This window comes from Apium graveolens, chromosome 3, assembly GCF_009905375.1.
Source record: "Apium graveolens cultivar Ventura chromosome 3, ASM990537v1, whole genome shotgun sequence".
Lineage (NCBI taxonomy): Eukaryota > Viridiplantae > Streptophyta > Magnoliopsida > Apiales > Apiaceae > Apium > Apium graveolens.
The window spans coordinates 74,388,957-74,452,607 of record NC_133649.1 but is presented as its reverse complement, the minus strand read 5'-3'; the positions used below and the strand labels follow the sequence as shown (position 1 = coordinate 74,452,607).

At 31.0% G+C, this 63,651-nt stretch overlaps 1 protein-coding gene and 1 long non-coding RNA gene across 2 annotated transcripts; one reads left to right on the top strand and one right to left on the bottom strand.

The window, feature by feature from the left end:
• Positions 1-21,512: 21,512 nt before the first annotated feature.
• Positions 21,513-31,483, top strand: LOC141714340 (uncharacterized). Its single transcript, XM_074517864.1, has 9 exons — positions 21,513-21,657; positions 21,827-21,848; positions 21,940-22,060; positions 22,145-22,279; positions 22,675-22,748; positions 23,443-23,485; positions 23,618-23,680; positions 24,954-25,019; positions 31,367-31,483. Exons 3-9 carry the CDS (start codon positions 21,962-21,964, stop codon positions 31,481-31,483), a joined length of 597 nt encoding a protein of 198 aa, XP_074373965.1. The 5' UTR covers positions 21,513-21,657; positions 21,827-21,848; positions 21,940-21,961.
• Positions 31,484-40,334: 8,851 nt separating this feature from the next.
• On the bottom strand, positions 40,335-41,618 carry LOC141710775 (uncharacterized). Its single transcript, XR_012571054.1, has 3 exons — positions 41,549-41,618; positions 41,075-41,247; positions 40,335-40,467 (listed from the first exon to the last, which is right to left on the bottom strand). It is a non-coding gene; the product is annotated as an uncharacterized LOC141710775 (long non-coding RNA).
• Between the last annotated feature and the right edge of the window lie 22,033 nt (positions 41,619-63,651).

The following is a 63,651-nucleotide window of genomic DNA, read 5'->3' as shown; positions in this document are numbered from 1 at the left end:
TAATTTTTGGACAAACAAGGATGATTATGTGTCTGGTTTGTGTTTTGTCTAAATGTAAGTGTTGTTATCTTGAATAGTTCACATCAAGAATATTGATGATTCTATAATGGAAGCCAACTATATTGGTGCTTTCGAAACAGCCAAGGAGACTATTTGGGCATGTGCTTAGGCGATATCACCTTATTAATGAGATTAATGATCAATAAGATATATGTAAAATGCATAGTAATGGTAATATTGCAGACCCACTGACTAAGGCTTTGTCACAGAAAAAGCACGATGGTCATACAAGTTTCATGAGTATTGGATACATGGGTGATTGGCTCTAGTGCAAGTGGGAGATTGATAGTGTTTGAACCCTAGAGAAAACATTATAATATTTTAGTTTAAGACATTTGGATTATAAATATTTATGTTTTATCGATTATTCCCTTTATAATTTATTATGTCTTAATTTACTGTGATATAAATATTAGATTAATAAATATCCTTAGAATATGATATAAATCCTATATCTCTAAGTACCTGACTTAGAAATGAAATTTTGAGAACAGTATCAATATATCTAAAGGTCCCTAGTCGAGTATTATTATTAACAGACAATAAAAATGCATTAAGACTGGTGTGATTGTTGACTGATGATCACATCTCATTGATCATAGGTATTATATATGATACTAAAGTCAAAAACACAGGCAAATGTAAATGTACATGGTGCTGGACAGACCCAAAGTGAGATTCTACATGTCTATTGTGTCACATGTAATTCTCACTGTGATAATGATGTAATGGTCCTTAGACTTGAAATTAATATATTTTTATGAGAATTAATGTACTTTGATTACATTAAAATTTACGTTTAAGCCGGTAATGATAAAAGTATATTTTGGGTATATTATAAATTGTATGAGGAACATGAATGATATAGAAAGGATTTAACTCTCCTAATTTTAGGAGTGATATTATTGGACTCTTGTGATAAAACATGTATGTAATTAAATTTGATTTTTCAATTTTTTAATTAAGGGATCTGATGGATTATTTTAGTTTTGATGTATATAGGTTAGTATACATGATTTCTACGAATTTTATTGTAATATCTTATTCAATGGAAAATTTTCGGACTCGTCGGAATAATCATCACAGTAGGTAATTTCCGAATTAGTTTGTATGTATGTACAGATCTGATGATATTGTACACCATATTTTTTTTGTAAATTTTTCTGGGAAATTATATGATTTGTGGAAAAATATTTCTCGCCGGATTTTATTCCAATTTTGACATAATTGTTAATTTAGTGATGTTTAGACTCGATTGCTGTGGTATTAATAATGGACAATTGGATAGAGATAATACGAGATGCATTATAGAATGTTTAGAACGACTTTATGACCTTGTAAGCTTGCCTGAAATGGCCAGTGTTTAGTCGTAAACTGACCCTTATTACGGTGACCGGTTCTTCAGAAAATAAAATTATAAATAAAATCAAAATTGCATAAACAAATTTCTGAATTAAAATAATATTGAATTGAAAATTTAATTAAATTAGAATATATTTTGCATTTATTTAATTTTACATAAAAAACATGGTTTTTAACCGGTCGTATTTAGCCGTTTTTCTTGTAGTGATCCGACGTTCTGTGTCGTAAGTAACTAACATACAACGATATGTTCCGTTGTAAGTTCATAACACACAATAATATATTCCTTCGTAAGTTGATTTATTATTCTATTGAGAACGGGGCCCCGTGCTTACTAACTTGCGACGAAATTATCCATTCCCCAATGTGCTGGTAAGCATTTCTTATGTTCAAGTGTAGGTTTCTTAGAAATTAAAATATTGTAATTATTAGCTAGTGCAAATATGACATATTGTATTTTATTCATAAGAATGTTGGTTCTTGACGATCACCATCATGCACATCTAGGAAAGGAAATGCAAGAATAACATTTGTATACTTTCCAATAATCCAGGTACATATGTATATATAATAAGTTATTTCATTTTAAATTGGTTATCATCAATATTTAATAACTTACTATAAAAACAACAATTAAAGATTATTCATTTGACAATTAGAATAATACTTGAAATTTTAATTTTATTAAAGAGAGGTTGTACCAGGTGTATACCAATATAAATACAATATAATTATAAAATAAATATAATTTATTAATGGGTTTTTTCATAAATATCCAATTCTTACCAAATTTTTCCAAAATAATATAATCAAATTTTGAAAATATTTTCAAAACTAAGCAACTTTGGAATGATTTTGCAACCAAGTTAGTAAGTTGAATTTTAAAAAATATTTGAAAAAAAATACATTCTTCAAATTTCTAACAACATAATTTGCAACCTAAAATGCAATGCAACCCAATCTAATGTAAAGGGTTGCCCAATTTAAACTAAAATGCAACCTATTATGCAACATATTGTATTTTGAAAATATTATCAAAACGAAATAGTATTTTAGAAAAAAAAATCTAAGTTGTTAAAATTCGCAAATTATTTTACATAAAATTGAATTTTTGATAAATTCCATTTATTAATTCGTTAATTAAAAAAATATAATTTATGAAAATAAATTATATATATATATATGTGTGTGTGTATACACACACACACAAAATTAATCCCACCATGAAACTAATAATTTAAAATTATGTGACATTGTGGAAATAAATTATCATGTGATTAAAACATATAAACCTTAAATGGAAACACCAAAAATAGTCACTAGAAATTATGCAATATGTTTAAGATATAATATTAATAATGTGATTATTACATATATTCCTATCCAATTATCAAAAATATCTATATATATACATATATAATTTATTTGTATTTTACTAGTAAATAATTTACTCATCCATTTTATTACTTTTTTGATAAGTTTTTAAATATTTATTATCCAACATGTTCATCTACTGTGAAAAAATTATAATTTTACAAAGGACAAAATTATTTTTAACATATTAATATCTAATATTTGTACTTTTAAAAATAATATGTTACAAATATTTATGCTTCAATTTTTTTTAAAAATGATAAAATTTATATATTTGGGTAAAAGAACCTAAAATATGAAGTATGAATCCATTTGTTTAAAATCTATATTATTAGTTTTTAAAATATTGGAAGATTAATAACATTAGAATAAATACAAAAATATTAAAAAAAGATATAGTTAGTAATATTAAATTAGTAAAGTGATGAAATGGGAGACCTTGTTATGCAACCTAAATATTACAAAATATATTATTTTGCTAATTATCTTATAAGAATATTATTAATTCATTAAAATCATTTAAGATTGTTTAGATTTAATAAGTAGAAAGTGTATTTGCAAGATAAAGAAACCCTACATGCCAGATAAATGTACATGTTTTATAGAATATGATATTTTTTAATGTTTTATATTCTACATATATCTCCTATTTTTGATTAAATGGGACATCTTTTTTTTATCAACTCGGACATCCTACATACATACATATTTATTTTATAAAGCCAGCATGTCTATTTATTATTATTTATGAAGGGGAAAAAACATAGATAGGATTACTAAACAGCTGGATGTAGGGGATATGGTGTTAGAAGGCTTTAATTGTGTATCTGTGAGGCGCCTTCCATTTCAAGAAAATAATATTAAATACAACCACAGGCGGTCAAATCCCTTGGACATGGCTATATTCGACCGGCCTAGGTCGAATTACAAACGATCGTATTTAAATGGTCGTATTTACAACCAATTTTAACCGAAAACGGTTAAAATAAAACAGGCGAAACTAAACCGGTCAAATTTAGCCCCTAAATTTGACAAAAAAAATCGGGCCGAATTTAGCTGTAATAAAAAAGTGGAGGGATTTTCCCGCAAAATAATTTATTTGGAACTGCTAAATTCAACCGATTTCGGCCAAATTTTATATTTCAAAATGACGGGAAATTTATAAACACTTTCAAAATTTTTGAAAAAAGTGAGGGAAATTTCCCACTATTTTGGAAGATATATTATAATGGAATTCATTTGTATTTAGGATTTTTCAAAATTTTATTTTTAATAAAAAATATTTAAATGTTAGTGAATATTTTAAAATTATGAATATAGGAGATAATAAACGGTATCCAAATAAAAAAATTATTATTTGGTGAAACTTTGGTAATATCACAAATATATTTTTATTGATATTCATACGGTTAGATCAATGAAAAATATTTTTAAAAAAATCGAAACACCAATTCAGGACTAAACACTAGTTAGCTCTACTAGTCAAACTGATGTTTGACCGGTAAAAAGGCAATCCAAATAAATTTATTTTGATCTAAAATTTTGGATATATCTTTAATATATATATCTATTGATATCCATATAGTTGGATCTATGAAAAATATTTTAAAAAAAATTGAAACACTAATTGATGACTAAACACTTCGATAGTTTACTAGTCAAACTCATGCTTGACTTTTGAAATGGTAAACTAAAAAAATTATTTTGGTCTGAAACTTTGGTAATATCACTAATATATATTTATTGACATCCATACAAGTGGATCGGCTGAAAAATATTTTTAAAAAAATTGAAACACCAATTCAGGACTAAACACTAGTTAGTTGTATTAATTAAAATGATAATTGACCGGTAAAATAGCAATCCAAATAAATTTATTTTGATCTAAAACTTTGGCTATATCTTTAATATATATTTATTGACATCCATACGGTTAGATCGATGAAAAATAATTTTGAAAAAATTGAAACACCAATTCATCACTAAACTCTAGTTAGGTTTACTAGTCATACTCATGCTTGAATTTTAAAATGGCAAACCAAATAAAATTATTTTGGTCCTGAAACTTTAGTTATATCACTAATATATGTCTTTATTGACATCTTTACATTTTTATTGATGAAAAATATTTTTAAAAAAAAATCAAAACATCAATTTAGGACTAGGTGTACAAGTCAAACTAATGTTTTACTTTTAAAATGGCTAACAAAATAAAATTATTTTGATCTAAAACTTTGGTTATATCTCCAATATATATATATATATATATTGACATCCATTGGTTGGATCGATGAAAAATATTTTTAAAAAATCGAAATACCAATTCAGAACTGATCACTAGGTAAAAGTACTAGGCAAACTGATGTTTGACTGTTAAAATGGCAAACCAAATAAAATTACTTTGATCGGAAATTTTGATTATATCACTAATAAGAATATCATTATTATTTTCAATTAAAATAATATTTTAAGTTATATTTTAATTTTTTGAATTTATATTTATTTTGATCTTTATATCTTATCAAAATTGTATCACCTGTTTATATATTATTATATTCACTTAGTTTATTTATTCATTTTATATTTTGAACTTTTTTTTAAATTATTTAAAGTTTAGTAAATATATAAAGAAAAATATGTTAATGGGAGAGAATAAAATTTATCCAAATGTTAAATTTTAGTTCTTGAAAAAATAATTATGTTGTACGAGGCAACAAGTTTTAGTTTATTAATAGTTAGTGGGCCAAAATAATTTTGTGATACATGAAATTAGAAAAAAGTGAAGCACAAGGGCAACAATGAGAGAGGGAGGGGACAACAAAGAGAGAGAGGGGGCTGACTCTAGGATATGGAAATATCAATCTTGGGAATGTCATAATTGAAACAGTAGCTCTTGTCTCAGGACTTAAATACAATCTGCTAAGTGTGAGTCAAATCTGTGACAGAGGTTATCATGTGGATTTCTTTGAAGAACACTGTGTAGTTGTAAATAATTGTACAGGAAAAGTGGTTCTGAAAAGTTACAGACATGGTAACATATATGAAGCCAGACTTTTAACAAATTCTGATGGTTCTGTAATCTGTGTGTTAAGCAGAGCATCAATTGAAGAAAGCTGGAATTGGCACAAGAGACTCTCTCATTTAAATTTCAACAACATAAATGAGCTAGTAAAGAAAGATCTTGTGAGAGGACTTCCAAAATCAATATTTGCTCCTGATGGTCTTTGTGCCTCATGTCAAAAGGCAAAACAAAGAAAATCTTCATTCAAGAGAAAAACTGAATCCTCAAAACTTGAGCCTTATCATTTACTGCATTTTGATCTATTTGGTCCAGTCAATGTCATGTCTATTGTAAAGAAGAAATATGTTATGGTTATAGTGGATGAGTTCACAAGATACACTTGGGTGTATTTCTTGCACAAGAAGAATGAAACTGCATCTACTCTAACTGATCATGTCAGACAGCTGGATAAGTTAGTCAAAGATTCTGTTTAAATAATATGAAGTGATAATGGTACTGAGTTCAAGAATTCAATCATGGAAGAGTTCTGCAAAGAGCAAGGAATAAAGCAAGAATTTTCTGCACCTAGAACTCCACTGTAGAATGGAGTTGTAGAAAGAAAGAACATGACTCTTATTGAAGCTGCACGAACTATGCTTGATGAAGCAAAGCTACCAACCTATTTTTGGGCTGAAGCTATGTAGACTGCTTGTTTTACACAAAATGCTACACTCATAAACAAGCATGGAAAAACACCATATGAGATGGTGAAGAAAAAGAATCCAAATCTGAAATACTTTCATGTATTTGGATGCAAGTGTTTTGTTCTTAAGACTTATCCTGAACAGCTGTCAAAATTTGATCTAAAAGCTGATGAAGGAATTTTTGTTGGATATCCACTTTCCACAAAAGCATTAAGAGTCTACAATTTAAGAACAAGGGTTGTCATGGAATCTATCAATATATCTTTTGATGATAAAAGGATTACTGGACTTGAAGATTTCAATGATCATGATCAGCTGAGATTTGAAAATGAAGATGTAAATTCTGATTCTGTAAATTCTGATGACCTAAATCCTGATCCTGTAAGTTCTGACGGGTTAAATTCTGATGTCATTGAAACTGTGGTAACTGCTCCAAAGGAAAATGCACCTGTTCAGGGGGAGCAAGCTGATGATCATACCACATCTCAAGACTCTCAAGAAGCATCAGAACCAGTCACTGGCTCTACAAGTTCTAATTCATCAAGTTCTGATGAGCCAATTTCTGACAATTCTGGAAACTCTAATTCTTCAAAACCTGAAGGATCCAATTCAAATTCTGGAATCTCAGAGAGCATAACTTCAGGGGTAGCATCGGAACATGCTAATGGAGATAACATGGATCATGGGGGAGGATTCAGTTCTAGAGATCAACTTCCATCTGCAAGGAAGTTGACTAAATCACACAAATCTGACTTAATAATTGGAGATCCTGAGGCAGGTGTCAGAACTAGAACAACAATAAAAAATGAATGTCTCTATCATTCCTTTCTATCTCAGAAAGAAAGTGGAAGAAGCTCTTCAAGATGCTGATTGTGTGCAAGCAATGGATGAAGAGTTAAATGAATTTGAAAGAAATAAAGTCTGGACCCTAGTACCAAGACCAAAGGACAGATCAATTGTTGGTACAAAATGGGTGTTCAGAAATAAAACTGACAGTGATGGCATAATTATAAGAAACAAAGCAAGGATGGTTGTTAAAGGTTACTCTCAACAAGAGGGTATTGACTATGATGAAACATTTGCTCCAGTTACTAGATTGGAAGCCATAAGAATCTTTTTGGCTTATGCTGCTCACAAAAAGTTTAAAGTCTTTCAAATGGATGTGAAAAGTGCTTTTTTCAATGGAAAATTGAAAGAAGAGGTATATGTTGAACAACCTCCAGGCTTTGTAGATCCAAAATTTCTAAATCATGTCTACAGGCTTGACAAAGCACTTTATGGCCTTAAGCAAGCTCCTAGAGCATGGTATGCGACTCTGGCTCAATTCCTTCTGGAAAGTGGATTTCACAGAGGTACAATTGACAAAACTTTATTTTACCTCAACCATGGAAAGGACTTGCTTTTGGTACAGATATATGTTGATGATATCATCTTTGACTCTACAAATACAAAACGTTTTGAAAGATTTTCCAAGATAATGCAGTTAAAATATCAAATGAGTATGATGGGAGAGTTGAGTTATTTTCTGGGACTTCAAGTCAAACAAACTGAAGAAGGTACTTTTATCAATCAATCCAAGTACACCAGAAATCTACTCAAGAAATTTGGAAAGCAAGACAGTTCTACTGCATCAACTCCTATGGTCACTACCACCAAGTTAGATAAAGATACTGGAGCATCAGTATACATTATCTTTTTTGACATCAGCTTTTCTTAATTGAAAGTGATGTGTAAGAAATTTATAGACCAAATTGTGTAAAGTTTTACATCACTAATTTTTTAATAAAGCGATGTACTCGTTACTAATAGATATTTGTTATAAATAAAACCGATGTCCTTTACTACATAACCAAAACTAAAACATTGGAATAACAAGCATCCATACAAATCCAACCAGTCAATCATTCATACATTTAGCCATTCAATCATCCGAAAACCACCAACACCAACCCCATCATCTGCATCAATCATCCAAAAATCACCAACACCAACCCCATCATCTGCATCAATCATTCCAAAACTACAGAATCTACATTACCAAATGTACAACCCCCAGCATTTGTAAACCTATACACCAATCCCAGCATTCAAACACTTACATTCTTACTACACAGAACCGTCGAAATTACCTACTCAAACTAAAAATGCACAAATGCACATGATTATTTTTTAAAAATAAAAACTCAAACATCGGTCCTTGTTATAAAACTGATGTGAATCAACTAAAAACACTTGACCTACTCAAACTAAAAATGATATCTAAACCAACAAATGAAATCAAATTATTGGAAAGAAAACGATGTCTACAATGTTAAAACACATCGGTTTGTGCAAGTACATAAAAGTAAAACAAAATAAACCGATGTTAAAGTAGAAGTTTCACATCGCTTCTTAAACTAAAACTGATGTTATAATACATGTCTAACATCAATTTAGGAAATAAACCGTTGTAAAATAAGGACTAAAACATCGATTTGTTTAGGAATCTGATGTCTATTAGTTAAAAGTGCTTCCCTGTTATATGTTTAAAATGGTATTTAACCTCCTAAATACCATTTTTGACAATCTAGTTTAAACATTTTATTCAAAAAAGGGCTAATTATACATCAGTTTGCTCAAAAAACCGATGTCTGTGTACATCTTTAACATCGGCTAAAACCGATGTTAAAGACCCCCCTTTCTCTACACATGCGAAGACATCGGTTTTAAAAGAAAAAAGACATCGGTTTATAACCGATGTCTAAGGGCATTTTTCTAGTAGTGTATGGACTGGATAGATGTCTGTAGGTGTCTCTCTCCAATATTCAAAAATTGAGAGAATCTGAGTTGGTTGTAGTGATTGACAAGGTACATATAGTTATTCCAGAGGACACCCAATTGCTTCATGAACTCAAGAAGGCTCAGATAGATACTTTTCCTGAAGCCTATCTCTGTCCTCAGTCTAAGAAATGTAAACTCTTCACTGTTCTTAAGAATTATGTTAGAGAAAACATGAGGCTGATAATGACTCTTCAATCTCATCTAAAATGCAAAAAGTACAAGAAAAATGAAGATGAAGAGATGATCAGAATTCTTGAGAGATACCTTGGAATGCTGATACCATGTTGCCAAACCTACAATACAACTTAAAGGATGACAAGGATAATGATGAGCATAAGCAAGATGATCAACCACCTTCTGGCTCAAATTCAAGTCAAACTTCTAGAGCAACTGGTAGCAAAGAAAAGAAGAAAGATGAGAAAAAGGGAGAAAAAAAGAAGAGAGGGGAGGAGAGAAGAAGGAAGAAGAAGGAAAATACCTCAGAACCACAAAAGCAATCCCTACCAATCCAAATCAACCAAGCTCAACCCTCTAAGCCAACAAACTCAAATATTAAACCACCTCAAACCACAAAGCCCGAAATTCTTGTACAAATAAACCGCTAACACCTTACTGAAAATACTAATCACCTCATGCCAAACATCTCTAAAGAAAATCTTCAAACCTACCTTCTGTTAAGCCACTAACCAAAATTCATTACAAATCTGTTGGAGAGAAAATCAAAGAACTGCAAGTAACTGAGGAGACTTCGATAAGTCAAAATAACTATAAAATAAAAAGAGATCTCGATAAGCCATTATACTCATCGAGATGTCGAGTTCTCTATATAACAAATTGGAGATCTCGATATAAAACTCAAGTAAAAAATGCAAACCAGTTAAAGATCCAAGATTATTAATCAACAAACAAATCAATCACTGATTTGAAAAGTCTACAAAAAGTAACTTGAAGAGTACAAGATCAAAGGCCAAGATTAACTGACAAAGTAAAGTCACAGACGTCCACGATTTGCAAAGATACACTAAGCCATAAATAGAAAGTTTTAGTTAACTTAAAGTAGGATTTAGTACATGCTATTACATGCTGTGTAAAACTTGTGTTTACTGTTCTATAAAGTAAACAATGGATGCTTTGTTTTAGTTGTAATAAATAGATCTAGAAAATCTTGTAACTCTCTCGAGAAAGAAGCTGAGTTCTTTATCAATAAAGAACCCAGAAATTTGTAGAATTACATACTTGATTTTAATATAAAATTAAGTGAGTTTTGAAGATAGTGTGTTCATGTGCATGTTTCATTATTTCTATTAAAACACTTTATCTCTACAAGGTAGATTACTTTGTTCACCACATCCATAACAACTCAAAAAGCTTAAAAATAATCCAAAACACATTCACCCCCCCCCCCGTGTTGTATTTATTACCTAACACTTGATCATGTGAATAATATGTTCGTGAATGTCCTTAACCAAAATTGGATAATTTATTGAAAGTGGGTGATAAGGAAGTGCTCGATTATGTAAATGCGGAAATTTCTTTGAAAGATTTAAAAAGTGTAGAGATAGTTGGAGAAAGGTGTGATATAGTAGGTTCTAAATATTGCACTACATAGTGTGACGAATTTGATGTACTTCAACAAACAGACAAGAACGAGGATGGCAAAGATCACCCAAGAAGAGTCTTGATGTTTATAAAGATAGGAACGATGAAAAATATCATGTTAAAGGTGCATCAAAATTGTATTTCGATGATTATTAATTAGTAGATGTTTTGCAACATCAAAACTTAACTCAGAGAATATATAAGTTGAGTTCTCCAATTTTCAAAACTAATGCTTTAATTTTTGATGAGTTTGACGTGAATGTAATTTTAATTAGTATTGTATAAGCCATATCAATTTGATTTGAATATAAGTCAGGAAAATACGATGAAAATATTTGACTTATTAAATAATGATGAAAAATATATTTTGTATGTATTAGAAGATAAGGGTGTCCTGAGAACATTATATGAATGTTGAATGTTCGATGTCTATTGGTACAGTACATGAGTCCTATTTTATCTATTCTTCCCTTGTCACGAAAAAATCGAACATCGAAAGAAAGTCACGTTAATAAATGCAATCAAACATATGACAGGGCAAATGAAAGAAAGTCATATGGATCATAGACAGTGGATTCTCAAGACATATGACATGTGATATGGCCCTCCTATCACATTTTGCCCATTAGTGACTTTTGGAGAAAATAGCAAAGGTTTCATAATGGGATATGGCAAATTAATTTCTGAAAATATTGTCATTGAAGATGTAGCACTGGTAGCTGGTAAGGATTCAAGGTCTCATGTGAAAGTTAAGTCTGCACACCTCAAAATTAATATAGGCTTGATTTAAAATCTAAATAAATCTTTTATAAATTTAACTTTAAATTTTCTTTACCCAATTAACCTTTTATTTTCTATTATTACTACCTAGTATCTCATAGATTACTTTAATATTTATCAAGTTTTAACTTATTTTTTAATACAGAGTTTCTACTAAAAAGAAATAAATTGTGGAAGATAATAAAATAGAATATGTTATTGGTTTGATAAGATTTGAACCATATATTTTTATTTGTATCTTTAAAGTTATTAATATTAAAATGAAATTATTTTATGTTGTAGGCAATGTTCAAACTATGATTTCAAAATAAAAGTAATATTTTTCAAATGTTTATAGGAATCATGGTTTTTGTTAATCAACTACATATAAACAACTAGCAAAATGTATACATATTCATAAAATAAGGTGTATCATTCAATTATAATTAATAAATAATAGAAGAAAAAAGGAGAATATTTATTAATAATATGAAGAGAATCTTAAAAGTACCAACTCATGTCCAAAAAGTAACTTAATATCAACACACACTCACACACACATATTGAGACAGACACACATTGAGCACAACCACCTCACAACCTACCTCTCTTATCTTCTATCTTCTATAGGCCTTTTTCATCACAACCACCTCCTTATTTACATTGTGAAGCAATCTAATCAATTTCATCTCTCTTGGCACATAGGCCTTTTTCATCACAACCACCTCCTTATTTATATTGTGAAGCAATCTAATCAATTTCATCTCTCTTGGCACAAACATACAGTCATAAACTGTATATTTTCAGGTAAATTTACCCTATCACATGTAGATCTGCTCTAACAAATACATGTGATAAAAAATAGGTAGATTTGGTAAACAAACAAGTCCTTAGATATATACATGAGAGTATGTTTTTATCTTTGATTACATAGCACCTTCAATCAAACTTCTAATAACAAGGTGACTTCAATTTAAGAAACCCCCTTTCTTTATAGTTCTTTCACAAGTATCCAGAAACTCTATCACAAGTAAATTCCCTAAAAACAAGTAGATTTATTAATTTCAATAATAATTGGTAATTACTATTTTTTTAATTTTGCATTACATGGATTAGTAATTTGTGTAAATATAAAGATCGTGATAGTTAAGTTTGATTTTTTTTCCTATATCAACAATTTTAATAGCAACCACCACCATTGTTAAGGAAAACATCCTTATTGTAAGCAAAGACCCCACTTAATCCTTCTATGCGATCCCTTTACAAGTAGATCTGGGAAACATATAGATCCAGTATATTGCGAAAAATGTTCATAATTAATTGGTTATATTTTGTGCTATATAGATTGGTAATTTGTGTAATTATAATCAGTAATGGTTAAGTTTGATTTTTGTTATAATTTGTGTGTGTATATATATGTGTGTTTATATGCTAATTAATATGTATGCACTAATTCCCAATAATTCTCAGGATCGAAAAGGATGCATAGGGAGGAGGGTAGTGAGGCCAAATGTCCTAAAAGGACAAAACAATTATCCAAATTTGAGCAAATAAAGCAAAAATACAATTTTGAAGCAGCTCTAGCCGATTTGATTGTAAGTATGAATCTCTAGATCTAACTACTGGGGGTGATATTTTGTTATTACAATCTAATTTATGATTAATCATTTATAAACTTTTTTTTTTATAATAATCTAATCTATAATTAATCATTTGTAAACTTTTAACATGTCAGGATAATTCATTGCAAGCTTCATGGTCAGATCACAATAACTTCAGACAAATTAGGTATGGAAAACCCTTTGATGTGATTGTTTATATATTTTGATCTTGTGCCTCTACTGTATCTCAATGATTAGCTACATAAGACTCAATCAATCTAAAGAGGTGATTAGGTCATATCATTGTTAAAAAAAAGTAGCATATGTGTATCTTTTAAATCCCTCTGCACCCCTCATTTCTTTAAATAGTTTCATATATATATTTTTAAGTTATAGAACTATATGTTATATGCACCTTAAAACATGTGTTGGACATAATTGAGGTGACGAAGGAGTACTAATTAAACACCTAATTGTTTGTTTTCATCAATTTTTAACTTGCTTATTCAAATTTTTTGAAGATCTATTATATATAGTTTGCATTTCAATGGTGGTTTAAGTGAACCGAGATTTGATAGGTTTAAGTGGTTTAAATATCACCTAAACATATATTATACTCCATGGTGACCTAAATTTTATTTGCAGTATTGACATCAACAAAGATATTATCTCTATTTTTCACAATGGAACCAGCATAGATTCTAGCCAGGAGACCTCTATTGTGCAGTGGTAAGATGTTGATATGTGTATATATATATATATGCAAATGTTTCTATTTCGTATAATATCTTAGTGGACACATGCAAAAGGTTTGTTCTATAATTTTATTTATAGTATAGCAGTTGCACATGTACCTTTCAAGGGATTTCTGGTTAACATTGACTGCAGAATGTTCTATATGTCGTACTCTTTTGATACCTAATTTTTTATCTTCTACTAATTTCAGGGGCCTAAGTGCCTCTCGAGAGCAGGAACTTAACCAACAATCAGTAGGGGACAGTGATCTGTACTTGACGGTCAGCTATTCATTTTTTATATTTTCATTTTAATAACATTTCGGGTGTATTGACAATTTCTTTGATAAGTGCAGCCTTTATTTGGCAAGTTTGGATATGGAGTAGCTGTTTCCTCTATGCATTTAGGGAGGTAAGCAACTGGAAATTCAGTTTATTGCTCTTTGTGCCTATTGTCATATCTGTATATTTCGGCAACAAAATTCTATATATTGACACTGCAAGAAAAAAAGACTAAATTCGACACGAAAATCTTGATTAGGTTTTAAAATTTGTCTGTTACCTATCTGCTTCTAATTAGGCGTGCCAGAATATGCTCAAACACAAAGGCCTCTGGGGAAATATGTATCATTGATATCGAAAGTGATGGCTCCCTACAAGATTCAAGTGGAGCTCTCATAAAGATGGTAATATCACCCGATTTATGAATTTAATCTTTATGATGTTTAATTTTATGTTTTAGAACGATCCGATCCGTTAACGATCTCATCCGACTTTTATTTTTTATATATATAATATTATTCACATATAATATAATATATTATATATATATAACATATTATATGTATCTTAATTTTTTGATTATGACTTGTACAACTTGTTTAGGTGTTAACTTTCAAGTATTAAAGTTTATGAGAGAGGTATTACATTGAATTAGATTGGCACCCACGTTGCTTGTTGTAAACAAGATTTACAAAGAGCTTGTATATAAGTTGAAGTCGCCTTATTAAGTTTTAATCTCTGCGGAACTTTTGCTTTATTAGTCATGTTTGTTATCATGATTCTTGTTAATATATTTATATTTATAATTCAATTATTATAATACATGTTTAAATTGATACATGGTATTTTTTATATATTTTTTTTAAAATTATAAACAACTTGGACTCTGATCCATTACCAGCGATCCTAACAGATCCGAATATGGATCGGCCTATAAGAAATCTGATTAATATCCGATCCGAATCCGAATTAGGTAAAATTAAATTGATCACGATATGAATCAAGACCGATCCAATACAAATCCCATCCATTGACAACCATATATCACTTTACTCAAAATGCATACATAGAGAACTTGTGCAAAAGACTTTTGCTACCTCTTTTTGATTAAATGAGACACCGTACATATGTATATATTTATTTTATATTATTTTATAAATCCAGCATGTGTATTTATTATTTACGAAGGGGGAAGAAAATACTGATAGGATTATTAAAGAGCTGGATGTGAGTGGATATGGTATTGAAGGCTTTAGTTGTGTATCTGTGAGGCGGCTTGGGCGTTTACTTCCAAATGCTTGTTGGGTAAGCTATACCTTCCTATATTTGATCATTTTTAAATTTGTTTTATATATTATGACTGAACAGTTTGCTCCATCATAACTCAACTCAGGCAGTACTTCCATTTATGGAGCCCAAGCTCAAAACTGGTGATGAAGCATATAGATTAAAAAGATGCTACTCTAGAGTTAAATGCTTCATCGGTAAGAAAACATATAATATTTATATACATAATTAAAATATCAGTGTAGAACCTTAGGGTTTGGATATGGATAGTTTTACATATACACACGAGGGTGTACAAACTATGTAATGTTCAGTAACTTTAGTTTTAACTTTAGTCATATTATAGGTAAACTTTAATTATAACTCTAAGGTCCTGCTTACATAAAACAAATTATAACAACAAAAAGAGAGCTGGTTTTAAATTACCCCAATTCTGATTGCAGAGACAGATGGTGGTTTTTTCCTAACACAATGCAAGGTATGTAATTAAATAGGTACACCGTACAGCCATGTTTGCTACTAATTATGTAGTACATTTGACATAAAAATTTGTATACGGCAATTTGGTAGATATTTGTTTTTATATTTTAATGTAATCTTAAGTGATTTTTTTTTCTAGACTGACTTGATGCATGAAGATCCGTACACGAATGCCTTGAAGAGCTTTGGTGCTCAACTGCCTCGTGACCACCAAGGTATTAGTGTTGAAACAATCAACCAATTGTACATCCCGTCTCATCTTTTACCTATCTTAATTAATGCAATAAAGCTTTTCTTATCTTTTCTCATGGACTTACAGGGCTACATGTCCAAATTCTTAAAGAAGAAAATATATGGTCACTTCCCCAACTGGAGAGGCTGTATAAAGACTGGATCTTGAACATGCATGCCAAGTTTGACGAGGAAGTTGTCTGCAACGACCAAGAAACTGTAATGGCCAATATTAATCCTTCAAATAAATGGTTACTTGGTATTACTCCCCATGGTGAGGGTGCATGCTGTTGGAGTTAATCTAAACGTTTTATTTGTTTTATTGTTTAAATAAATCAGCTGGTCACTAGTATTAGTATTGCAGTAAGAGTAGGACTCCAAAGTTGTTAGGATGTGTAGTTAGGAGAATAAGTCGTGGAGAAAACTAAGGTGTTTAGCCCTGGTTTGTATCTATCAGTTTAGGCTCAGTAGTTTTAGATAAATTTGCTTCAGTTGCATTTGTTTTAGTTAACTCTCTCAGATTGTAAAACTCATCAGTTATCAATATAGCTGCTTTCATTTCTGTTTAACAGTATTGTTCTTGCTTATATTTAACACCTGGTATCAGAGCCTCACTCGATCGCAAGCCACACTTCAAGCAAATGGAGACCAACAAGGGAAAAGAGGGTTCTTTCGGTTTAAGCTACCCAATTCTAACTAAGACAAATTACACAGCATGGGCTATGAAAATGCGTGTGTTCATGCAGGCCCGTGGTGTATGGGATGCGGTTGAACCGAAAGACGCAGATGCTGCAATTGAAGACAAGATGGATAAGCGAGCTTTGGCTATTATATATCAGGGGATAGGTGAAGATCTGTTAATGTCAATAGCTGACAAAACGACCTCAAAGACAGCTTGGGAGGCAATAAAAACGGTTCACCTTGGAGCAGACAAAGTTAAAAATGCGAAAGCTCAAACTCTTAAGGCTGAATTTGAGTCTCTTGTCATGAAAGATACAGAACAGCTAGATGATTTCTGCATGAAGATGAATAGCCTGGTGACCAACATCCGGATGTTAGGAGAGAAGGTTGATGAAACGTATGTCGTCAAAAAGCTCTTGAGAGCAGTACCTGTGAAGTTTCTTCAAATTGCATCAGCGATTGAGCAATTTGGAGATTTGGAGAAAATGTCTGTAGAAGAAGTTGTGGGATCCCTCAAGGCACACGAGGAGAGAATACGCGGACAGAATGAAGTGAATAACGGCCAGCTCATGCTTACTGAAGAGGAGTGGTCACGACGTGAAGGCACTGAGACCAAACTGTTGTTTACACGGGACGAATGGTTGAAGCGAGCTAACAAAGGAGGAAATGGGGGAAATGGAGATTACCGTAAGGACGGTCGAATGTTTCATGACAGGAGGAGAGTCAAATGTTTTAACTGTCATAATCACGGACATTTCGCTTCTGAATGCCGTAAGCCAAGGAGAGACAGAGAACAACGAGCTGAGGCAAATCTGACTCAAATCACTGATGATGAGCCCGCATTGCTTGTGGCTGAATTCGACAAGATCGACAACAGCAGAGGCACTAAACTTAATACGGAGGAGGACAACACGTGGTATCTAGACAATGGTGCCAGCAGTCACATGACTGGGCATCGTGGAAAGTTCAAAGATTTAGATGAAACTATTATGGGTCAAGTGAAGTTTGGTGACGGGTCTATGGTACACATAAAAGGCAGAGGAACTGTGAAGCTTGTGTGTAAAAATGGTGAAGAACGTGAACTAAAAGACGTATACTATATACCAACCCTCAGAAATAACATAATTAGCCTGGGTCAGTTATCCGAGGAAGGTAATCGAGTTGTTCTTGATGGAAACATGTTGTGGGTATACACCGCAGATGGAAAACTCTTAATCAAGGTACAAAGAGGTACGAACAGATTGTACAAGCTATGTGTCAAGGGAGTTCGAGGTGACTGTTTACTATCAAAGGTGGAAGATGAGACACGACTTTGGCATCTACGCCTTGGTCACGTCAACTTTACAGCTATGTAACTTATGTCCCGGAAACAAATGGTTTGTGGCCTACCCAAGGTGATGCAACCAGCAGGAACATGTAGTGGCTGCCTCATGTCAAAATAATCACGTAAGCCATTCCCTTCTCACTCTGTTTTTTCTGCGAAGCGTGTTTTAGAATTAATACATGGAGATTTATGTGGCCCTATCACTCCCATAACACCAGCGGGGAATAAATACTTTATGTTACTAGTTGATGATTTTACTAGAATGATGTGGGTTTACATGCTCAAAGCAAAATCTGAAGCACTGACAGCTTTCAAGGGTTTTAAAGCTCTAGTTGAGAATGGTGTTACACCAGGAATCCGAGTATTACGGACTGACAACGGAGGAGAGTTCTGCTCAACAGAGTTCAATAAATTTTGTGAAGAGATGGGCATTTTGAGACAACACACAGCACCATATTCTCCGCAACAGAACGGGGTGGTCGAAAGGCGTAATAGAACAGTGGTAGCTATAGGCAGGAGTATGCTAAAAGAGCGGAATGTTCCATCTGAAATGTGGGGAGAAGCAATTAGACACGCAGTTTATGTACTCAACAAATTGCCCACTCGAGCCCTCTCAGAAATCACGCCTCACGAGGCCTGGTATGGTGAAAAACCTCATGTTGATCAACTTCGTGTGTTTGGGTGCGTAGCTTACATGAAAATTCCAAATGTCTATGTTAAAAAGTTGGACGACAGAAGCAAACGAGTTGTGTACTTTGGTAGAGAACCGGGCACAAAGGCCCATCGGCTGTATGACCCAACCACAGGAGTTATACATGTCAGTCGGGATGTTTGTTTTGAAGAAGAGAAAAGCTGGTCCTGGAATCACAGTGAATCGACAAGTGCCGAAGTTGAAAAGTTCATAGTGGTGGGAATAGAAGATATTGAACCTGAGGCTGAAACCGCAGACAGTGAAGACACCATTGTGACCACACCGCAATCAAGCAGCCGTACCTCGAGTCAGAGTCAGACTGCAACTCCTCAAATTAATGCGTCTGTCGTTCAGAGTACTGAATCTAGATCTGAAACAAACGAAGGAAGTATCTCAGCTACCTCAAGCGAAAGTAGTGCACCTCTGAGGTTCAGAAATCTGAATGATATTTATGCTCAAGATGAAGACTTAGAGTTAATAGAGGAATTGCACTTGTTGAGCATCGATGAACCTGTATTATATGAGCAAGCTGCTAAGAGTCGAATCTGGAAGGACGCAATGAAAGCTGAACTCGATGCTATCGAGAAAAACCAGACCTGGGTTCTTACAGACCTGCCTAAGGGGCATAAAGCCATCGATTTAAAGTGGGTTTTCAAGGCTAAGAAGGATACTAATGGCGAGGTTGTAAAACACAAAGCTCGGTTAGTGGCAAAGGGTTATGTTCAGAAACATGGGATAGATTATGAGGAGGTTTTCGCCCCGGTTACACGGCTTGAAACAGTAAGACTTTTACTAGCTCTTGCGGAAAAGAATTCTTGGGAAGTACACCATCTTGATGTAAAATCAGTTTGCCTCAACGGAGAATTGTAGGAAGAGGTGTATGTCGCGCAGCCTAAAGGGTATGTTAAAAGAGGACAAGAGTCAAAGGTGTACAGGTTGTTAAAGGCCCTTTATGGTTTATGTTAGGCATCGAGGGCCTGGTATGCTAAGCTCAATAAATGTCTTCACAAGTTGGGGTTTGTTAAATGTCCGTTTGAGCACGCTGTTTACACCAGGAGAGATGGAACCGAGTCATTGGTCGTTGGTGTCTACGTTGATGATCTTTTGATCACCGACACCAGTACTTCACACATAATCAACTTCAAGGAGCAAATGGGCAGGGAATTTGAGATGTCTGTTTTGGGACGACTCACTTATTATCTTGGTCTGGAAGTCGAGCAAGGCCAGGGGTTTATTGAACTAAAACAAACGGCTTACGCTAAGAAAATTCTGGAGAAGGAGAATATGAGTGACTGTAATCCCGTCAGATATCCTATGGAACCGAAATTGCTGTTGCACAAAGATGAAAATGGTGAACCTGTGAACCCGACAGAATTTAAATCCATAATTGGAGGTTTGCGCTACCTAGTGCACACCAGGCCTGATATCGCCTATGCAGTAGGAGTGGTCAGTCGGTTCATGGAACGCCCAACTATGTTACATCTCTCTGCAGCTAAGAGAATATTGCGTTATGTACGAGGAACCTTGGATTTTGGATTACTGTACAAGGCTGGAAAAGGTAACTATTTGCTGGCAGGTTATTCAGATAGCGACTTGGCAGGATGTGTGGACGATCGTAAGAGCACCGGTGAAGTGGCGTTTTACTTGGATGACAGTCTCATAACTTGGATTTCTCAGAAACAAAGATGTGTTGCATTATCATCGTGTGAAGCAGAATTTATGGCAGCCACAACAACTGCTTGTCAAGGGATATGGCTGCAACGAGTTCTTAGTTACATTTCAGATATTGAGCCCGGGCCTATCATGTTATATATCGATAATCGTTCTGCTGTTGATCTCGCCAAGAATCCGGTCTTCCATGGTAGGAGCAAGCACATAGACATTCGCTATCATTTTATACGAGAATGCGTGGAACAAGGTCTGATCAAAATTAAATATGTCAGCACAAATGAGCAGCGTGCAGACATTCTCACTAAAGCACTGTCCGTAGCAAAGTTTGAGAAAATGAGGAATCTGTTGGGTGTTAAGCAGCTCAAGTCAGTTTAGATTAAGGGGGTGTATGTTGGAATTAATCTAAACGTTTTATTTGTTTTATTGTTTAAATAAATCAGCTGGTCACTAGTATTAGTATTGCAGTAAGAGTAGGACTCCAGAGTTGTTAGGATGTGTAGTTAGGAGAATAAGTCGTGGAGAAAACTAAGGTGTTTAGCCCTGGTTTGTATCTATCAGTTTAGGCTCAGTAGTTTTAGATAAATTTGCTTCAGTTGCATTTGTTTTAGTTAACTCTCTCAGATTGTAAAACTCATCAGTTATCAATATAGCTGCTTTCATTTCTGTTTAACAGTATTGTTCTTGCTTATATTTAACACATGCACGATAATTATTTTATTATTTAATTTACCAAGATTCATGTTCTTTTTCTGGTTAATATTTATGGCTACTTCTTACTATAATTTAACCAATACTTTTTTAACTGTAGCAATTTCTCTACTATGTATATATATGTAGTTGTAAGGGTTTGCAAAAAAGTAAGCAGGAAAGGAAAATTGTGGCAATCAGGGCAGAAGATCAAAATTTGGAAAGGAGCTTCTGCAAAATTCCAAAAGACAAATACATATGCCACCATAGATTACATTCTAGTAGAAGGTTTTCCTGGATCTACAGGTGGTAAGTAATTGAATAATTGTATTTATGCTTAAATTCACTATCTCTTTATTTTTTATTATACAGTAAAAATGGGTAATACCTGCATGCTTAATTATAGAAACAATAAATAATATTAGAAGCCTCACTTATTTTTCATTTCTTTTCTCCTTCAATTATTTGCTTTACAAAGGGGAATCTTATTTTATTTGCAGGTACGCGATTATAAATATAATATTTTTTTCTATATTTTTGCTTTTTTATAATTTATTTATAGTTTATTATATTTCTTTTGTCAATGAAAAGGAGAATAGATACAGAGCATGACATGGGATGTCAAGTAATAAAGAACAGTAACGAGGAGTATATTATAATTAATATTCGTCAAGCTGTTATATTACCGTTGAGAGCTATTGACTCCGGAAAGGTTTGATATCTTTAAGTAACGCTTTTAACATTGGTGGTATTCATTCTTGAGAGACTATTTTGCTAATGGTTATTTTCACATTAGGTTGAAGAGGTTGACTCTTTTCGATGGAATAAAAAAATTAGCAAGCAATTAGAAGATCAACCTCGACATGTTATCTCCGGTGTGCGTGATTCTCCCCCAAACATGATGAATGTTTCTTTTTTAAGGGAAGAGACGGTAAGACAAATTTGTACTCTCTAAAACTTGAATACTTATGAAATATGTGTATTTTATTAAAATATTTATATTATGCTATATCACCAACAAAGAGCATATATATTATAAACTGATAATAAGATCCAATAATATATAACTATAAATAACCTCTTTAAAAGTCGTGCAATACTTTTAAATATGTTTACGTTCTATCATCAACTTATTTTCTAGTGAAAAAAGCGTCAATGAAATCTTTATAAAGCTTTCTTAAATTTATCTATAGAAAAATATTGCAGATGATATACGATATAATTTTATGATTTTCTTCTTTCAAGTATCTTTTTCCAAGTTCAAATACATATATTGTGCTATCCTGCTTTGGAAATTCCAACTTATCATGGGCTTATATGCTACAGCCTTCTAACAATGGACTTCAAACGCAAAATAAAGAGACTTATTTGTGGGAAGAAAATCAAAGGCTCAAATCTCGGTAGGTGAAACAAATGATTGGAATATCTGAATAAGTTGAATTGATCAATTGTATTTAAAGATTAGTACATTCATAAATTATTAACTTAGCTATATGGTATTAAATAGAGGGCTTAGTAACTTATTATGTTGTAGATATATATATATATATACAACAATGTGAAAATCATGAACTGCATTGACTAAAATGAAAAGCAAAGTGGAGTTACATGAAAAATCTTCCCCACTACTAATTTAATCTCCTCCACTAATTAGAGTAGACATATAAAGTTCTACCATATTATTGCAACGTTAATTACACTCCCAATGTTAATTATGTTAACCATGTTAACCGATTGTTCCACGTCATCCTTGGAATTTGTTTTTTTAGATGCCAAATGCAGTGACTACTGTAATAGTGAATGATAGTTCAATATGTTGAAATGGATATATATTCTGTATTCAACTCATGTCGTCTTAAAAGTGAATATATTGTCACTGTGATAACAGCTTAGATGTTTATATGATGCCCAAATATTAGTCGGTTATCTGGTCACATGTGGCATAAACGTGTGTTTAAATTCAGATATAAATTACAATTTGTAAGTTTTACTTAATTTGTATATCAAATTTAATAGATTTTTGAAATTTTGTTCTTCTTTAGATGATATTTCTTAATCTGCTAAACTTTTAATCTCCTTATTTATCCTATGTAGGTTACTTGACTATCAGAAAAGTGAGGAAGCTCTTATTCTAAGGGTATATATATTTCTTAGCATGTTAGAAAAAACTCGAAAAATCAATTAATAGAGATAGATGCCACTAATTCAATTTCCTTGTTAAATATACATAACTTTTGAGTAAAACTTACATACCTCCTTTTTTTTACAGGAACAAGAACTCAGAGGCAAACTTGCTAAGTCACAGCAGGAGTATGATGAGCTGTGCCCCAAAGTATTGTCAAACTATTTAAAAGAGTACTTTTGATTTATAAATAAATATATATATATATATATATATCAATAATCTACCATGTGTAATCTTTAGTTCAGGTGGAAATTTTTGTTGTAGATTTCGATACCAAAATCTATTTACTAATATAATGTAAAAAACAAACTGAAACCATATTTCAACAATATAGCTCAAAGTTGCAACTAAAGTGTGGATTTGCTCATTTTACTGTATTACGCTATTGAACCCATGACACATGTGTGCAAACATATGACCCCAATCAAATGAGTTAAATTCCCATTTCATTATATTTTGATAACATAAGCATTGAGCTACATACTTGTTTCTTCATTTTGGGTAACTAAATTTATACTATAATTTAATATTATTCTAAGACTTGGTTAATTAGCTTATTAGCAAATAATAACTTTATACTCATGTGCAAGAGCGGTATTATAATTTTTTTAATTTATAAAGAACTTTATAAATTGAATAATTAACTTGTTGACAATATATAACCATATTAACTGTTGATAATATCTTACCATATAATAATAATTTAATTATTATCGAGACTCGGGTAATTAACTCACTTTGATATACCAATTTTATACTAGTGTAACAGTCAAGGGTATAATCAAGCCGAGTTAGTCGAAAACTGTGACACTCGAACTCGATTAAAAATGTTCGGGTTCGAGCACGAACTCGAGTTCAACCAAACCTTAAATCTCAAACTCGAAACTCGGGTCTTAAAAATTTTGATAGACTCAAGTTTTTCTTTGGAAACATTTAATTTGTAATTACTATTTTGTCCTCGTATTTAAATAAATATGGAAAAGTATATTACCATATTATAAAGAATTTATATACATTAAATAAATAACTTATTGATATTATATTACCATATTAATTTGTTGATAATATATTACTGTGTAATATTAATTTATTAATTATCGAGACTTGGGTATTTAACTCACTTCCATATACTAACTTTATACTTGTGTACAACAACCAAGAGTATAATCGAGCCGAGCCCGGTTGAAAACTACCAGTCTTGAACTCGATTAAAAATATTCGGGTTCGAGTATGAACTCTATTAAAAATGTTCGGGATTGAGCACGAGCTCAGTTTCAACCGAACCTTAAATCAAACTCGAAACTCGAGTCATAAAAGTTTTGATATTAACAACATAGAAGTTTTAAATCTTCTATATTGTTAATATTGTTTTCTTGGCTTTGAGATTTTCTCTTATAAAGCTATTATACATGGTTTTTAGGAAATTACTTTGGTTCTAGAAGAACTAGAGAAACTGAAGAATGTGAAGAAGAAAATTCTTAAGCAGGTTCCACTACAACAAATCTGGCCATTTACGACGGTTTTTTGAACTGAAATCGTCGTAATTGAGCCATTTACGACGGAAAAAAATCGTCGTTTTTGGTCGAGTAGTAAGTTCATTTTTTCGTCACAAGATAAAATTGCGTCGCAAGTTAGAAAGTAGGGCCCATGTGTTCAATAAAATAATAAATATACTTACGACGAAAAATATTGTCATATGTTTAGAACTTACGAAAGATAATATTGTTGTATTTTTAGAACTTACGACGGAAAAAGCGTCGTATTAACGGAAATAAGAATTAAAAAAATGTCGAAATCTGGAAAATAGAGATTCCTTTGAGCTTCGTTTTGGCAACATCCGGCAGCACGAAACTCAACAAAAACATCATTTTTAATGCAATGTAACATGTCAAATAACTATAAATCTATGAATCATGAACGAGTTTAACCATTCAAAGAGTTCACGCGGAAAAATCTTGACTTCCGACCAACAAAGCACAGTTAATCATTACACTAAATGTCCCGAAAATATAGAAGTTACTAGATTTAACCATCAGGAACGTGAAAATCTTTTGTACACTGTAAATGGAATACAGAGATGGACAATACGTGCAATCACCACAACAATTACTTTAACCATCAACAACGCTTCTGTTTAATACAATTTGCAGTAGCGACAAATCACAATAAGATTACAAGGTTCGTAAAAAAGTACAACCCAGATTATAATTTAATTGAAACACAGATGATGGGCATGCAAATTCGCCGGACACGGTCGTTCGACCTTGCTGTGCCGGTCCTTCGCCGGCCGGACACGGACGCCGCCTCGTTATAGTGTGCCGATAATTGTGCGTGTGAGTCCATCACAGTTTAACATGCTGAGTTAGTTTTAGATAAAGAAAATGGGGGGTTTTAGAGAGAGGTGGGAGAAGAACTGAGAGAGAGAGGAGGATGTAATAATTGAGGGGAGTGGTGGAGAGGGTAGAGTTATGTTTCATTTAGAACCGTCTAGATAGCTGCTCCTCACTCTGGCAATTGGTAATGAAGGGTTGTAAATTGATTCCAAAATATCAATCCAAGTGATATGCTGTGGGCAAATGAAATATTGCCATGTGTCCACACACAAACCTCAACATTTGTTCGTAGTATTATCTATATCTATATTATAATATTATTTCTTAATTTTGGTTATTTAAAAAATAATAAATAGTGTTATATATACGCTAAATTACTAAATTATTAAACTACTAAACTATAACCAAAGTTTATCCTATTATTAAAAAAAATAAAAAATAGTGTTATATATCCGCTAAACTACTGAATTGTTAAATTATTAGATATAGTATATTTATTCTACTAAACTACGACCACATATTATTATACTATTTTTTATAAATTTATTATTCTTATATATTAATTTTTAAAGTTATATAATGACGGGATAAATAAAAACTTTAAATATTAACAGAAATCCGTGCATCGCACGGGATTTAAGCTAGTAATTATAGTACCAATACATTGAATTTAAGTATTCAGGGGTGTCTATTTCTAAATTCAACTAGCTCATGCTTATTATTTATGTTACTAAAATATAAACTTTCTTATTCTCTTCAAAAAACTTATTTATAATTTCATATCAAAATAATTTTATTTGGTTTGCCATTTTAACAATCAAGCATGAGTTTGGCTAGTACAGGTAACTCGTGTTTACTTCTGAATTTATGTTTCGATTATTTTAGAAATACTTCTGAACGATCCAACCGTATGGATGCCAATAGATATATATATTAGTGATATAACCAAAATTTTATATCAAAATAATTTTATTAGGTTTTCCATTTTAACAGTTAAGCATTAGTTTGACTAGTACGGCTAACTAGTGTTTAATCCTGAATTGGTGTTTCGATTATTTTAAAAATATTTATCAACGATCCAACCGTATGGATGTCAATAGATATATATATTAGTGATATAACCAAAATTTCATATCAAAATAATTTTATTTGGTTTGTCATTTTAACAGTCAAGCATGAGTTTGACCAGTACAGCTAACTAGTGTTTACTTCTGAATTTATTTTTCGATTATTTAAAAAAAAACTTCTGAACGATCCAATCGTATGGATGTCAATATATATATATATATTAGTGATATAATCAAAATTTCATATCAAAATAATTTTATTTGGTTTGCCATTTTAACATTTGGTTTGCCATTTTAACAGTCAAGCATCAGTTTGACTAGTACGGCTAAGTAGTGTTTAATCCTGAATTGGTGTTTCGATTATTTTAAAAATATTTATCAACGATCCAACCGTATGGATGTGAATAGATATATATATTAGTGATATAACCAAAATTTCGTATCAAAATAATTTTATTTGGTTTGTCATTTTAACAGCCAAGCGTGAGTTTGACTAGTACAACTAACTAGTGTTTACTTCTGAATTTATGTTTCGATTATTTTAAAAATACTTATGAACGATCCAACTGTATGGATGTCAATAGATATATATATATATTAGTGATATAACCAAAATTTCATATCAAAATAATTTTATTTGGTTTGCCATTTTAATAGTCAAGCATCAGTTTGACTAGTACGACTAACTAGTGTTTAATCCTGAATTGGTGTTTCGATTATTTTAAAAATATTTATCAACGATCCAACCGTATGGATGTCAATAGATATATATATTAGTGATATAACCAAAATTTCGTTTCCAAATAATTTTATTTGATTAGTCATTTTAAAAGTCAAGCATCGGTTTGACTAATACAACTAACTAGTGTTTACTTCTGAATTTGTGTTTCGATTATTTTAAAAATATTTTTTATCGATCCAATCTTCTTGATGACAATATATATATATATATTAATGATATAACCAATGTTTCACATTAAATAATTTTTATGAAATTTTTTTTTTTTTTGAAATTTCTAAAATGTCACCCAAACAAATAAATGCTGACATTAATATGGTTGGATAATAAAATAATATTTTATAAAAATTGAAAATATCAAAAATTATGTGCTAATTTACGACGGAATCTGTCATAAATTACCGGTACCCAAAAATTTGAGAAAAGTCAAATTTATCGCCAAAATTTTGGGGAAAAAGTTGAATTTCCCTCTTTAATAACTTACGACAAATTCTAATTTCGTCGTAAATTGAACGATCCGATCTTTTCCGTCATAAATATTTCATCGTAAACTTAGCCTAAACATTTTTATTTAATTTCAAGTTAATTTTTTAATAAAAATAATTAACTTACGACGGAATTAGGCTGTCGTCATAAGTTGAATGGCGTCGTTCCTCCACGTGGCTAACTCCATCCTCTTTTTATTCAATTGATGATAATTTTAATAATAAAATAATAAATTTACGACGGAGTATGTTTTTCGTCATAACTAATTACGACGAAAAAATATTTCCGTCGTAAATTAGGCGCGACATTTTTTCCGTCGTAAGTTGGTCGTCGTAAATGGCCGGATTTGTTGTAGTGTTCGAAATCTGAAAGATGGAGAATCTGAAGAGTCCGCCATCATAGAGTAAGCTTGCATAGCTTCTATCTTAAATTAGTCAACTATTCAGCTAGTCACACTGCTGACAGTTTCTAAATGATATATTTTTCAGTTATTTCTTAAGTATAATAATGTCCAGATGGGTAGATCTACAAGAGTTTGGGTAAAGATTGTATATCTCTGCTGGTGGTTGGAATAGTCATATTAGGAGTTTTAGCCGAGCCCCTGATATACAAAGTTGGTTGAGGATGGTGGATGGGAAATTCTAAACATGGAGGCTACTGATTCAAATTTTGAGAACTATATTGATTCAAACCAATCGCGTTCTTGAATTACGGTCTACTTTCGTTTTTAATTACATTATGAAGTTCGTTTATCAGACAAATTTATGTTAGCCAAAAAATTCTATTCTAGGCAAAGATACGCATGCATGATGGTTGTATAAGCTATGTTAGTTAAATATAAACATATTTTTGAGTAATTTAAAGTGTTTTAATGGAAGACCCAATTAATACCAGAGATGAGGTGCATAAAGTTAGCATCCTAACTAACTTTCGCTAAAATACAACTATGTACAATTTCAAACCCTGCATTGACCAACTATATATCTTGATCACCTAGATGTTAAAATGTTTATGGTGGATATAGGATTTTGTTGAGGGTGTACACATTGCACATGATAAAAAAATTTATCTACTGATTAATTTAGTTTTAGTGTATATTAGTAGCTAGTTTGTGTTGTTACTATTTAATATAATAGACTTAAAAATGGTTACATAAATATCGTATGTGCGAGGTACCCAATAATGGAAATTTTGTACAAACCAAAAATTTGAAAAGGTTATCAGTTGCATTACTTCATGTACCATTATTTTATAAATCATGACGAACTAAGTTGGTAGAAATGTAGTTCCTTAAGCAACAATATTTTCATGATATGTGAATGGTACATTGTTACACTATCTTGCATTAATTTTTTTTATATCTTACTTGAGGAGGTCATATTGGAAAGATGTTGTTTCTGCGTTAACAGCGTCTCCAACACCACGACCAATTTGTGTCATGGACTTAGGAATTCAATGCTTATAAAATTATCTTCAACCTTCGTAGTCCTTACAAAAATATTTTGAACATCCTATATTGGTTACTTATCTTTGTGATATTATTTTGGATCGAGTTTTTTTTCATAAATTTGACTAAAATTTGAAAAAAAAATATAAATTTATATTTATTTATTTTTCTGAATTATTTATGATTATATGTATATTATTAACATAGTTATTTTCACAAATTTTCTATATATATATTAAAAACAAATTATAACATATAAGTAGATGGCAAAAACTAATAAATTAAACTATTATATCTTGTGTTTAACCAATAGTTAAATGACTAATAAAAGAATGACAATGCATTATATCTAAAGTTATAAGTTATACTTAATTTAAATAGGTATATATTAGTGACATGGTTGGGTCGATCAAAACATGATAACATGATGAGATGTTTAATGATGGATAGGTTTTTATTCAAAATTATGAGTACAAGATGCAGGGTAACAAGGCGTCTTAAATTGTGAACTTGATGTTGTGCATGACATGCCTGTACTATAACAAGATTAAGTCAAATTGCAAGCCCTAAGTAAGTTGTATGATAATCGAAGTTTGTATTTTGTATTTTATTACTTGAGTCTATAAAAATGTCAATAGATTAGACTGAAGTATTTTTCTGTAAACAGTCTCAAGCCTAAGAATAAAATCTAGAAGAAGATCATGAAGATCATGCCTCAGAGAAAGTGTGAAGAAGCTTGGAGTTGAATAAAATTATTTTAAGAAAAACATTCTAAGCCAAGAAATATACAAGTCACAGATCAAGTCATATAGAGAAGTCATTCGAGAACTCTAGAATGACTTATCGACAAATCAAAAATAGCTTATAGAGAAGTTTCAGAGATATCGACAAGCCAAAATGAACATAAGAAGATTGGAGATATCGATAAGTCATATCTGCAATAGAGAACACAGAGATATCGACAAGTCATATTTAAGATGTGAAGATTAGAGATATCGACAAGTCAAACTCTCATTAGAGATCTCAGAGATATCGATAAGTCAATATGCCTATAGAGATTTCAGAGATATCGACAAGTCTTTTCTACATGCAGAAATTCAGAGAACTTGGCAAGTCAAATTATCTTATAAAGAACTCAGAGACTTCGATAAGTCAAAACAACTATAGAGTAATAAGAGATCTCGATAAGCCATTATACTTATCGAGATGTCGAGTTTCCTATATAATAAACTGGAGATCTCGATATAAAACTCAAGTACAAAATACAGACCAGTTAAAGATCCAAGATTATCAATCAACGAATAAATTAATCACTGATTTGAAAAGTCAACAAAAAGAAGCTTGAAGAGTACAAGATCAAAGGCCAAAATTAACTTAAAAAGTAAAGTCACATACATGCACGATTTACAAAGATACACTGATCTAGAAATAGAAAGTTTTAGTTAACTTAAAGTAGGGTTTAGTACATGTTATTGCATGTTGTGTAAAATCCGTGTTTACTGTTCTATAAAGTAAACACTGGATGCTTTATTTTAGTTGTAACAAATAGATCTAGAAAATCTTGTAACTCTCTGAAAAAAGAAGCTGAGTTCTTTATCAACAAGGAACCCATAAATTTGTAGCAAGATATACTTAATTTTAATATAAAATTAAGTGATTTTTGAAGATAGTGTGTTCATTTGCATGTTTCATTATTTATGTTAATATTTTTTTCTTGGCTTTGAGATTTTCTATTATAAAGCTATTATACATGGTTTTTAGGCAATTAATTTGGTTCTAGAAGAACCAAAGAAATTGAAGAATGTGATGAAGAAAATTCTTCAGCCCGTTCAAAATATGAAAGATGGAGAATCTAAAGAGTCCGCCATCATAGAGTAAGCTTGCATAGCTTCTATCTTAAATTAGTCAACTATACATTCTTTTAGTCTCTATATATATATATATTAGTGATATAACCAAAATTTCATATCAAAATAATTTTATTTGGTTTGACATTATAACAGTCAAGCATCAATTTGACTAGTACACTTGAATCTTGAATTAGTGTTTCGATTATTTTAAAAATATTTTTCAACGATCCAACTGTATGGAAGTCAATAGATATATATTTGTGATATAACCAAAATTTCATATCAAAATAATTTTATTTGGTTAGACATTTTAACAGGCAAGTATCAGTTTGACTAGTACAACTAACTAGATCTGAATCTTGAATTAGTGTTTCGATTATTTTAAAAATATTTTTCAACGATCCATCCGTCTGGATGTCAATAGATATATATATTAGTGATATAACCAAAATTTCATATCAAAATAATTTTATTTGGTTTGACATTTTAACCGTCAATCAATAGTTTGACTAGTACAGCTAACTAGTGTTGAATCTTGAATTAGTGTTTCGATTATTTTAAAAATAGTTTCCAATGATCTAACCGTATGGATATCAATAGATATATATATTAGTGATATAACAAAAATTTCAAATCAAAATATTTATATTTGGTTTGACATTTTAACAGTCAAGTATCAGTTTGACTAGTACAACTAACTAGTGTCGAATCTTGAATTAGTGTTACGATTATTTTAAAAATAATTTTCAATGATCCAAACGTATGGATGACAATATATATATATATATCAGTGATATAATCAATATTTCATATTAAATTATTTTATCAAAATATTTAATTTTTTCTGAAATTCTTGAAATGTCACCCAAACAAATAAATGTTGAAATATTGTTTGACACATATTTTTTAAAAATTGAAATTGAAAAGGTTAAATTTCCCTCTTTGATAACTTGCGACGACTTTGAATTTCCGTCGTAAATTAGATGTTTCAATATTTTTCGTTAGAAATATTTCTTCGTAAATTTAGATGAAATATTTTTTTATTTAATTTCAAGTTAAAATATAAATTAGATGATATTCAGCTATAAATTACAATTTGTAAGTTTTACTTTATTTGTATATCAAATTTAAAAGATTTTTGAAGTTTTGTTCCTCTTTAGATGATATTTCTTAATCTGCTAAACTTTTAATCTCAATATTTATTCTATGTAGGTTACTTGACTATCAAAAAGTGAGGAAGCTGTTATTTTAAGGGTATATATTTCTTAGCATGTTAGCAAAAATAGAAAAATCAATTAATAGGGATAGATGCGAGTAATTCAGTTACCATGTTAAATGTACATAACTTTTGAGTAAAACTTACATAAGTCCTATTTTTTTTACAGGAGCAAGAACTCAGAGCCAAACTTGCTAAGTCACAGCAGGAGTATGATGAGTGGTGCCCCAAAGTATTGTCAAACTATTTAAAAGACAACTGTTGATTTATAAAAATATATATATATATATCAATAATCTGCCATATGAAATCTTTAGTTCAGGTAAAATTTTTTGTTTTAGATTTAGATACCAAAATCTATTTACTTATATAATGTAAAAAATACAAACTGAAACCGTATTCCAACAACATAGCTCAAATTTGCTACTTAAGTGCGGATTTGCTCATTTTAGTGTAATTCCGCTAGGGAACAATTTAGTTTCGACGGCAAATTCTGTTACTAATATATTATATATTGTTGGCCTGAAGAATTGAACCCATGACACACACTACAAGAAAATAAGCCTAAATTTAACCGAATAAATTCAACCGGTCTAAATTTGACCGATTTCGGTTGTTTCATTGGGCACAGCTAAATACAACCGCCCACGGTTGAATTTAGTAATAAATGCGACCGGATTTTTTGTGCGGTTGAATTTGACTCCATCAAAAATGGAGGGAATTTAGCCGCCAACTGAATTTTTGAACGCTCCTAAATTCAACCGCGCGGGCGAATTTAACCTTACCAAAATTGCGGGATATTTTCCCGCTCTTTTTGTTTCAATTTGCTCAAATGGCAAAAAATGATTTCAATCGAAATCGGTTGAAATAATTAAAGTGACTGCAAGCGGTTGTAATTAGTAAAGGAAAAAATACAAAAAAAAAGTTAAAAATCTAAATAGTATTATATATAGTAAAAAACCAGATTAGTTACCGGGCCGATACCCGGTTATAATATAAATATTTTCTAAAAATATATTTTAAAATAGCTTAATTTAAATTATATATATTAATATAATATTTTGAATACATAATAATGAGAGAAGAATAAAATTATAAATACAAAAATTTTAAAAATAATATTTTTCAAACTACAAATATTGACTATCAACTTTTTATTAAATATAAAAATTATAATGATGAATATTTGTGTAAATAAAATTAATTTTGAATAAGAAAAAATTAGTGAAGAAAATGGAACTATTGAAAATTTTTAATAAGAAAGGAAGAAAGAGAATGAGAAATGAGTAACAGATATAATTAGTGGAGGTAATAAAAAAGAGAAAGATTGAAAATAAATTAAATGAGGAGATGATTGTTAGTGGAAGATTATATCAACAAAATTAACGAGAGTTTGACACATATGATTTGATGATTAAAACTCTTAAATGAGAACTTAACACATTAGATATGATGATGTCATCTATACTTTGTTTTAGTATAATGTAGATTATATATTTATATATAAGGATAACATTCATCACATGTAAAAATATTTATGGTGAAAAATATTTTTAAAATAATCGAAACACAAATTCAGAACTAAACGCTAGTTAGCTGGAGTAGTGAAACTGAAGTTTGACTGTTAAAATGGAAAAAACCAAATAACATTATTTTGATATGAAACTTTGGATATATCAATAATATATATATACATTTATTGGCATCGATATGGTTGGATCGATAAACAATATGTTTAAATTAATCGAAACACAAATTCAGGACTAAACACTAGTTAGCTACTAGTCAAACTGAAGTTTGACTCTTAAAATGACAAACCAAATAAAATTATTTTGATATTAAACTTTGGTTATATCACTAATATATACATTTATTGACATCCATACGGTTAGATCGACGAAAAATATTTTTAAAATAATTGAAACACAAATTCAGGACTAAACGTTAGTTAGCTATACTAGTCAAACTGAAATATGACTGTTAAAATGGCAAATCAAATAAAATTTGTTTGATATGAAACTTTGGTTATATCATTACTATATATATTTATTGACATTCATATGGTTAGATTGATGAAATATATTTTAAATTAATCAAAACACAAATTCAGGACTAAACACTAGTTAGCTGGACTAGTCAAACTAAAGTTTGACTGTTAAAATGGCAAACCAAATAAAATTATTTTGATATGAAACTTTGGTTATATCACTAATATATATGGTAATTGACATTCATATGGATAGATCGAGGAAAAATATTTTTAAAATAATCAAAATACTAATTCAGGACTAAACGCTAGTTAGCTGGACTAGTCAAACTGAAGTTTGACTGTTAAGATGCCAAACCAAATAAAATTATTTTGATATGAAACTTTCCTTATATCACTAATATATATATATATATATCTATTGACATCCATACGGTTGGATCGTTAAAAAATATTGTTTAAAAAATCAAAACATCATTTCATGAATAAATGCTATTTAGTTTTACTAGTACTAGTTACACTGCGGCTTGACTATTAAAATGACAAACCAAATAAAATTATTTGGATATGAAACTTTGGTTATATCGCTAATATATATATATATATATCTATTGACATCCATATGGATAGATCGATAAAGAATATTTTTAAAATAATGAAAATACAAATTCAGGACTGAACACTAGTTAGCTAAACGAGTCAAACTGGAGTTTGACTGTTAAAATGGAAAACCAAATAAAATTATTTTTATATGAAACTTTGGTTATATCACTAATATATATATTAGTTGACATCCATATCGATAGATCGATGAAAAATATTTTTAAAAAAATCAAAATACAAATTCAGGACTAAACGCTAGTTAGCTGGACTAGTCAAACTGAAGTTTAACTGTTAAGATGGCAAACCAAATAAAATTATTTTGATATGAAACTTTGGTTATATCACTAATATATATATTTATTGACATCCATACGGTTAGATCGATGAAAAATATTTTTAAAATAATCGAAACACAAATTCAGGACTAAACACTAGTTAGCTAGACTAGTCAAACTGAAGTTTGACCGGTAAGATGGCAAACCAAATAAAATTATTTTGATCTGAAACTTTACTTATATCACTAATATATATATATATATATATATATATATATATATATATATATATATATATATTGACATCCATATGGTTGGATCGTCGAAAAATATTGTTTAAAAAATCCAAACATCATTTCATGAATAAACGCTAGTTAGTTGTACTAGTTACAGTGAAGCTTGACTATTAAAATGACAAATCAAATAAAATTATTTGGATATGAAACTTAGGTTATATGACTAATATATATCTATTGACATCCATATTTTAAATTCAAATATAAAATATAAACATATTCAATAAATATGTATTTTGTATTAATAACTGTTGGGTAATGGCAATGTTAAAAAAGGAAGAGGAAGAGAACGGTGAAGATACCAATTTTTTAAAAATATTTATTGGCATCGATATGGTTGGATCGATAAACAATATGTTTAAATTAATCGAAACACAAATTAAGGACTAAACACTAGTTAGCTAGTAGTCAAACTGAAGTTTGACTCTTTAATGGCAAACCAAATAAAATTATTTTGATATGAAACTTTGGTTATATCACTAATATATATTTATTGACATCCATAAGGTTAGATCGACGAAAAATATTTTTAAAATAATTGAAACACAAATTCAGGACTAAACGTTAGGTAGCTATACTAGTCAAACTGAAATATGACTGTTAAAATGGCAAACCTAATAAAAATTTTTTGATATGAAACTTTGGTTATATCATTACTATATATATTTATTGACATCCATACGGTTAGATTGATGAAAAATATTTTAAATTAATCGAAACACAAATTCAGGACTAAACACTAGTTTGCTGGACTAGTCAAACTAAAGTTTGACTGTTAAAATGGCAAACCAAATAAAATAATTTTGATATGAAACTTTGGTTATATCACTAATATATATATGTTAATTGACATCCATACGGATAGATCGAGGAAAAATATTTTTAAAATAATCAAAATACTAATTCAGGACTAAACGCTAGTTAGGGGGACTAGTCAAACTGAAGTTTGACCGTTAAGATGCCAAACCAAATAAAATTATTTTGATATAAAACTTTTCTTATATCACTAATATATATATCTATTTACATCCATACGGTTGAATCGTTGAAAAATATTGTTTAAAAAATCGAAACATCATTTCATGAATAAACGTTATTTAGTTCTACTAGTTACACTGCGGCTTGACTGTTAAAATGGCAAACCAAATAAAATTATTTGGATATGAAACTTTGGTTATATCACTAATATATATATCTATTGACATCCATACGGATAGATCAATAAAGAATATTTTTAAAATAATCAAAATACAAATTCAGGACTGAACACTAGTTACCTAAACTAGTCAAACTGGAGTTTGACTGTTAAAATGGAAAACCGAATAAAATTATTTTTATATGAAACTTTGGTTATATCACTAATATATATATTAGTTGACATCCATATGGATAGATCGATGCAAAATATTTTTAAAATAATCAAAATACAAATTCAGGACTAAACGCTAGTTAGCTGGACTAGTCAAACTGAAGTTTGACTGTTAAGATGGCAAACCAAATAAAATTATTTTGATATGAAAGTTTGGTTATATCACTAATATATATATTTATTGACATCCATACGGTTAGATCGATGAAAAATATTTTTAAAATAATCAAAACAAAAATTCAGGACTATATACTATACTGTTGGATTGAATAGGATGTTTAACATCAATAAAAGCACATCTTTCTCTGTCTTAATAAAACCCTAATTTAGAGTTCAGCCGCTTCTCTTCTATTTTGTAATTTACTATCTCTCTCTCCAATTTGTAGTTTTGATATGTGTCCTTGGAAGATGATGTGCAACTAAAGTCGGGAGAGGTGGGAATGGTGGGAGCTCCTTTACAAACTCTGTTTTCCTTAGATTTTAAGAAGCTTCTCCACCTCTGTTTTCATGTATTTAGCCCCCCTCTCTCCTCTCTCTCCAATAACTATTTAAGTCAGCTGGTCAGACTTGGTCTTTTATCCGTCGTGGGACGACGGAGATGGCAGAGGCTCCTTCGCGGAATCAGTCAAGCTTTCGGTCGCTATCTTTCCCTTTTGAAATTCATGGCTTTGCTGGTTTATGTAATAAGTAACATTATGGAGTTTGTTAATTCGTCTGGATGGGGTTGAATTTAATATCTTATATTTGACAAGATACGGTCGAGTTTAATATTTGGGCGGGCTTTTTAAAATATTTCAGAAATTTTAATTATTTGGGCGGGATTTTCAAATTTTAAATGTAAAATTAATTTTGACAGGTGTCGGTTGAATTTGGACGGTTGAATTTAGCGGTCAAATTTAACCGGTCATATTTAGACGGTTGTATTCATACTAAATACAACCGACTACTAAATATCACTCCCATATGTACAACCACTACAAGAAAAATGCCCATAGACATCGGTTTTTGGCCGATGTCTCTGTTGTTTGGCAACCGATGTTGATGTCGGTGATGTCTATTCTACACATCGGCCATAACCCGATGTCTTTACTTAATTAGACATCATTTCTGGGAAAAAAAGTGATGTCCATGCATTATTTTTTACAAAAAAATGTTAGAAATAAATAATTTAATAAATAAATTACACCTATTACAACAAATTAAACATATAATGGGCTATGTTTTTTTCCACATAGACATCGAATATTTTCATATATGTGATGTAAAATCTGATATTAAACATCGATTTATTTAGTAAAAGGTGATGTCTATGTTGGCACTTAGACATCAGTTGTATCCCAAACAAAGTGATGTCTATGTTCCTTTTAGAGTTGAACATGTTAGTCTTTGACATCGGTTTTTTAGGAAAAATCAATGTATATCAACTTTTTTGACATCAGTTTTTCTTCACTAAAACTGATGTACAATTGCATTTGAGACATCAATATTTATATATTAAAAGTGATGTACAATTATTTTTTTGACATCAGTATTTATTCATTGAAAGTATTTAAATAATGAACTAACTAAACACTTATATTCAGCAACATAAATATCAAGTATCTAATTTTATTACAGAATCGTTCAAAACCAAACTATTGTTATATGTTTGCTAAGTCATCCCTGCTAACATAAATATCGAGAATAATTTCTTCAACCTCCCTCTGTACTGAGTTGATGCCTATCTTATCAAAAGGTGGAAAGGGAGATTCAACCTGCACGATAACAAAAGGGTAAGAGGAAACAGAAATTTATAAACTTTACAGCACTACAATCTAATTTTCCTAAAAGCAGTAAGTTTAAAAGACGTGAGTTGGGTGACAGTTAAGAGTTACTTTCCAAACAAAAAGTACCACTGAAATTTTATGCAGCTTGAGATTTCAGTATTATGATTATTGAATATCAAGTAAACCCTTCTAATGTACTGTTCTGTAGTGAGCTCTAATATAGTTCTGAAGTACATTACTGTATGATCTTTTATAATCATGTATAGTACACTACATTAAGAAAAAAATCACAAACTTACAAGTTCAAAAAATGGAACATGATTTGAATCCTCATAATATTCACTCTTTTCGTATCAACTAATAAACATTCCTATAAACTTGTCTATTGACATGCTATCATTTTTATACCCAATTTACACTCACGAAGAAGATACAACCACCTACTTGTGAATAAAAAATCTAAAAATTACATGTTTTTAAAATCTATTAATGTTCTTTATATGTATAAAGATAGAAAATAACCGATTTTTATCAAAAAATATTGCAACAGTTAGTCATGAATGATAAACAAGGGATAAGATCAATTTTTTTCCAATACTATGAATATATGATCCATTCAGAAGAGACTCATTACCTCAGTGTCATCTATCCTGAACCAACTGCCCTGCATATCTTCAGCATATTCTTTATGCTTCAAATGTAGAATTTCAATCACCTCATGCAGATTATTAGCCTCCTCTTTCATCATATTGTCAATCTTAGACAACTGCACAATAGTATCTGCATACTCCAGATTATAACAGAGCACATTGTCAATGTTAAATGGTTATAAAGAACAACAATATCTAAGATTGTAATAGAGCAGATAGCCGGAAAGCAACAAGAGGAGTTCCATAATCTAGTGAATAATAATAATAAGCGATGTTTATATATAGTATTACTTAATAATAGGCAAGTTTCCCGACCTTCTCCGGATGGCTTCCCATGCAAAACCTGCCTTATGCTTTCAGCTTTGTCTCTTTCCATAACTCAATTCTAATATTCTACAAAGAAACATCTCCTCTGCAGGACATGATGGAACGGAACCTAAATTACAGATAAAATACAATTAATCAATACATTTATGGGATCACCAGTATTATGCAAAGTAAACTAATATCGTTAAAAACCTCTCACACGTTATGCACGATCCAACATCTGTATTGTACTTTTTCCAGCCCCAACACGTGCGCCAAGAAAAATAAAATCATTAACCAACTACATCAGAAGAGCAAGGAAAATAGTTAAAATAATAATAACATAAATTATATAGTGACAGCAGAATAATGAGACGTGCAAAAGATGAAGCAACCTGATTCCATTGTTGGTTCACTGTGATTAATATCTCATCATATGTGGACTGTTTGTCCTTAAGTTCTCTTATTCTGCCTTCAAGATTGTGCAACTCATGCTTCTGCACGTCTAACTGCTGAACAAGTTTCTGATTCTGATACTGGAGAACTGTTGCGTCAAAGATTCACAGTATTGGAAACAAAATTGACCTTACATTAAGTAGGTAATGTAATGCCCGGAGAAAGATGCATTAAGCATATCTATAGGTAATGTAATATCATCTGCTACAGTCATAAACGAAATCAAATCCAACATCTCTGGGAAAGTAATACACTTGTTTATCTTTCCATAATTTCCTTCCTAAGAAAGCAAAATCATGATTCTGAATAGACTATTAAAGAATAGAGAAACTCAACAAATTTAAACAGAAAGAAGCAATAGCTCTGCAACTAGACCAGTTAGTAGGGAATTTAAATAGAATGTTAGCCTTAATGGCTTCACAATATATTTAGGCTACCATGTTGATTAAACAATGGATAAAGATAATAACTAAAATGTTGAACTGCTCTTACCAAAAAAAAATTGCCAATGGGTATCACTAAGGACACCTTAAATAGTAAGCTGCTTATATTACACGCTAAACCTACCAAACTGCTTTTTTTGGTGGACAAAAATCTGGATCTTTATGGCTAAACCTCAAACTCAACGTGTAGAACAAGGGATTTAAGGATCAGTACATGAGTATTTTAACGCTTGTTGCTTAGACAACAATTACCTGAAATCTCTTTAGGACTATCGTCAAGATATTTGGAGCTTCCTGTATTCAAATCTTGTAAACAAACCCAAGTTTTTTACTGGAAGAGACAATATTAGTTGTCATTTACACACCATCTTCAATCGCTTAGCAGAGTGCACAAACCCCGGTATGACTTGCAACTCGTCCAATTGCTTCACCAACAACATATAAATTGTTTAAAGTCAATACATATATGTAGTATATTACTAGACCTTTAAAAGGCAGAAAGCCAAAACTAATATACTAAGAGTAGCAGTAACTAACAAGTTATTATTTGGTTAGAAAAATCAAGCATACACTATATATCAGTTGCCGGAACAATCTTATGACTGGTCTAAATCTCAACACTCTTAAACATGAGGAGAGTTTTGGGACAATATTTATATTATTTATATAATGACAGTTAACAAGTTCGCAATTTAAAAAGATTATTACAGAAAATGCATAAATTACCATCATCATGAAATGCCTCTGAACTACATCAACCAGTTGCTCTTTGGTTGGGTTGGAGACTTCATCCGCCTAAAATACAAACCGCGTTATTACATATAAGTATACAATCAAAGGATATTCGACCAAGTTCAATAATCAAGTTCTTTATAAAAGCACAAGTTGGATAAAGTAAACACCTTAAGCAGCTGTAGAGTTTTTGGAATGATTCCAAACCCTTTCCATGAATAACAATTTTTGGTCTTCTTGATAAGAAGCTGCATATCAATATCAAAATCAGAAAATTCCCCTAAACCAAATAATATAAATGGAAGAAAAGGCGAGGAACTATATATCTTACACCAATGTTTTCAAGAACATTAATAATACCATAGACCTTCGCTTCTCAACACCTAAAATTAAACCAATTACAAAAAAAATCAACACGATATTCATTACAATTCACATATAAACAAGAATTACACAATTCAACACACAAGACCTCTCCAATTAAAGTAAAAAATCAAAAAAATTATTCTAAATTAATTTAATAAAAATTAAATTGAGAAATAAAATAAAGAAAAGGGGTATCAGGAAGAATACCTAGACGGGCAACAGCATCATCAATAAACTATAATAAAATTAAAAAAAAACAGATGCATATAGAATTAAATTAAGGATGTTGTGTATACAAAGGGAGGTGGGAGAGAGATTACTTTGAGCATAAGAGACCAAGAGATTTCTGTTTGCGGTAGTAATTGGATTCTCTGGATCCAGAAGGAAGTGAAGATGAATCTTTTGAATTCGATGAAACTAGCGCCATTTCACCACCTATATATCTATTCAAATTTATGAGAGAGAGAAGGGGAGAGAGAGGGATGGGAGAGAGAGATGGGAGAGGGTGAGAATTTTGGGATTGGGGGGAATGTAGAACTAAAATCTGAATGAAAATTTCACTAACGGGGGAAAGAAAAGGTGGGCGCGAATTTTATTTTTTTTTGGTGAATTTTAGACATCGGTTTAATTATAACCAATGTCTAAAAAGAACAAAGACATCACAAAAACACGGGGTGATGTCAATACTTTTTTTAACATCAGTGGCAAAGTTAACTGATGTCTAATGTGTGATGTCTATTGACATTATTCTTGTAGTGAACAGGGACTAAAATCGGTCGTATTTAGCTAAATACTATCGCTGGCGGTCGTATTTAGTTAAATACGATCGGTTTTAAGCCGGTAGTATTTAGTCGTTTTTCTTGTAGTGACTTGTGTGCAAACATATGACCCCAATCAATTGAGTTAAATGCCCATTTCATTATATTTTGATAACATCAGCACTGAGCTACATATATACTTGTTTCTTTATTTTGGGTAACTAAACTTATACTATAATTTAATATTATTCTAAGACTTGGGTAATTAGCTCATTATCATATAATAACTTTATGCTTAAATTCACTATCTCTTTATTTTTTTATTATACAGTAGAAATGGGTAATACCTGCATGCTTAATTATAAAAATAAAAAATAATATTAGAAGCCTGACTTATTTTTCATTTCTTTTTTCCTTCAATTATTTGCTTTACAAAGGGGAATCTTATTTTATTTGCAGGTACGCGATTATAAGTATAATATTTTTTGCTATATTTTCGCTTTTTTATAATTTTTTTATAGTTTGTTTATATTTCTTTTGTCAATGAAAAGGAGAATAGATACACAACATGACATGGGATGTCAAGTAATAAAGAACAGTAACGAGGAGTATATTATAATTAATATTATAAAAATGTCTATCTGCGACCAAGTTTATCAGTGACCACAAAATCAGTAGCTATTTTTTTGGATCAGCGACGAGTTTCAGCGACCGCGGCCAAAGTCTTCGCTAGCCGGAGTTTAGCGACGGCCGGTGGTCGCTAATAGGACAGAAATATTAAATCATTCCATTAAAAAAACGTGAAAAATTGGCGGTAATTTATTAGCTATTGATTTTTATTTGCGACCGACGTTGGTTGCAGAAAATGCCACACCAGCAACAAAATCAAGGACTTTAATCAATAGCTAAACCGGAGACCAAATAAAGGCGGCGATCGAGGTCCGTCACCAATAATTTTTTTATTTTATAAGTTGTTTAAAGTTTTGGCGCGCTATTTAATTAGCAACCAAAGCACATCTACGACCGAATGTAGTCACAAATACGAAATAATGAAAAATACAATTTTTTAATTATAAATAGTATTTTATTTATATATTTTTAAATCAAATTGTTATTAAAATATATCTTAAATTTGTTTTAATAAGAAAGAATTAAAAATATATTTTTCAAGTATTTAAAATATAATTTTTTTTAACTTTAAATAGTATGTTATTTATATGTAGCATTTTTAAATCAAATTATAATTAAAAAAATATCTTAAAATTTGGTTTCTGATTCTTTTGAAATGTTTAAAGAATATAAGGTAGAAACACAAACAGAGAAAAATATAAAAGTTTTACGATCAGGTCGTGGAGGAGTATACTTAAGCCTCAAATTCAAGAGTTTATTGAAGGAGTGTGATATTGTATCACAACTTACTCCTTCTGGAACACCTCAATTGAATAGAGATTCTGAGAGAAGAAACTGTACATTATTGGACATGTTGCGATCGATGTTGAGTCAAGCGGATCTTTCAATAAGTTTCTGGGGTTATGTTCTAGAAATGGCTGCTTACACGTTTAACTGAGTTCCGAAAAAAGCGGTTCAAAAGACTCCATATGAGATACGGACTGATAAACTTCATAGCATGTCATTTATAAAAATTTAGGGATGTGAAGCATTTGTAAAACGTTTAGCCTCTGACAAGTTTGGACCAAAATTAGATGATGCTATATTGTGGGATATCCAAGTAAGACTAGGGTATAAAATTTTATAATTCTTCTAAGAACAAAGTGTTTGTTGCTCGGACGGATGTATTTTTTGAGGGAGAACTACTTTCTAAGAAAATTAGTGGGAGGACAATACATCTTGGTGAAGATCGAGAACCACATGATAAAATTGAACCACAGTTGGAACAAGATTAGGATGTACATCAAACTGTAGAAATTAATCATGTTTAGGAAACACGGGTTATTCATAGATCAAGTAGGATTCACCATGACCCCGAGAAAAAATATGGATTTATTTTGACTCGAGATGGTAATGCGATGCTTAGGGATAATGATAAGCCTCTCACCTATCAAGATTCTATGAACGGTCCAAACTTCGAGAGATGGATGGAGGCCATGAAATCCGAGATGGAATCCATGTATCAAAATAAAGTATTGACTTTTGTTGATCCACACTAAGGGGTAAAACCTATAGGGTGCAAGTGGAAAACTGACATGGATGGTAAAGTACATACATATAAGGCGCGACTAGTGGCAAAAGGTTTCAAAGAAATTCATGATATATATTATGATGAAACTTTTTGAACAGTTGCTATGGTCGAGTCCATTAGGATTTTGTTAGGAATAACTGCTTACTTTGACTACGAGATTTGGCAAATGGATGTCAAAACCGCTTTCTTATATGAGAGCCTTGAAGAGGATGTATATATGATACAACTTGAGGGTTTTGTCGATCCAAAGTTTGCTAAGATGGTTTGTAAGTTGCTTTTATCTATTTATAGGTTAAAGCAAGCCTAAAGGAGATGGAATATTCATTTTGATAAAACAGTCAAAGAGTTTACTTTATTCAAAATGCAGATGAACCGTGTATTTACAAGAAGGTTAGTGGGAACCATGTGACATTCCTATTATTCTATATAGATGACATATAACTAATAGGGAATGGCATAACTTCTCTACAGGCTGTTAAGACTTGGTTGAGAAATAGTTTCTCAATGAAAGACTTAGGCGATGCTAGTTAAATATTGAGAATCACGATATATATAGACAGATAAGGAGATTAATTGGCCTAAGTCATAGTACACATATTGACAAAATATTGCATCATTTTAGAATGTAAGAGGCAAATAGGGGATACGTCCCGATGTATCATAAGATAGTGATCTCGTAGGATAACTGCCCTAAATTATTAGATGATAAGGGTCATCTTAGAAAAGTTCCATATGCTTCAGCAATTGGATCTATAATGTATGCCATGATATGTATTTGTCCTGATATTTTGTATGGTTTTAGCATGATGAGCAGATACCGGTCTAATCCAGGTGAGGGTCACTGGATAGTTGTCAAGAATATTCTTAAGTACTTAAAGAGGACTAAAGATTTATTTTTGGTGTAGGGAGAAGATAAGGAACTGGTTGTAAATGGTTACATTGATCCTAGTTTCTGAACCTCATTTTTGGACAAACAAGGATGATTATGTGTATGGTTTGTGTTTTGTCTAAATGTAAGTGTTGTTATCTTGAATAGTTCACATCAAGAATATTGATGATTCTATAATGGAAGCCAACTATATTGGTGCTTTCGAAACTGCCAAGGAGACTATTTGGGCATTCGCTTAGGCGATATCACCTTATTAATGAGATTAATGATCAATAAGATATATATGTAAAGTGCATAGTAATGGTAATATTGCAGACCCATTGACTAAGGCTTTGTCGCAGAAAAAACACGATGGTCATACAAGTTTCATGAGTATTGAATACATGGGTGATTGGCTCTAGTGCAAGTAGGAGATTGATAGTGTTTGAACTCTAGAGAAAATATTATAATATTTTAGTTTAAGACATGTGGATTATGAATGTTTATGTTTTATCGATTATTCCCTTTGTAATTTATTATGTCTTAATTTACTGTGATATAAATGTTAGATTAATAAATATCCTTAGAATATGATATAAATCCTATATCTCTAAGTACGTGACTTAGAAATGAAATTTTGAGAACAGTATCAATATATCTAAAGGTCCCTAGTCGAGTATTATTATTAACAGACAATAAAAATGCATTAAGACTGGTGTGATTGTTGACTGATGATCACATCTCATTGATCATAAGTATTATATATGATACTAAAGTCAAAAACACAGGCAAATGTAAATGTACATGGTGCTGGACAGACCCAAAGTGAGATTCTACATGTCTATTGTGTCACATGTAATTCTCACTGTGATAATGATGTAATGGTCCTTAGACTTGAAATCAATATATTTTTTTATAAAAATTAATGTACTTTGATTACATTAAAATTTAAGTTTAACCGGGTAATGATAAAAGTATATTTTGGGTATATTATAAATTGTATGAGAAACATGAATGATATAGAAATGATTTAACCCTCCTAATTTTAGGAGTGATATTATTGGACTCTTATGATAAAACATGTATGTAATTAAATTTGATTTTTCAATTTTTTAATTAAGGGATCTGATGGATTATTTCAGTTTTGATGTATATAGGTTAGTATACATGATTTCTACGAATTTTATTGTAATATCTTATTCAATGGAAAATTTTCGGACTCGTCGGAATAATCATCACAGTAGGTAATTTTCGAATTAGTTTGTATGTATGTATAGATCTGATGATGTTGTACACCATATTTTTTTTTGTAAATTTTTTTGGGAAATTATATGATTGCCGGAAAAATATTTCTCGCCGGATTTTATTCGAATTTTGACAGAATTGTTAATTTAGTGATGTTTAGACTCGATTGTTGTGGTATTAATAATAGACAATTGGATAGAGATAATACGAGATGCATTATAGAATGTTTAGAACGACTTTATGACCCTGTAAGCTTGCCTGAAAAATTACATTCTGTAAATTTCTAACAACATAATTTGCAACCTAAAAAATGTAAAGGGTTGCACAATTTAAACTAAAATGCAACCTATTATGCAACATATTGTATTTTACAAATATTATCAAAACCAAATAGTATTTTAGAAAAAAAAAATCTAAGTTGTTAAAATTCGCAAATTATTTTACATAAAATTGAATTTTTGATAAATTCCATTTATTAATTCATTAATTAAAAAAATATAATTTATGAAAATAAATTATATATATATTCATGTGATTAAAACATATAAACCTAAATGGAAACACCAAAAATAGTTACTAGAAATTATGCAATATGTTTAAGATATAATTTTAATAATGTGATTATTACATATATTCCTTTCCAATTATCAAAAATATCTATATATATATACATATATAATTTATTTTTATTTTACTAGTAAATAATTTACTCATCCATTTTATTACTTTTTGATAAGTTTTTAAATGTTTATTATCCAACATGTTCATCTACTGTGAAAAAATTATAATTTTACAAAGGACAAAATTATTTTTAACATATTAATATCTAATATTTGTACTTTTAAAAATAATATGTTACACATATTTATGCTTCAATTTCTTTTTTAAAATAATAAAATTTATATATTTGGGTAAAAGAACCTAAAATATGAAGTATGAATCCATTTGTTTAAAATCTAAATTATTAGTTTTTAAAATATTGGAAGTTTAATAACATTAGAATAAATACAAAAATATTAAAAAAAGATATAGTTAGTAATATTAAATTAGTAAAATGAGGAAATGGGAGACCTTGTTATGCAACCTAAATATTACAAAATATATTATTTTGCTAACTATCTTATAAGAATATTATTAATTCATTAAAATCATTTAAGATTGTTTAGATTTAATAAGTAGAAAGTGTATTTGCAAGCTAAAGAAACCCTAAATGCCAGAGAAATGTACATGTTTTATACAATAGGATATTTTTTAATGTTTTATATTCTACATATATCTCCTATTTTTGATTAAATGGGACATTCTTTTTTTTTATCAACTCGGGCATCCTACATACATAAATATTTATTTTATAAAACTAGCATGTCTATTTATTATTATTTATGAAGGGGAAAAAACATAGATATGATTACTAAACAGCTGGATGTAGGGGATATGGTGTTAGAAGGCTTTAATTGTGTATCTGTGAGGCGCCTTCCATTTCAAGAAAATAATATTAAATACAACCAATTAAAATTCGACTGGGTTAAATTTGACCACGGGCGGTCAAATCCCTTGGACATGGCTAAATTCGACCGGCCTCGGTCGAATTCAAACGATCGTATTTAAATGGTCATATTTACAACCAATTTTAACCGAAAACGGTTAAAATAAAACGGGCGAAACTAAACCGGTCAAATTTAGCCCCTAAATTTGACAAAAAAAATCGGGCCGAATTTAGCTGTAATAAAGTAATTTATTTGGAGCTGCTAAATTCAACCGATTTCGGTCAAATTTTATATTTCAAAATGACGGGAAATTTATAAACACTTTCAAAATTTTGAAAAAAAAGTGAGGGAAATTTCCCGCTGTTTTGGAAGATATATTTCAATGGAATTCATTTGTATTTAGGATTTTTCAAAATTTTATTTTTAATAAAAAATATTTAAATGTTAGTGAATATTTTAAAATTATGAATATGGGAGATAATAAACGGTATCCAATAAAAATTTTTTATTTTGGTCTGAAACTTTGGTAATATCATAAATATATTTTATTGATATTCATATGGTTAGATCAATGAAAAATATTTTTAAAAAAATTGAAACACCAATTCAGGACTAAACACTAGTTAGCTCTACTTGTCCAACTGATGTTTGACCGGTAAAAAGGCAATCCAAATAAATTTATTTTGATCTAAAATTTTGGATATATCTTTAATATATATATCTATTGATATCCATATAGTTGGATCTATGAAAAATATTTAAAAAAAAATTGAAACACTAATTGATTACTAAACACTCGATAGTTTACTAGTCAAACTCATGCTTGAATTTTGAAATGGCAAACTAAAAAAATTATTTTGGTCTGAAACTTTGGTAATATCACTAATATATATTTATTGACATCCATACAAGTGGATGGGTGAAAAATATTTTTAAAAAAATTGAAACACCAATTCAGGACTAAACACTAGTTAGTTGTATTTGTTAAAATGATAATTGACCGGTAAAATGGCAATCCAAATAAATTTATTTTGATCTAAAACTTTGGCTATATCTTTAATATATATCTATTGACATCCATATGGTTAGATCGATGAAATATAATTTTGAAAAAATTGAAACACCAATTCATCACTAAACTCTAGTTAGGTTTACTAGTCATACTCATGCTTGAATTTTAAAATGGCAAACCAAATAAAATTATTTTGGTCCAAAACTTTGGTTATATCACTAATATATGTCTTTATTGACATCTTTACATTTTTATTGATGAAAAATATTTTTTAAAAAAAATCAAAACATCAATTTAGGACTAGGTGTACAAGTCAAACTAATGTTTTACTTTTAAAATGGCTAACAAAATAAAATTATTTTGATCTAAAACTTTGGTTATATCTCCAATATATATATATATTGACATCCATTGATTGGATTGATGAAAAATATTTTTAAAAAACCGAAATACCAATTCAGAACTGATCACTAGGTAAAAGTACTAGGCAAACTGATGTTTGACTGTTAAAATAGCAAACCAAATAAAATTACTTTGATCGGAAATTTTGGTTATATCACTAATAAGAATATCATTATTTTTTTCAATTAAAATAATATTTTAAGTTATATTTTAATTTTTTGAATTTATATTTATTTTGATCTTTATATCTTATCAAAACTGTATCACCTGTTTATATATTATTATATTCACTTAGTTTATTTATTCATTTTATATTTTGAACTTTTTTTTAAATTATTTAAAGTTTAGTAAATATATAAAGAAAAATATGTTGATGGGAGAGAATAAAATTTATCCAAATGTTAAATTTTAGTTCTTGGAAAAATAATTATGTTGTACGAGGCAACAAGTTTTAGTTTGTTAATAGTTAGTGGGCCAAAATAATTTTGTGATACATGAAATTAGAAAAAAGTGAAGCACAAGGCAGCAATGAGAGAGGGACGGGACAACAAAGAGAGAGAGGAGGCTGAGTGTATCTAATTTGCTACGGCCGAGCTACCATTTATCATTCACCAACACGCGACCAACACCCGACCAACAATTAGAAACCACCCATCCTCTGCTTTTTTTCAGAAAAAACAGAGAATATGCTCCAAATCGAAGACATGCTCCTGGTGTTCTTCAAGATTGAGGCCCTGAATCGAATTGTTACCGGTGTCCGATCAATATTCTATTTTATAAATCGAAGTTCTTTGTTATTTCTACATCGATGTTGTTGTTATTTCTATTTTCTTGATTTAAATTTGAATTAATATTGTTTATTACTTAATTTTAGGGTGTTTAGTCATGTATTTTGCAGTTATGAATTGATAACTCATTGAACAATGAGTATGTAAGTAATTTTTATATTTTATTGTTGAGTTTTCGTGCTGGCCGAAATATCTCCACTGACATTGAGTTATTCCCTTTTCTGGCTTGTTTATGAGTTTTGACTGTATTGCTCCGATTAAATGTTTCCTATGCGAATTGGTAATAGTTTATATTAAGGTTATTGAGTTTGGTGGAGTTCTCGTGAAATTTGTTTTTTTTGTTTAATCGGCGTTCTCTTGGTTTTGCGTGAAATCGGTTAACTATTGGTTATTTTGTTTGTTTGTAAGTTTAGATATGAATGTGAGATTTCCATATCAATTTTGAGTGTCATTAGTTAAAAAACCAGACTGTGGTTTTGGGTTAAATTGGGGCTGCCGGAATGTGGGAAAATTCACTAGATTTTGGAAACTTACCAAATTCTAGAGATTTTTTTTTTGAAACTGGTGCTCTTTAATTTTGACCGAAGGACATCGAATTTAGAATTATATTTTCAACCATATATGCTTGAATTTAATTATTGGGTGGGACTTTTAAATTTTTTCATAAAATTTATTTATTTGGGTGGGATATTCAATTTTTTATCAAAAATCAAATTTCACCACTCTTGGTTGAATTCTTCTAGTCGAATTTAAACGGTTGTAATTTTTCGGTCGTAATTAGAAGGTCGAATTTTGATAAATACTACCGAACTTCTAAATTCGACTCCCTTTATTACAACCGATTCAAAATCGGTCGAAATTAGGTAAGTTCGACTGCGCCCGGTTGAATTAGGCTTTATTCGACCGATTGATTTTGGACGAATTTGGCCTTTTTCCTTGTAGTGTTAGGCGTTTACTTCCATAGCCTATATTTAATTAATGTGGTCTTCAAAATCAATATTTTACTTTGATAACAACTTTGATGCTAAAATTTTGGCACCATACAGATACCTCTGTGATCTAGTCGAGGTAACTTATGGGGCTCAAAATGGTCCATTATGTTTTAAATTAGCTATAAGTTGATAGTTACATGTGGTGCAACTAAACCCAGCTCACATACAATAGTTTTATTAAATCCTACTTGTTATGCTGCAATCCAATTTGTTTGATGCTCAAGTATTTCCCCAAATATCTTTAGCATTCTTTGTTCTCGATATAAAGGAAACAAGCATGTTTATGAAATTCTATTCATTTTCATATTATGTTAAACAAAATGATAAATATTTTAATTCTCGTTTATCCTATGTAGGTTACTTGATCACGAAGGAAGCTCTTATTTCAACGACTGCCAAAACTCAAGTTATATTCTAATTTTTATTTATATAATTTAAACCGCCTTGAAAATTTATAAATTTCGTCTTAGACAAAATTTAGCTTTCATGCTCGGATAAAAAAAAATATATAATATAATAATAAAGAGATAGATAAATAAATAAATAATATAAAATATGCGATTTTAGAATTATTTCTTGGAAAATTTTAATAGTCATTTAAAAATTTTATTGTGTGTGCGGAGATCCCTAATTTTATCGATAATATTTATTAGTCGATAATTTTATAAATTTACTTTTTGATAAAATTTGAGCAGCTAATTAATTTTATTTAGAATACTATTTTATTTTATCCAGTAAAATTATTTTTTTATATTTAAATTCTATTAATTATTTATTTGAGACTCAATAAAATTAGAACCATAATTGTTTTAAGATATTTTAATTTAACTCGTCTAGGAAATTTTTATATCTTTATTTTAATTGAGCTAGACAATACCCTCTTTTCATCATAAAGAAAAATAATAAATAAAATAAAATACTTGGCTTATAATATAAGCTTGTTAGATATTTTTGAATAGATATTTTCAATTTAAAAATAATAAGCTAGTAGATATTTTCAACTTAAAAATAATACGCTAGTAGATATTTTCCTAAGGAAGAATCTAGAGGTGAGATATTTTTATTTTAAAAATATTAAATGAGTAGATATTTTTTAAGGAAAAGTCTAGATGAAGATATTATTATAAGAAAATATTTAAATAATGGCCCATTAAGAGTTACCAAGTTTACCTTAGTATATACTACTTCTGGTGAAAGTGAAAGATCAACAGAGACAGAGAGAATTTAGGAGATTGTGGTTAGCAGAAAGTGTAGCTCAACTCAATTATATCACGTTAAGGTAACTACTGCACTTTTACCTATCATAAATTTATTAATATTACTGTCATTATCTTTAATTTATTTCTAGAGAATAATTAGGGATTAGATCATTAATGCTGTTATTGGCGGTTAATTTATTTGACAGTGTATTGTAAGATTGTAGCTTTTGAGTTTTATTTATACCTGTAACAAAATGATAAGATGTAATAAAGGGGCTTGGGATTTATTTTTATTTTTTTACAACAAAAGGGGGTTACAATCGCATAAATAAGTTAAAGGGGAAATAGGACAGTAATTTAGGGTTTTTACAGATTGAGTTTTCTTTTGGTTGTTGTGATTATAGTTTCAATTGCAAAAGTTAATTAGGATGGAGAATAAGCTTTATGTATGTGAGTTTGTTTGGCCGTCGGTGGAAGAGAGAAAGGGGCGGAGCCACCGCGGCCGTTAAGTCGCCGGCGGTGGTTCCCGTTGCTCGTGATGGAAAACGAAGGTTGCAAGAAATGGAGGGGGGATTTTGTTTTGTTTGTAGTGTGTGTATTGTTTATCTGTAAGCATTTGAAGTGTGTGTTTTGGGGGGGATAAAGGTGGAGCCACCACCGATGCAGTGGTGGCGATGGTGCAGTACAGCGGTATTGACGCCGTTGCTGGTGGCTGAGACAAAAGAACGAGGGAGAGAGAGCACGAGAGAGCGAGAGAGAGAGAGAGAGAGAGAGAGAGAGAGAGAGAGAGAGAGAGAGAGAGAGAGAGCGAGAGAGAGAGCGAGAGAGAGAGAGAGGGAGAGAGCGAGAGAGAGAGGGAGAGAGAGAGAGAGAGAGAGAGAGAGAGAGAGAGAGAGAGAGAGAGAGAGAGAGAGAGAGAGAGAGAAGTTTATGTGCAACAGCCACCTGGATTTGAAGATCCAAAATTTTCAAATTTTGTATACAAGTTACTCAAGGCTCTCTATGGACTAAAACAAGCATCTAGAGCTTGGTATGACACACTATCAGAATTTTTGATTAAGTATGGATTCACCCAAAGGTGCATTCTATCTATTGTGCTATATGTTTGATAATGCAGGTTCAGCTTCCAATGGCCTTCTTTCATTGATAGTCATGAGGTTGAAAACCCACAACTTCTATCCTAGACTGTAAAGACAAACACAGAAACATAACCAACCAAAACTCTCTTACCCCTAAAATGAAGTATGAATGAGTGTAAAGGAGAAAGTGCCTTATTGCACCACATAAGGAAAGTTCTGAAGTCAACTCAGCAGCTCTGTCTCCTACAAAGTTGAGTAGTATCAAAAATGAGACAACTGCTACCTCCCATACATTTTCTCATAAAGATGTATTGGCTGAAAAGGCACAAAAACAGTTACTAGGTTCATCCTCTCAACAGGGTGCGTCTTTTAAAATTCGTATATCGATCAGGGTATCCAATATAGTGTCACCGCCTCAAACATAAATAATTCTTGATGCACATGAATAGGTTACACACAAAGAAAGAGTTTACGGACAAGAGATTTGACCATTTTACGGTCAGATTTGATTGTTCAAGGTTATTTAATGGACCAATTGCCTTTACAGATTTTAAGAGAGGATACTGATCCAATAGCCATATGTCAGTGGTCAGTGTCTACCTCCCCAGGCTCAAATCCCCTGGATGCATCTGCGGATAGTGGATCTGATATAGGTTTAGATCGGCAACTTGTTGACAATGATTCAGATTTACCTGATGACTCACAAGGAAATGTCTTCACATACATTAGAAGGAAACTTTGATCTTTATGCTAAATTCTTTGGATCATTGTTTACCTTCCCAGAGTTCAAATCTGGAACCCTAAAAGGGAAACTAGTAACTTGTAGATTATGGCTCAGATTCATCTGACAAGTCTAACAAGGATGGGGATTTACGAACTTTCATTACACCACCTGTGATCTCCTTAAGGATGGCTAAGGTGATTTTCCTTACGGGTACAACTGGATTTTGGAGTTACGAGAGGAGTGATACACTTGTGAGAATGAGTATAAACACGAGTGGAGAGAAGAGTTAAACACTTGTGAGTTACACAAAACAGAATCACACACTCATAGTGAGGAAGAAAGAGAAACACCATATCCCATTACCTATCCCTAAACACTGGTTTTTGATACTTAGGGACTCGAACCTATTTATGATTGGAATCAAATAGTTGGGGACTAATAATTGTGATCTTACAGTTAGAAGGTATAATAAGTTGGGAAGAATGGTTAACAAGATGATCAATAGTGAAGCCATCTTTATAACATTTAAAGGGACATGGTTGATCAGACTATGACTTGTTATTTCTTTTCCAACCAATTAAAATATGAGAACTCATTCAGAAAACAGCATGCATTCCTTCTCTCAGGGGGAGATAAAAGCTTAAAAATAAGTTTGGAGGATTCCTCAACTAAGCGGGGGAAATAGCATGCAGGAGGAAAAAGGTAAAGCATATATAAACCACAAGGTTATTTCCTAGCTATCAGAAGAAGTGGATTGGTTCATCACTGTTCTTCATAAGGCTGTTTTCCAGAAGTAAGCAATTAATTCTCATAGGGGGGGAAGCAAGAGAGATATTTGCTTCTCCATAGGAAATGTGGTTGTACAAAAGAAGCTGCTGATGATTACTTCAAAACTGAGAAGAGTTATCTGGAAGAGATCTGAAGAACCAAGGATATGAAGATGAGACTACTTGAAGATCAGTTCAGTGCTAGAGGAACAAGCATCATTCATTTCAGTTACTCAAGAAATCTGGAAATGCAGTATTTGATCCAGAAAACCAGTAGCATTATTTACAAGTCCTGGTACTTTACTTTTTCAAGTTGTTAGTTGAGTTATGCTCTCTATTTAATTTATTTTTTAGGTTTAACAATCAAATAGGGGGAGATTGTTGGTGAGACTGCGTAACTATATGAACTATATACGTGATAAGTCTGTTAGTGTAGGTGCCCTAGAGGTAATACATTATTCTTTTATAATCTTTATGTCAGTTAATCATTCAATAAATGTATTTATTATGACCTTAATTACTGCGATATTTTGTTAGCATAATAAATGTCTTTAGAATCATGATACAAATTGTATAGTTTAAGTACATGACTTGAACTTGAGATTATATAATATATCGTATTCTTAAAGGTCCCTAGTCGAGTATTATTATATAGGACAATAATAATACATAGATAGACTAGTATGTTGTTTGACAAGATAACCACATCTCATTGGTTATAAGTATGGGGATACTAAAGTCAATACATAGGTACATGTGAGAGTACATGGTACTGGACAGACCCACAGTGAGATTCTTTATGTTTAATAAAGTCATAAGAAAGACTCACAGTGATAATGGTGTAACGATCCTTTGACTTGAAATCATTATATTTCTATACGAGTATTAATATACTTTGACTACATTAAAAGTTACTTTTGATGGGTTGATGATAAAAGTGGACATCGGGTATATCATGAGTCGTATGAGAAATATGAATGATAGATAAAGGATTTAACCCTCCTATAATTAGGAGAGATATTATTGGCCTCTTGATTGAGTGAGATTATAAAAGCATGGCCATGCTCAAATAATGATTTGTCTCGATAATCTACTCATGGATCAAGTAAACCCGGATTAAATATTGAAGAGGATGACTAAATACATGCCTCGAGTTTAATCTATAATATGTATGGTTAAAGGGATTATATTACACGAAAAACATTAATCACGAAAGGTTTTATCTAATCACGATTTAATTATTGTTTAATTGGGTAACAATGATGTATTACTAGATGCCGCTCATTGTTTATAATTTTATTAGAGAATAAAATTATTGCCAATTAAATAATAGCCTATAGGGTCACACAAATAGAGCACTTAATGGAATAGTTAATTTAAATTATGGATTTAAATTAATTGATGATTATTTGAATTTTATTATAATTAAGACTTAATTGAGATAATATAAATTCGAATTAGAAGGAATGTTTTTGCCCATAATAATTAAGTATGACTTAGTTATTAATTAAATAATAGAAATTCGTTTTTATTATTTAATCCAATACCTACTAGGGTTGGGCTTTGCTGTTATGGGCCTTTTTAATCAGCCATTATAAATACATAATGATAGGTTAAAGAGGCTTGTACGTTTTTGAGAAAACCCTAGCAGCAAAGAGGGGTAGAGGCAATTCAGATCGTCAAGAAGGAGGCTAGTACATCCATTCTGTAGTAAAGTTCGTGAAACGTTCTTGAAGGTGCTCGTGTGGATACCATAGAGGTGTTTCTCCGAGAGGTAGACACAAAGCGTGATAGCTAGGATCTCCGTTGAGTTTGTGAAAGTTAAGCTCTTAAAAGGTATGATTCGTTATCTCCATAATCTTCCCATAATTATACATGGATCCTGTTTTTGGGTTTCAAAATTTTTATTTTATTTACGTTTATCCGCTGCGTTTTATACCTTCGAAACCCAATAATGGCATCAGAGCTACGTGTATAAGGGGCTGATTTGGTTACATGTTTACTGTATTTTTACAAGTATGCATGTGTGATGAGTCTGCCATGATAACAGTTATGTTATATGAGTCTGCCATGATAAGAGTTATGTTATATGAATGATATGATGAATCTGTTAATGTTCTTTATGATGATACTAGTATGTTTAAGATCTGCCATAACTCATATGTATGCGATCTCTTAAAATATGTATACTGATACATGTTTTTGGTAACTGGGATATGGATCGTGTGTATACTGATACATGCTTCTGGAATAGTATTCTGATACATGTTTTGCTAGTATTCTAATACTTGATTTTGCAAAAATTTCCGCGTGGTTAGGGTTTCGTTTTTAATTTGTGCTTATGACATATGCTTTACTTATTTATTATTCTTGATTAAATCATGATAAGTGATAAATAGTATGTCATCTTTATATGATCTATCATGTTCTTTAATGGTTACTTGAGCATGGTGCATAGTTATGGCCTTAAGATCTTAGTTGTAATGGTTTATTCTTTTGGTTTGTAATAAATACGACTTGCATGTAACTCGAGTTCTTTTGTAAGTTCATTAGTATAATTCTTAATGTAACATTCAAGAAGGACAAGAGAAAGAGGAGGCATCCTATGGAGGCCAAGGAGATAATGGAAGCAATAGAGAAGACATATGTAATAGTTATTTTTACAACATAGACTGACCTTGATCTTTTCATTAGCCTGAAAAGATCACATAGGATTGGGCCATAACTATTGCACGTTTACTTTACGCACATTTCATATGATGTATAAATAGTATGTGTAGAGTAGAAAATGCATGTTTTAATTAGATTAATGATGCATGTATGTATTAGATACATCACCCATGTCATGCCTTTAAACAAGATAAAATCTATAACGACTCAAGATTTAAAATTAACAAACGATCATGAGATTCTCGTATTTATGAAACACGGAATAAAATATGAATTTTCTTTAGTTCTGACATGGGGCAATTTTGTCAACAACGGGTTCATAGAACTTGTAAGGCTGTGGGTTTTAAGCGAGACCGATGTGACTCCTCCACTACCTCGAAATCAAACCATTGACGAGTATTGATTTGAAGTATTTTATTCAAGGAAAAATTGGGAATCTCTTTATGATGAGATCATGATCGTTCTAAATTAAAAATCCCTAAGTAAAAATATTAAGTTTTAATCAAATGCTTTCCAATGAATGAACACTCATTAAATCCTAGATCGATAAGGGGAAGGGCTGTCAGTGGCAGGGGACTCCTATCTATCATGGTGAAATGCGACGAATATAAACGGTTATATTAGGACGTTGTATCATTGGGTCTAACTTAACTGAGTCATCATAATAAGGTGAATATAAACGGTTATACTCAACTATTATGAACTTAGAAGCATAGAGTTTGGTTAAAAATCTATTAGATAGATAAGATCAATTGTTGTTCACCAAATTATCCAAGAATTATATATGATATAATTGACAACTGTTGTCTACCTAAATAATCATGTTTTAAGGATACCAGTGGTTGACTTAGAATATAACGAAATATGGATCTTGGCTCACTAGAAAGATTTATGGGATATACTTTCCGAATTAATAGTTAGGGCTATTAATTTGATAAAAAAATAGTGGGAGATATATTATGAATATATCATAATCATATGAACATAAAATTTTAACTCAGACAATCTAATATTTATTTTGCACTTTTATTATTGTAGATACTGAGTAATGGCAAACAACACAAACACACTATCCGTACGTTCAGTCCTTGAGAAGGACAAGCTGACAGGAGGAAACAACTTCCTAGACTGGCAGAGGAATTTGGGGATTGTCCTCAGGCAGGAGCGCAAGCTTCATGTCATTGATATTCCTCTTCCAGGCCCCCTTCCTGAGGGTGCTACTGCTGATGAACGAGCAGCACACACAAGGGATGAGAATGATGCAAATGATGTTGTATGTCTTATGTTGGCAACTATGAGTGCTGAGCTTCAAAGACAGCATGTGCATATGGATGCATATACTATCAATGAGCACTTGCAAAGCATGTTTGCAAGCCAAACTCGTCAAGAAAGGTTCAACACGAGTAAGTCACTTTTTATTTGCAAACAAGGGGCGAGTGAACCAGTTGGCCCACATGTTCTGAAGATGATTGGTTACATTGAGTACCTTGAAACATTGGGTTTCCCGATTAGTCCGGAAACTGGTATTGACCTAATTATGAATTCTTTGAACAACAAATTCACTCAGTTTATTGTGAACTACAATATGAATGAATTTGACAAAACACCTACTGAATTGTTGCATATATTGAGAACATATGAGACCAACATTAAGACAGCTGAACCTGCTCCCATACTGATGGTGGGAAATAAAGGTAAGGCCAAAGGGAAGGGCAAATGGAAGGGTAAGAAGAAGATTGGATCTGATTCTACACCCAAGCCAAAGTCAGGTCCCAAACAGGCTTTAAAGCTTAAAGGTGGTGTGGCCAAGGGTGAATGTCACTACTGTAAGAAAGATGGTCACTGGAAGAGAAACTGTCCAATTTACTTGGAGGCTCTGAAGAAAAAGAAAGCAGTTCAGATTTTTGGATCAGGTATTTATGTTATAGAAGTCAATTTGTCTATTTCTACATCTTGGGTATTTGATACTGGATGTGCTTCTCACATTTGTATAAATGTGCAGGGCCTGCAGAGAAGTAGAACTTTGGCTCTAGTGCAAGTGGGAGATTATTAGTGTAGGTGCCCTAGAGGCAATACATTATTCTTTTATAATCTTTATGTCAGTTGATCATTCAATAAATGTATTTATTATGACCTTAATTACTGCGATATTTTGTTAGCATAATAAATGTCCTTAGAATCATGATACAAATTGTATAGTTTAAGTACATGACTTGAACTTGAGATTAGATAATATATCATATTCTTAAAGTTCCCTAGTCGAGTATTATTATATAGGACAATAATAATACATAGATAGACTAGTATGTTGTTTGACAAGATAATCATATCTCATTGCTTATAAGTATGGGGATACTAAAGTCAATACAGTGAGATTCTTCATGTTTAATAAAGTCCTAAGAAAGACTCACAGTGATAATGGTGTAACGATCCTTTGACTTGAAAATCATTATATTTCTATACGAGGATTAATATACTTTGACTACATTAAAAGTTACTTTTGATCGGGTGATGATAAAAGTGGACATCGGGTATACCATGAGTCGTATGAGAAATATGAATGATAGATAAATGATTTAACCCTCCTATAATTAGGAGAGATTTTATTGGCCTCTTGATTGAGTGAGATTATAAAAGCATGGTCATGCTCAAATAATGATTTGTCTCAATAATCTACTCATAGATCAAGTAAACCCGGATTAAATGTTGAAGAGGATGACTAAATACATGCCTCGAGTTTAATCTATAATATGTATGGTTAAAGAGATTATATTACACGAAAAACATTAATCATGAAAGGTTTTATCTAATCATGATTTAATTATTGTTTAATTGGGTAACAATGTTGTATTACTAGATACCGCTCATTCTTTATAATTTTATTAGAGAATAAAATTATTTCCAATTAAATAATAGCCTATAGGGTCGCACAAATAGAGCACTTAATGGAATAGTTAATTTAAATTATAGATTTAAATTAATTGATGATTATTTGAATTTTATTATAATTAAGTAAGACTTAATTGAGATAATATAAATTCTAATTAAAAGGAATGTTTTTGCCCATAATAATTAAGTATGACTTAGTTATTAATTAAATAATAGAAATTTGTTTTTATTATTTAATCCAATACCTACTAGGGTTGGGCTTTGCTGTTATGGGCCTTTTTAATCAGCCATTATAAATACATAATGATAGGTTAAAGAGGCTTGTACGTTTTTGAGAAAACCCTAGCAGCAAAGAGAGGCAGAGGCAATTCAGATCGTCAAGAAGGAGGCTAGTACATCCATTCCGTAGTCAAGTTCGTGAGACGTTCTTGAAGGTGATCGTGTGGATACCATAGAGGTGTTTCTCCGAGGGTAGACACAAAGCGTGATAGCTAGGATCTCCGTTGAGTTCGTGAAAGTTAAGCTCTTGAAAGGTATGATTCGTTATCTCCATAATCTGCCCATAATTATACATGGATCCTATTTTTGGGTTTCGAAATTTTTGTTTTATTTACGTTTATCCGCTGCGTTTTATGCCTTCGAATCCCAACAAAGTCAACACGAGAACAATACGAGGACATGACAGGTTGATAACACTACGTCTACACAAGAAATAAGGAAGAAATAAAGACAAGGCAAATACAAAGAATCAAAAAATTAGAAGAAAGCTTGAATTTTATTTACAGTCACTGAAAGAAGCTCATTAATATGTTCATGCCTCAGTGAAGAAAAAAGGTTAAAGACTTTCAGGGTTTCAGAAAAGTTCAAGATTCAGTGTACAAGTGCCACCGAAAGATTTCAGTGTATTGACATTGTTTGAAGATAGACTGTGTTCGAAGCATAAGAATCTGAAGAATTGAAGACAGAGTATAGACAAAGGTTAAAGAAGAAAGCTGCAGTCTTGAAGTTATACTCACTGACATGATTTCATTTATATGTTTAAGTGTCGGTGAAGAACAGTGAATGAACTATTCAAGATTATAGTAGCAATGAAGATGTTTTCTAAAGTACCAGAAAGGATTACAGTGAAAGTATAATTATTTGTTGACCGTCAGTGTTCGAAGTGATAAAATTGTTGCAAGCTTAACAATATAATCAAGGCTATAATACGAGGACCTGAATCGGAGTTAGTCGTTTGTGAATCTGACCAGTTGTACTATGCGTCAAGAACTTGTGAAAGGAATATAGATATTATTTATAGAAGAATTGTTAAATTGAGGAACGTACTTTGATTGAACGCTTATCTGTTAAAGGTACAAGAAGAGGTATACAGGTTATACAGTTAAACAGCTCGAGGGATCGGCCAAGTTCAAAGTTTAAACTGTTAACTTAAATAAAATTATTATATGGACTTTAATATAATTTATTTAATAAACTTAAAATGATTTATTTTATAAGGAAGTGTATATGACACAACCAGAAGGTTTTCTTTCCAAGGGAAATGAACACCTGGTGTGTAAGCTGTTGCGATATTAAAACAAATTTAAGATATATTTTAATAACAATTTGATTTAAAAAATATATAAATAAAATACTATTTATAATTAAAAAATTGTATTTTTCATTATTTCGTATTTGTGACTATATTCGGTCGTAGATGTGCTTTGGTTGCTAATTAAATAGCGCGCCAAAACTTTAAACAACTTATAAAATAAAAAAATTATTGGCGACGGACCTCGATCGCAGAAAGCCACTGGTCGCCACCTTTATTCGGTCTCCGGTTTAGCTATTGATTAAAGTCCTTGATTTTGTTGCTGGTGTGGCATTTTCTGCAACCAACGTCGGTCGCAATGAAAAATCAGTAGCTAATAAATTACCGCCAGTTTTTCACGGTTTTTTTAATGGAGTGATTTAATATTTTTGTCCTATTAGCGACCACCGGCTGTCGCTAAAGTCCGGTTAGCGACGACTTTGGCCGCGGTCGCTGAAACCCGTCGCTGATCCAAAAAAATAGCTACTGATTTTGCGATCACTGATAAACTTGGTTGATAAAGAACAGTAACGAGGAGTATATTATAATTAATATTATAAAAATGCTGTGTATCTATTCTCCTTTTCAGTGACAAAAGAAATATAAACAAACTATAAAAAAATTATAAAAAAGCGAAAATATAGCAAAAAATATTATACTTATAATCGCGTACCTGCAAATAAAATAAGATTCCCCTTTGTAAAGCAAATAAATGAAGGAAAAAAGAAATGAAAAATAAGTCAGGCTTCTAATATTATTTTTTATTTTTATAATTAAGCATGCAGGTATTACCCATTTCTACTGCATAATAAAAAAATAAAGGGATAGTGAATTTAAGCATAAAGTTATTATATGGTAATGAGCTAATTACCCAAGTCTTAGAATAATATTAAATTATAGTATAAGTTTAGTTACCCAAAATAAAGAAACAAGTATATATGTAGCTCAGTGTTGATGTTATCAAAATATAATGAAATGGACATTTAACTCAATTGATTGGGGTCATATGTTTGCACACATGTCATTACAAGAAAAATGGCTAAATACTACCGGCTTAAAACCGGTCAATACGACCGCCAGC

Bases quoted from the DNA above. Each gene is read 5' to 3' on its own strand.
- LOC141714340 (XM_074517864.1), top strand. From the start codon at position 21,962: ATGGGATGTCAAGTAATAAAGAACAGTAACGAGGAGTATATTATAATT. The intron at 22,280-22,674 runs GTAAGACAAATT...TATATGCTACAG, and splicing joins CTTTTTTAAGGGAAGAGACG to CCTTCTAACAATGGACTTCA. The intron at 23,681-24,953 runs GTATTGTCAAAC...CATGGTTTTTAG, and splicing joins ATGATGAGCTGTGCCCCAAA to GAAATTACTTTGGTTCTAGA.